Here is a 71,082-nt window from a genome sequence, read left to right as displayed (position 1 = left end):
TGTGGGGGATTTCATTGTTCATCACCAAGCATGGCTCGGTAGCACCACTACTGACCCAGCTGGCCGAGTCCTGAAGGACATAGCTACAAGTCTGCGCCTGCGACAGGTGGTGAGAGAATCAACACGAGGGAAAAACCTACTTGACCTCATCCTCACCGATCTACCTGTCGCAAATGCATCTGTCCATGACAGCATTGGTAGCAGTGACCACTGCACATTCATTGTGGAGACGAATTCCCATCTTCACACTGAGGACACCCTCTATCATGTTGTGTGGCACTACCACCATGCTAAATGGGATAGATACAGAACAGATCTTGCAGCTCAAAACTGGGCATCCATGAGACGCTGTGGGCTATCAGCAGCAGCAGAATTGTATTCCACTGCAATCTGTAACCTCATGACCCAGCATATCCCTCACTCTACCATTACCATCAAGCCAGGGGACCAACGCTGGTTCAATGAGGAGTGTAGAAGCACATGCCAGGAGCAGCACCAGGCGTACCTAAAAATGCGGTGCCAACCTAGGGAAGCTGCAACACAGGATTACATGCATGCTAACCAGCGGAAGCAGCATGCTATAGACAGAGCCAAGCGATCCCACAATCAGTGGATCAGATTAAAGCTCTGCAGTCCTGCCACATCCAGTCATGAATGGTGGTGGACCAATGAACAACTAACTCCATGAATATCCCCATCCTAAATGATAGTGGAGCCCAGCACGTGAGTGCAAAAGACAAAGCTGAAGCATTTGCAACCATCTTCAGCCAGAAGTGCCAAGTGGATGATCCATATCTGCCTCCTCCTGAGGTCCCCACCATCACAGAAGCCAGTCTTCAGCCAAATCGATTCACTCCACGTGATATCAAGAAATGGCTGAGCGCACTGGATACAGCAAAGGCTGTGGCCCCGACAACATCCCGGCTGTCGTGCTGAAGACTTGTGCTCCAGAACTAGCTGCGCCTCTAGCCAGGCTGTTCCAGTACAGCTATAACACTGACATCTACCCGACAATGTGGAAAACTGCCCAGGTATGTCCTGTCCACAAAAAGCAGGACTAATCCAATACGCCCAATTACCACCCCATCAGTCTACTCTCAATCAGCAAACTGATGGAAGGTGTTGTCGACATTGCTATCAAGTGGCACTTACTCATCAATAACCTGCTCACTGATGCCCAGTTTGGGTTCCGCCAGGACCACTCGGCTCCAGACCTCGTTACAGCCTTGGTCCAAACATGGACAAAAGAGCTGAATTCCAGAGGTGAGGTGAGAGTGACTGCCTTTGACATCAAAGCAGCATTTGACCGAGTGTGGAATCAAGGAGCCCTAGTAAAACTGAAGTCAATGGGAATTGGGGGGGGGGGGGAAAGCTCTCCACTGGCTGGAGTCACACCTAGCACAAAGGAACATGGTTGTGGTGGTTGGAGGTCAATCATCACAGCTCCAGGACATCGCTGTAGGAGTTCCTCAGGGCAGTGTCCTAGGCCCAACCATCTTCACCTTCCCCCCATCATAAGGTCAGATGGGGAAGTTCGCTGGTAACTGCAGTGTTCAGTGCCATTCGCAACTCCTTAGATAATGAAGCAGTCCATGTCCACATGTAGCAAGACCTGGACGACATTCAGGCTTGGGCTAAGTGGCAGGTAACATTCGCGCCACACAAGTGCCAGGCAATGACTATCTCCAACAAGCGAGGGTCTAATCACCACCCCTTGACATTAAACAGCATTACCATTGCTGAATCCCCCACAATCAATATCCTGGGGGTCACCATTGACCAGAAACGTAACTGGACCAGCCACACAAATACTGTAGCAACAAGAGCAGGTCAGAGGCTGCGTATTCTGCGGCAAGTGTCTCACCTCCTGACTCCCCAAAGCCTTTCCACCATCTACAAGGCACAAGTCAGGAGTGTGATGGAATACTCTCCACTTGCCTGGATGAGTGCAGCTCCAACAACACTCAAGAAGCTCAACACCATCCAAGACAAAGCAGCCCGCTTGATTGACACCCCATCTACCACCTTAAACATTCACTCCCTCCACCACCGGCGTACCGTGGCTGCAGTGTGTACCATCTACAAGATGCACGGCAGCAACTTGTCAAGGCTTCTTCGGCAGCACCTCCCAAACCCGCGACCTCTTCCACCTAGAAGGACAAGGGCAGCAGGCGCATGGGAACAGCACCACCTCCAAGTTCCCCTCCAAGTCACACACCATCCTGACTTGGAAGTATATCATCGATCCTTCATTGTTGCTGGGTCAAAATCCTGGAACTCCCTCCCTAACAGCACTGTGGGAGTACCTTCACCACACGGACTGCAGCGGTTCAAGAAGGCGGCTCACCACCACCTTCTCAAGGGCAACTAGGGATGGTCAATAAATGCTGGCCTTGCCAGCGACGCCCACATCCCATGAATGACTATAAAAAAACACTCCCAGCTCACTGCTGCTTTGTAATGGAAAAGGGAGAGATGTGCAAGACTGGCTTAGAAATGACACTTTTCCCGTTTCCCTCCTGAGCAGGCAATGGGCCTCTAAGTAGCAGTGAGGCAATATCAATATCTCAGCTGACTTTCACCAACCCACCCCCCGTCCGTCCGTCCCAGCATCCCAGCCCCACCAAAAAAAAAACAACCTCCTTGAAGGTTAGGGGTGCCCAAGATAGGGGCCCCTCCACACCTCCCGCCACCTTGTCCTGGCCAGCTGATCGAAGACGCACTTGCCTTACAACCAGCTTGTGCTGCCTTTACGATGCGGATTAAGTTAGCGACAGTTCACTATGGTGCCTGGCTCAACGAGCTAAACAAAGTCTTCTTGCCTCCACACTTCGTTCTCATAACCTGGCCCAGCCTGTCCACAATAGCAGCAACCACACTTGTACAGATTAATTACCACCAGTCCCTGGGATAAATCAATTAAATCCTTATTAATATCCTCAGGGTTACATCAATCTGTATTTGTGACCAGAAATTGTTTCAGCATCGCTCAAGCAATTTTAACTCTACCTCCTTCCTTTTCCAACTCATTCAGCACAAACTCAGGATTGATCTGTGACCTTCTGGCTCTGTACAGCCTAAACTCGGCCATCAGGGAACCAGATTATTACCCAGGTCAGAGATTGGGGCCCTGCTATTCATGGGGATCCCAGAAACGGGCAAGAACCCAGCAAGACCAGGGATGTGGAGACCTCATTTACTGTGTACAGTTCTGGTCACCATATTACAGGAAAGATGTGATTGCACCAAAGAGGGTAAAGAGGCAATTTATGAGGATGTTGCCAGGACTGAAGAATTTTAGCTATGAGGAAAGATTGGATAGGCTGGGTTGTTTTCTTTGAAATAGAGGAGGCTGAGGGGAGACTTAATTGAGGTGTATAAAATTATGAGGGGCCTAGATAGAGTGGTTAGGAAGGAGCTATTTCCCTTAGCAGAGGGGTCAATAACCAGAGGGTATAGATTTAAAGTAATTGGTAGAAGGATTAGAGGGGAGTTAAGGAAAACTTTTTTCACCCAGAGGGTGGCGAGGGTCTGGAACGTACTGTCTGAAAGAATGGTAGAGGCAGAAACCCTAATCACATTTAAAAAGTACTTGGATATGCACTTGCAATGCCGTAACCTACAAGGCTACGGACCAAGATCTGGAAAGTGAGATTTGGCTGGATAGCTCTTTGTCGACCAGCACAGACACAATGGGCCGAGTGGCCTCCTTCTGTGCCGTAAATTTCTATGATTTTATGAAATCACTGCAGACGCACACCAGCGGCCAGAGAGCCCAGCCGGTGGGGCAGTGGGACTCCCCTTGTGGTAAGGGTTAAAAATAAGTTGTGTTGCCGTACCATCAATGGGCCATGACTCTTGTATGTTCATTCAACCCTGACTGCTTTTAGTGGGAGTTTCGTCCGGGGCCTGAATCACCACCAGGAACATTACAGCGCTCTGGAATCGGGACGGATTTCTCGATCCTGATATTTTAAATAAACAATGGGCAAGACGCAGAGTAGATTCACTGAGGTTGTGACAGGGCAAGTAGCGAGGTTGTTTTCACTGGGACAATAACGAGGGGGCATAAATTTAATTTAATCACAAAAAGGGGAGACTAGAAACATGTCTTTGCACAGAGCGTGGTTAGAATGTGGGATTCTCTGCCACTAATCAATTTTGAAGCAGAGTCCATAAATAATTTTAAAAGGGAATTAGAAAGTTGCTTGAAAATTAGGAATACTAAAAAAGTGTTAGTGAGCGAGGGGAGTCAGATTGAACGAAGTGGGGGAAAACACTGACACTATTGGATGTGCTAAATGGGCTACTTCTGGGCTGTAACATGATATGATTTTCTGCTTCCTCTCCCCCTGTGGAAACTCACACACAAACCATTCTCTGCTCCATGCAGTCTGACCCAAGATCACACGAATTCGTGAAATTTCAATAGCATTACAAAATAGGAAACTAGGCTGAGGCAACTACACAGATCAAGATTTAACTTCCACTCTCTCCTTCCTCGCCCTCAGCTTTCTGTACACTCAGCCTCCTCTGTTGTGACAATAGCACAAGGCATTTCTTTAACTGAACTAAAGCACCAAATGATTCTCATCCAGCAGCAAATGGCTCTCCTCTGAAGTTCATCTTGAACCGTATTCTTCATAATTCATAATTTTAAAACACATTTATAAACTCTAATTTTGTTTCTAGTAAAACCGTGCATCACGGGCTGAGACCAGACTGGAGATACAACCAACATTCATAGTCTCGGCTAGCTTCTGCTAATCAATGGCTCAGGGTGCTGAGGCTGTAGATCAACCACACCACCATGAGGGCCCATTTTTAAAGGATCATATCCAGGTTTAGAACATTGAGTGTAGTTAATATGGTTAGGTAGCCTGGGTAAGAGGAGTTAATGGAACTGAAATGTTAAAATGGAAATTTATATCTTATAGATGGGATTCCAACAGGCGAGCGGTTTCAGCTCTGCCTTTATTGCAGTGTGTTCTGGGCACAAAGGGATTTAATTACCTAAAATACTACTGTACATCCGAGAAACAAATTGACATTTAAACTCATGTGAATAATAGGACTGGATTTTCAAAAGAAATGAATGCCTCAGCGTAGTGGTTGACCCGAAGCTGAGCTTCCTCCCCATCAAACTTCCACCTCCATAACATTGCTCGACTCCGCCCCTGCCTCAGCCCATCTGCTGCTAAAACCCTCATCCATGACTTGGATCACCTCCAGACTCGACTATTCCCATGCTCTCCTGGCCGGCCTCCCATCCTCCTTCCTCCATAAACTTCAACTCATCCAAAACTCTGTTGCCTGTATCCTACTCTGCACCAAGTCTTGGTCACATATCACTCCTGTCTTCACTGACCTACATTGGATCCCAGTCCCCCAGTAAACAAATTCGCATTCTCATTAAGTCCCTTAATGGCCTCACCCTTCCCTATCTCTGCAAATCTCCTCCACCCCTACAATTTCACCCCTCCCAAAATCTTCATTCCACCAGCTCCAGGCTTTTGTGCATCTCACTGATGGCTATGCTTTCAACCCTCACATTCTGGAATTCTCTACCCCCTCTCCTCCTCCTCCTCCTCCTTTAAGACCTTCCTTAAAACCCACCTCTTTGACACAGTTTTTAGTCACCCCTCCCAATATCTCTTTTGTTGCAGCATTAACTTATTTCCGATTACGCCTCTGTGAAACACCGTGGGACATTTATCTACATTAATTAAAGGGGCTGGGTAGAAATGTAACTGGGTTGTTGATGCTGCCACGTAGCTCCACCGGTGGGACGCCAAAATTCAATGAAAGGATTAACATCCGTCACTCACCAGGTTGTCAGGAGCCAGTGCACGATGATGATCATCTGTGGGGACAGAACCCAGGTCATTCTGTGAGAATTAAACAAACTCTACAATTCCAGAGACGTGAACAAACCCTAGTCCAAGCAGATCTCCCTCAACATCATCCCCAGGGAATAATTGGAGCATCCGAGATTCCAGCCTGTAACTCACTCCCGGGTATCTGTTATTATTCTATATATAACCCCCCCTCCCCAAAGCCCCTCGATTAGATGCCAGGGGGGCAGTGAGGGAGGGGGCACTGGGGGGTGCAAGGATTATGTCTCAGCCACGCCCGCGCCGAGTTATTTAAAGTCCTGCTTTTTCTAGATGTTTTTCTGACGCCAGACTTTCCGGGCCACCCCCTTTAAGGTCCGGATCGACGCCCCCCTCCCCTCTTTAAGAGTTTCCCCAGCAGCCTGAGCTTGATCCTTGATCCCCGATCCCGACTCCCAGCCTCTACCTTCAGATTGACCACCGGCAGCTCCATCGCCGCCTCTTCACTCGCACAAAAAACTTCAAACCGACCCACGTGACCCCCGCACCATGTGACCCCCGGAGCCACGTGATCCCGGGCCGCGCTCTGTCTGGAGAAGGAGCGGCTCCCCCCGGGTCCCTGCGCCCACCCACCTCACACCCAACCCCGAACCCAATGGTAGTGCGGGAGAAAAGAGAAAATGCTGGGGGACCTAATGCAGAAACAGCGCTGCAGACTTGTACGGGTTAATCCTCGCTAACACTGGGATGGAAAGAATCCAAGGTTTAAATGTTGCTGTAACACAAAGAGTCTGACCTTCTGTCGTCAGTGTTTGTGACATTTTGTTTCGTAGATTAAACAGATGGCAAATCCGATCGCCGCAGAGCTGACCATTGACCCAGCCCTGGGTGCGATGTGTGAGGATCAGCTGCTCAGCGCATGAGATGAGTTTCATAGTCATCACACACAGTCAGTGACCAGCTAGCCTTGTATTTCTCTAAGTGAAAGGCTCCCTGAGCCGCCTTTGCCCCCAGCACTAATCGGATGCTTAATTAGGAAAAAAATTAAACTGTTGCTTTTTCGTTCGCTTACAAGATTTTAAATCGATGCTGGCAAGTAAAGCTGTTGTATTTCAGGGTTTTTTTTGAACTGGGGTTTAGCGCTGATGCTGGGGGGGAAAGATTTGTAAAACAAATATGTTGGTAATATGCCGTCACTAATTGCAGTTCAGTGGCTGTGATATTCAACAGTTTGCCGTGGTTTTTGCCACTTGTCCACATGGGGATGGTCCCAATCGGGTGGTCTGGATTTACCAGCTGTGCAGGACCACCTCCCTGACCAAGAACCACCCAGAGCAAGCACTCTGGAAATGTATTAAAATTATAATTGAAATATTTGTGGCGGGATTGCGTATCACAAGACATCAAGTGCAACGTAACACACCACTGCAGCCATCAGTAATGATTATAAAATTCCACCTTATATGTCAAATACGCTACCGTGATAGATTTTATTGCTGATACACTGCACCTTTTAAAATAAACAAAGTATCAGGCTGCGAGCTACCCTGTGAGGAAAGGGGGAAATCCTGCTCCTGAACTTTATCCAGTAACTCTTGCTGGAAAGTGTACCATGTGGAAGTTGCTAAGGACGGATTAGCCTCCACTCTAATGACCTAAATGATTTGATATTCTGCCAACACTCACTGTCTGGAGTCACACATGAAGAAGGGCCACAAAACATCACAGGGAGACCAGCACCCATGGAACTGAACCCCAGTGAGATTCAACACCTTCAGGACAGGAGGGGACCTGAACCCCAGTGAGAGTCAGCACCTTCAGGAGAGGAGGGACCTGACCCCCAGTGAGAGTCAGCACCTTCAGGAGAGGAGAGGACCTGACCCCCAGTGAGAGTCAGCACCTTCAGGAGAGGAGGGGACCAGAACCCCAGTGAGAGTCAGCACCTTCAGGAGAGGAGGGGACCTGACCCCCAGTGAGAGTCAGCACCTTCAGGAGAGGAGGGGAGCTGAACCCCAGTGAGAGTCAGCACCTTCAGGAGAGGAGAGGACCTGACCCCCAGTGAGAGTCAGCACCTTCAGGAGAGGAGGGGACCTGAACCCCAGTGAGAGTCAGCACCTTCAGGAGAGGAGAGGACCTGACCCCCAGTGAGAGTCAGCACCTTCAGGAGAGGAGGGGACCTGACCCCCAGTGAGAGTCAGCACCTTCAGGAGAGGAGGGGACCTGAACCCCAGTGAGAGTCAGCACCTTCAGGAGAGGAGAGGACCTGACCCCCAGTGAGAGTCAGCACCTTCAGGAGAGGAGGGGACCTGACCCCCAGTGAGAGTCAGCACCTTCAGGAGAGGAGGGGACCTGACCCCCAGTGAGAGTCGGCACCTTCAGGAGAGGAGGGGAGCTGAACCCCAGTGAGAGTCGGCACTTTCAGGAGAGGAGGGGAGCTGAACCCCAGTGAGAGTCAGCACCTTCAGGAGAGGAGGGGACCTGAACCCCAGTGAGAGTCAGCACCTTCAGGAGAGGAGGGGAGCTGAACCCCAGTGAGAGTCAGCACCTTCGGGAGAGGAGGGGAGCTGAACCCCAGTGAGAGTCAGCACCTTCAGGAGAGGAGGGGACCTGAACCCCAGTGAGAGTCAGCAACTTCAGGAGAGATGGGGACCTGAACCCCAGTGAGAGTCAGCACCTTCAGGAGAGGAGGGGAGCTGAACCCCAGTGAGAGTCAGCACCTTCAGGAGAGGAGGGGGCCTGAACCCCAGTGAGAGTCGGCACCTTCAGGAGAGATGGGGACCTGAACCCCAGTGAGAGTCAGCACCTTCAGGAGAGGAGGGGACCTGAACCCCAGTGAGAGTCAGCACCTTCAGGAGAGGAGGGGAGCTGAACCCCAGTGAGAGTCAGCAACTTCAGGAGAGGAGGGGAGCTGAACCCCAGTGAGAGTCAGCACCTTCAGGAGAGGAGGGGACCTGAACCCCAGTGAGAGTCAGCACCTTCAGGAGAGGAGGGGAGCTGAACCCCAGTGAGAGTCAGCACCTTCAGGAGAGAAGGGGACCTGAACCCCAGTGAGAGTCAGCACCTTCAGGAGAGGAGGGGACCTGAACCCCAGTGAGAGTCAGCACCTTCAGGAGAGGAGGGGACCTGAACCCCAGTGAGAGTCAGCACCTTCAGGAGAGGAGGGGACCTGAACCCCAGTGAGAGTCAGCAACTTCAGGAGAGATGGGGAGCTGAACCCCAGTGAGAGTCAGCACCTTCAGGAGAGATGGGGACCTGAACCCCAGTGAGAGTCAGCACCTTCAGGAGAGGAGGGGAGCTGAACCCCAGTGAGAGTCAGCACCTTCAGGCGAGGAGGGGGCCTGAACCCCAGTGAGAGTCGGCACCTTCAGGAGAGATGGGGACCTGAACCCCAGTGAGAGTCAGCACCTTCAGGAGAGGAGGGGACCTGAACCCCAGTGAGAGTCAGCACCTTCAGGAGAGGAGGGGACCTGACCCCCAGTGAGAGTCAGCACCTTCAGGAGAGGAGGGGACCTGAACCCCAGTGAGAGTCAGCACCTTCAGGAGAGGTGGGGACCTGACCCCCAGTGAGAGTCAGCACCTTCAGGAGAGGAGGGGACCTGACCCCCAGTGAGAGTCAGCACCTTCAGGACAGGAGGGGACCTGAACCCCAGTGAGAGTCAGCACCTTCAGGAGAGGAGGGGACCTGACCCCCAGTGAGAGTCAGCACCTTCAGGAGAGGAGGGGACCTGACCCCCAGTGAGAGTCGGCACCTTCAGGAGAGGAGGGGACCTGACCCCCAGTGAGAGTCGGCACCTTCAGGAGAGGAGGGGAGCTGAACCCCAGTGAGAGTCGGCACTTTCAGGAGAGGAGGGGAGCTGAACCCCAGTGAGAGTCAGCACCTTCAGGAGAGGAGGGGACCTGAACCCCAGTGAGAGTCAGCACCTTCAGGAGAGGAGGGGAGCTGAACCCCAGTGAGAGTCAGCACCTTCAGGAGAGAAGGGGACCTGAACCCCAGTGAGAGTCAGCACCTTCAGGAGAGGAGGGGAGCTGAACCCCAGTGAGAGTCAGCACCTTCAGGAGAGGAGGGGACCTGAACCCCAGTGAGAGTCAGCAACTTCAGGAGAGATGGGGAGCTGAACCCCAGTGAGAGTCAGCACCTTCAGGAGAGATGGGGACCTGAACCCCAGTGAGAGTCAGCACCTTCAGGAGAGGAGGGGAGCTGAACCCCAGTGAGAGTCAGCACCTTCAGGAGAGGAGGGGGCCTGAACCCCAGTGAGAGTCGGCACCTTCAGGAGAGATGGGGACCTGAACCCCAGTGAGAGTCAGCACCTTCAGGAGAGGAGGGGACCTGAACCCCAGTGAGAGTCAGCACCTTCAGGAGAGGAGGGGAGCTGAACCCCAGTGAGAGTCAGCAACTTCAGGAGAGGAGGGGAGCTGAACCCCAGTGAGAGTCAGCACCTTCAGGAGAGGAGGGGACCTGAACCCCAGTGAGAGTCAGCACCTTCAGGAGAGGAGGGGACCTGAACCCCAGTGAGAGTCAGCAACTTCAGGAGAGATGGGGAGCTGAACCCCAGTGAGAGTCAGCACCTTCAGGAGAGATGGGGACCTGAACCCCAGTGAGAGTCAGCACCTTCAGGAGAGGAGGGGAGCTGAACCCCAGTGAGAGTCAGCACCTTCAGGAGAGGAGGGGGCCTGAACCCCAGTGAGAGTCGGCACCTTCAGGAGAGATGGGGACCTGAACCCCAGTGAGAGTCAGCACCTTCAGGAGAGGAGGGGACCTGAACCCCAGTGAGAGTCAGCACCTTCAGGAGAGGAGGGGAGCTGAACCCCAGTGAGAGTCAGCAACTTCAGGAGAGGAGGGGAGCTGAACCCCAGTGAGAGTCAGCAACTTCAGGAGAGGAGGGGAGCTGAACCCCAGTGAGAGTCAGCACCTTCAGGAGAGGAGGGGACCTGAACCCCAGTGAGAGTCAGCAACTTCAGGAGAGGAGGGGAGCTGAACCCCAGTGAGAGTCAGCACCTTCAGGAGAGGAGGGGACCTGAACCCCAGTGAGAGTCAGTACCTTCAGGAGAGGAGGGGAGCTGAACCCCAGTGAGAGTCAGCACCTTCAGGAGAGGAGGGGACCTGAACTCCAGTGAGAATCGACACCTTCAGGGGAGGGGGGGACCTGAACCTTCATGAGAGGAGGGGAGGAGAAAATACTAACAGTGAAGAACAAAGCCAAAGCTGTCCAGACTGCAGTGCGTCAGCCACGGCTCAGTGGTAGCTCTCTCGCCTCGAATCAGAAGGTCACAAGTTCAAGTCTCGCTCCAAAGACTTGAACACATAATCCAGGTTGACACTTTGGTGTAGTACTGAGGAAGTGCTGCACTGTCGGAGGTGCCATCTTTCAGATAAGACGTTAAGCTGAGGCCCTGTCTCCGCTCTCAGGTGGATGTAAAAGATCCCATAACACTATTTGAATTAGAGCAGGGGAGTTCCCCCCAGTGTCCTGGCTAATATTCATCCCTCAAGAAACATCCCTAACAGATTTTCTGGTCATTTATCTCATTGTAAATTGGCTGTTGCATTTTCTACATAATATTGACTACATTTTTTTTTTTAATCTTAATTGGCTGTGAAGGCCCTGAGATCATGAAAAGTGCTATTGAAATGCAAGTTCTTCTACTCGTGTGCATCTTATGCAATGCTTTGTAAAACTTGAAGATGTTATGGCCCTGCCTTGACAAAAATTACTCGCTTGCAAGCCAAAAATATCTGGAGAATCTCATGTACAATGACACTTCTGGTAATGGGGCCTTCTCTCCACTATCATAATGCCAAAGTTGGTAGGACCCAGATTCAGCAGGTCTACTATAATTGTGCATGATTGTGTAAAGATAAGTGATTTTGTACAATCATGGTGTGTCACAGAAAGAAAAAAAGACTTGCATTTATATAGTGCCTTTCATGACTTCAGAACGTCCCAAAGCACTTTACAGTCAATTGAGTACTTTTGAAGTGTTGTCACTATTGTAATGGGGCAGCTAATTTGCACACAGCAAGGCCCCCAAACAACAATGTGATAATGACCAGATAATCCTTTTTGTTAAAGTGATGTTGTTTGAGGGATAAATATTGGTTAGGACAATGGGGACATCTCCCCTACTCTTCCTCAAAATAGTGCCATGTAATTTTTTACATCCACCTGCGGGCAGATGGTACCTCGGTTTAACGTCTCATCCAAAAAAAACAGCACCTCCAACAATGCAGTACTTCCTCAATACTGCACAGGAGTGTCAGCCTAGATTATGTGCTCAAGTCCCTGGACTAGGAAGTGAACACAGTACCTTCTGACTCAGAGGCAAGAGTACTACCAACTGATCCAAGGCTGATTTCAATGTCCCAAAGCCCTATGATCAGGAGGGGAGGAGGGTAAAAGCACTGTGGAACCTACCTCACACATTAAATTATTGCCCAGTCCTACTTCCCCTGAGAAGGTGGTGGTGGGTCTTCTTCTTGAACCACTGCAGTCCATGCGGTGAAGGTGCTCCCACAGCGCTGTTGGATACGGAGCTCCAGGATTTTGATTCAGCGAAAATGAAGGACACAACTCAACCCAACAGTTGAGCAAGTAACAAATAAATGATTGACAGAAGCAATTCTTGGTGTCTCAGCATGGGTTTCATTGTCTCTGCCACTGCAGTGTGACTGAAATAATCAGCTGTAAATCGTGATGGGAGACGAACTGAGCCAGGGCTTTCCATTTCACAGTTTTTATTGGTTGTCAGATTTTGTTTGTTTCATGTAGGCTTAACAATAAAATTAAATAGAAAACAAAAGTGCAAAATCTGGTAAATTTTCATTCTTTCCTCATGCATACCATCACTATAAATTCACATGTAGCACAACACAAAAAGATAACTATAACAGTGTGACAAACAAAGTAACTATAACAGTGTGACAAACAATGTAACTATAGCAGTGTGACAAATGTGACAGTAACAATGTAACAAGTAATGTAACCAACAGTGTAACAAACAATGTAACTATAACAGTGACAAACAATGCAACTATAACAACGTGGTAACAATGTGAGAAACAATGTAACTATAACAGTGTGAGAAACAATGTAACCAAAGCAATGCTTTTTAATTCATTCTTGGGATATGGGCGTCGCTGGCAAGACCAGCATTTGTTACCCAGCCCTGGTTGCCCTTGAGAAGGTGGTGGTGAGCCACCTTCTTGAACCGCTGCAATCCATGTGGTGAAGATACTCCCACAATGCTGTTAGCTAGGAAGTTCCAGGATTTTGACCCAGCAACAATGAAGAACCGGTGATATATGTTCAAGTCAGGATGGTTGTGACAAACAATGTAACAATAACAATGTGACAAGCAATGCCCCCCCCCCCCTTTCCTGTGATATCTGTATTGATCTGCCCTAATACGAAAACACAAGAGACTGCCTGAAATGAACTGCCATCAGCAGGGGCTTTACATCACTGGCACACTCCTTACCAGATACTCTGGGGTTGAAACCATTTCTCCAGGATTGTCACGGATCTTCCACCAAAGTTACAGGAGACAATCAGGAGAATCCCCATGTAAATTGATGGCTTCTGTATCTGAGTCACAGGACACGAGATGAGAGGCCTAGTTATAACCCTTAGACAAAGAGCAAAAAACTGCAGATGCTGTTCCACACCCGAAATGCCTATACCCGAGGTGAATCTGTTCTTTCCATAGATGTTGACCAACCCGATGAGTGTTTTCAGTATTTTCTCTGTTTTTGTTTCTAACTTTAACCCTTTCCTGATTATAACACAAATCATATTAAAATTATTTGGAGATTATTGCTGGGAAAAATATGTTGAGCCAAGCTTGAGCTGAACTTCCTTAATCTTTAAATATATTCAGTAGTAGAAATTATTGCAGTGCTCTGAAAGCAGGAAAGACCAGGCACTCCCAAAGGGTCATCTGTTCACTGGCTGTTATGGTAGAGCTTTTACAGAGTCTGTTTACTCTTTTGAGCAACTCGTAAATAAATAAACTAACTTAACAAAAATACCTTAAATGAAACTTAATAAATTAAATTAAAATTGTATTTCCAGGGGTGATAATGCACTCCAGTCCCTGCGGTGCCCACCGGTCGTGGAAGGCCTCGACCGTGCCGGCAGACACCGCGTGCTCCATCTCCAGGGCCACCCGGGTGCGAACGTGGCCGCGGAAGAGAGGCAGGCAGTCAGGCCGAACGACCCCCTACAGAGTCTGTGTACTCTTTTGATTGGGTGCTTAAACAAATAAACTGTAACTAATATAACTTTAAATGAAACTTAACAAATTAAATTAAAATTGTGTTGGCCGGGGTGATGATGTACTCCAGTCCCCGCGGTGCCCACCGGTTGCGGAAGGCCTCAAGCATGCCGGCGGACACCGCGTGCTCCATCTCCAGGGCCACCCAGGCGCGAACGTGTCTGCGGAAGAGAAGCAAGCAGTCGGGCCGAACGACCCCCTACAGAGTCTGTGTAAGCAAGGTCAATCAGTAGGCATAATTGGAAGGTGCAACCGATCATGTTTTAATCACTGTCATCAAAAGCAACCAAAGAGACGGCTATCCCAGGAATTGACCATTATACTCTGCTGTTTAATTCCCTTTATCTCGAGATTGATTCTCAATCTGTGCTGAGGTGGTGGTGGCGAGTTTTCTGGTTGTGACTGTTCTACAACAGTGGTTTGCTAGACCACTTCAGAGAGCATTGAGTGAACCATGTAGAGTGGAACTGGAGTCACATGCAGGCCAGACTGGGGAGGGGTGGCAGGTTCCCTACCCAGAAGGACATTAGTAAACCAATTGGGTTTGTATGAGAATTCAGCAGATTGCACAATCATGTTTCTGATGTCAGCCCATAGATTACCAGATTTGTTGAATTCAACCTTTGGGTTGCTAATCCAGTACCATAACCACTACACCACCATGATTGAACTCAGTGTGCCTGGGTTAGGGAAAAGAATATCAGCCAGTGCTCCTGATCCTGATCACTATCCAGTGACCCTGCTGGAAAATCACATCCAGTTGTCAGGTGAGGACAGAACTGAGCTCAACTCTGTTGCCCTCCACAGTCAAATAGTCTACTCATATTCAATGTCTAGACTCATACATGAGTTAACAGTCACTTGGGCAATGTGCCAGCAGGTACCAGCACCTATGGAGACACAGTCAAAATGGGTAGGATGAAAAATTAGACTGATAGTTTCAGCTGGATTAATTGTACACAATGCACTGATTAAAGTTGATCACAGCCTTGGACTGGGCCAGAGCCTCAATTTTGCTTTAAAAGTCTGATTCTATTGCAACCAAAATCAAAAATCGAGAGTTAATTGTATTTATACAAAAAGTGGTGAAATACTGCAGGATAGTCACTATCTCAAGATATTAAATCAGCATCAATATCATAATGAGGACAAGGTTAACGCAGAGGGTGAATGTGGCATCTGTTGTTGGGAGAATGACCGTTAGGGATAGAGGCAGCTTTTTGGAGAGGGGCACCAGCCGATGTGAGGTGGTCCCAGGGGAAGCTGTTTTCAGGGGGCTGCAGGGAGGCTTCTTGAAAGCAAATGTTGACATCAAAAGATAACAAGAAACTGTTAGATACAAGGTCTTATTACTACAGCTTGCAGTAGCCACCTTTTTGCTAAATAACATTCAAATTGTATTTATAAAACATGGCATTCAAACTTAATTTTAGTGTTGGGCATGAGAGGCAGGTTAGTAAAGTAACAAATGAGTAGTGGTGTATGGAGCAGTGTGAACAAGGGAGGGTATTAGATTGTAGTGATGGGGTGTTGGGTATGGGTGGGGGGTATTAGATTGTAGTGATGGGATGTTGGGTATGGGTGGGGGAATGTGATTGTAGTGATGGGGTGTTGGGTATGGGTGGGGGAATGGGATTGTAGCGATGGGGTGTTGGGTATGGGTGGGGGTGTTGGATTGTAGTGATGGGGTGTTGGATTGTAGTGATGGGGTGTTGGGTATGGGTGGGGGAATGGGATTGTAGTGATGGGGTGTTGGGTATGGGTGGGGGGTGTTGGATTGTAGTGATGGGGTGTTGGGTATGGGTGGGGGAATGGGATTGTAGTGATGGGGTGTTGGGTATGGGTGGGGGGTGTTGGATTGTAGCGATGGGGTGTTGGGTATGGGTGGGGGAATGGGATTGTAGCGATGGGGTGTTGGGTATGGGTGGGGGAATGGGATTGTAGTGATGGGGTGTTGGGTATGGGTGGGGGGTGTTGGATTGTAGTGATGGGGTGTTGGGTATGGGTGGGGGAATGGGATTGTAGTGATGGGGTGTTGGGTATGGGTGGGGTGTATGGGAGCGATTGCCAAGGACTGTATTCCAGGCAGCTCTGACATGGCATCGTCTATCAGGACAGTCTCAGCCATTTTTTGGAACCATCGAGATTTTTGCCGCTGTTAATGGAGTTGAGGATTTTCTTTGACCGGTTGCTTGGATCAAAACAGCTGGATTCCTTCGGAAGTCCGTTCAGACCGTAATAAACGATCCGTGATCGACATTGACCGAATCTGGTTCCACGCACCGTCCTCGCCTTCGGGTCACTCTCCGATTCCGATGGAACTTGGCATAGCAGCGGAGACCTGGTGAAGACAGAAGAGCTTCAGAGGGTTTTCAGTCCTTGGGGTTCACCCAGTGGGATCCGGCTCGGTCACCAACTTTAACTGCACTTCTAACAAAACTGAGCCCCTTTCCCCATTTACCATCCTGATACATACAATCTCGTACTTTAGGCAGTTTGTGCTGCAGAGTCAATCCCTGACCCGACCCTAATAACAGCCTGTCCGTGGACCAACATCTGCCTCTCAACAGCACCACTGGACTCGACCTCAGGATGGAACCTGTGTTGTCCCCAAGCAGCGAGCTCCCTATTCCAGCAGCTCAACTGACTTGGATTCGCAATACTGGGAGCCCGAGGAGGAGTGAGTAAGTGAGCGGGGAGATTAAACCCATGGGTCCGATGCCCACTGCCCGAGGCTAGGTGACTATGAATGAGTCTGAGCCTGAGGCAGCACCCACCTTCTGCACACATACAGTCATCATAGCACTTGTTGTTGAGGCCGCGGTTGTGGGCTTTGCAGATGTGCTGTCGGAGGTCACAGCACCAACCTGTGGGAAAGAGACACAAACAAGCTGCTCAGTTCATGAAGTCGCGGGACTTTGACACAAATTATCACAACTGCTGCACATGCGGTAGACAGACAGACACTACAAAGATAGACATGGCACAGACAGACACAATACAGCCAGACAAATATCGCACAGACAATCACCACACAGACATCCAGTCCTGGATGAGCAGAAATTTCCACCAATTAAATATTGGGAACACCAAAACCATTGTCTTCAGTCCCCACCACAAACGCCGTTCCCTACCCACCGACTCCATCTCCCTCCTTGGCCATTGTCGGAGGCTGAACCAGGCTGTTCGCAGCCTCGGGCATCCTATTGAACTCTGACGCCATATCCTTTGCATCCCCAAGGCCGCCTACTTCCACCTCCATAACATCACCCGTATCGGCCCCTGCCTCAGCCCATCTGCTCCTGAAACCCTCATCCATGCCTTTTTTACCTCTAGACTATTCCAATGTTCTCTTAGCCTGGCGTCCCACCTTCCACCCTCCACAAACTTCAGCTCATTCAAAACTCTGCTGCCCGCATCCTAACTTGCACCAAGTCCGTTCACCCGTCACCCCTGTGCTCGCTGGCTTGCATTGGCTCCTGGTCCGGCAACACCTTGATCTTAAAATTCTCATCCTTGTCTACAAATCCCTCCATGAACTCACCCCTCCCTATCTCTGTAACCTCCTCCAGCCCTACAACCAAACCACACCCCTCCCACAGAGATATCTGCGCTCTTCCAATTCTGGTCTCCTGTGTATCCCCCGTTCCCTTTGCCCCACCATTGGCAGCGGAGCTCTCTAGGCCCCAAGCTTTGGAATTCCCACCCTAAACCTCTCCATCTCTCTCTCCTCCTTAAAACCTACCTCTTTGACCAAGTTTTTCCTCACCTGTCCTAATATCACCTTATGTAGCTTGGTGTCAATTTTTGCCTGATTACACGATTGTGAAGTGCCTTGAGATGTTTTACTGCATTAAATGTGCTATATAAATGCAAATGGTTGTTGTGTAACTCTGCTCTGCCTCTGTGCCTGAAGGGAGGGAGATATCCATGACAGTCTATCCTAGAATTTGCTGAATTTGGAAAGCTGGTCCTGATATAGGTGCCAGTGTATTTTGTCTGGTCAGAGACTTGAGTCCTGCACCTACCAGATGGCAGTGAAAATCGGCACTCTCACCAGATATAGTGTTTGTTCTGAATATATTGTTAAATTTGATTTTAATGTAGGTTTCAATTCCCCTCCAGTGTGGGCATTATCACATGTCCAATCGTCACAGTTCTTTGCTCCCCTGATGAAATGTGTTGAACTGGGTGAATCCCGCTGTTTAAATCCTTACCCTTTGATTCATGAAGTACAGAACAAGGAAAAGCTGTTAAGTTTTTCCAGCATCTGCTTCCCAACAAACCATCTTCAAGTCATTTGACATCAGGAATCATACAGATAATCACAAGACAGGCATGTGGTGTGTGTTTTATAACTGTTTCAGTCAGTGCCTCCAGTGATTATACAGCAGCTGTGGAGAGATGGCAGCAGAACAGAAAATGTGCATCAGGCACACAGCACGACGGGACACTATCCAGTGTCCTTTTGTTTTCCACCCGAGTTACTAGCTCTTAGGTGCCAATGTTTTGCTGCCTGCAGCACTGGCAATTAATCCCCCTCTGCTCCCTGAACTATTAGATTATTGTGTTCAACAATTAATGTTAATGAGTCTCCCACTGGATTTCTTAGTCTCTGTTAAATTAACTGCACGGAGTCTGAAAGGTTGGGGGTGGGGGGAAGTGCTCAGTGTGAAACCCGCAGTGAATAGTCCTGAGATGAAGTAATCACAGCAATAATAAGCAATCAGATTAACATGTTCTGGGTTCTTGCTGCTAACTGTGCCAGGCTACTGAAAGGCTTAGCCACTTATTCATTGTTCAAATTACAATCAGAAAGAAGCAACTTACATTTACTTGTACTTCTTGCAATTCAGTGTACTGTATTCGCTGCTCACGATGTGGTCTCCTCTACATTGGGGAGACCAAACGCAGATTGGGTGACCGCTTTGCGGAACACCTCCGTTCAGTCCGTAAGGGGGACCCCAAGCTCCTGGTGGCCTGTCACTTTAATTCTCCGCTCCATTCCCACTCGGACCTCACCATCCTCGGCCTCTTGCACAGCTCCACGGAAGCTCAGCGTAAGCTCGAGGAACAGCACCTCATCTTTCGATTAGGCACTCTACAGCCCTCTGGACTCAACATAGAGTTCAACAATTTCAGATCATAACCTCAGCCCCTATCACATATATTTTCTTTTTTTTTCTTCTTCCCTCCCACATGGCAGCTGTCCTTCATTCTGCCAGCGCAATTCACACTTCATCTTAACCTGTCCCATTACCACCTCCTCTCGCCTTGAATATCTCTTAATGTCTCTCAATGTCTCTTAATCTCTCCTGCTTTCTATCCTATCACTGACCTTCCCTTTTGTTCTTTCATTCCCTCCCCCTTTTCCCAGCCCCTAAACCTGCTTTCCATTTCCTGCTTTTTTCCAGTTCTGATGAAAGGTCATCGACCTGAAACATTAACTCTGTTTCTTTCTCCATGGATGCTGCCTGGCCTGCTGAGTTTTTCCAGCATTTTCTGTTGTTATTTCAGATTTCCAGCATCCGCAGTATTTTGCTATCGTACATTTATATAGCGCCTTTCACAACCTCAGGACGTCCCAAAGCTCTTTACAGCCAATGACGTACTTTTGAAGTGTAGTCACTGTTGTAATGTAGCAAACATGGCAGCCAATTTGTACATCGCAAGCTCTTAAAAACAGCAATGAGATAATGACCAGATAATCTGTTTAGGTATAACAACAGAAAATTCTGGAAAAACTCAGCAGGTCAGGCAACATCCGTGGAGAGAAATTTGAGTTGACGTTTCGGGTCGAAACCCTTCTTCAAAACTGGAAAGAAAAGAAAATAGATCGAAGGCAAGACTGCGATCGAACAAAAGAAGAAAAAGAGACAATAAAAGGTATTCGAAGCCAGACGAGGTGGTAATAGGCCCGTGGAGACAAAAGGCAGCTGAGATTAGGTGTGAAGTGTACTGGCAGGTAAGAGACAGCTGCCAGGTGAGAGAGAGAAACAAAAGGAAAGGAGGGGAGGGGGTGGGGGGGAAATGAGGACCCAAAACAAAGGGGTGGAAAAAAATATAAGTAAAAAAGTAATAGGGGCCGAGGTTATGATCTGAAATTGTTGAACTCGATATCGAGTCCGGAAGGCTGCAAAGTGCCTAATCGGAAGATGAGGTGCTGTTCCTCGAGTTTACGTTGAGCTTCCGTGGAACAATACAAGAGGCCAAGGATGGTGAGGTCCGAGTGGGAATGGAGCGGTGAATTAAAATGACAGGCGACCGGAAGCTCGGGGTCACCCTTACGGACTGAACGGAGGTGTTCCGTAAAGTGGTCACCCAATCTGCGTTTGGTCTCCCCAATGTAGGGGAGACCGCATCGTGAGCAGCGAATACAGTATACTGGATTGCAAGAAGTACAAGTAAATCGCTGTTTCACCAGGAAGGGGTGTTTGGGGCCCTGGACAGTGGGAAGGGGGGAGGTATAGGGGCAGGTGTTACAGCTCCTGCGCTTGCACGGGAAGGTGCCAGGCAAAGGGGAAGGGCTGTTTGGGGTGATAGAGGAGTGGACTAGGGTGTCTCGGAGGGAGCGGTCCCTACGGAATGCTGAAAGGGGAGGGGAGGGGAAGATGTGTTTGGTGGTGGGATCACTTTGGAGGTAGCGGAAATGGCGGAGGATGATCCGTTGAATGTGGAGGCTGGTGGGGTGAAAGGTGAGGACAAGGGGAACCCTATCGTGGTTCTGGGAGGGAGGGGCAGAAGTGCAGGCGATAGAACGGACACGGTCGAGGGCTGTGTCGACCACGGTAGAGGGGAATCCTCAGTTGCGGAAAAAGGAAGACATGTCGGAAGCACTGGTGTGGACATGTGTCGGTGCAGGCTCGATAGGCCGAAATGGCCTCTATCTGCACTGTGGGGTTTCTGTGATTCTGTGAAGGTGGCATCGTCGGAGCAGATACGGCGGAGACGGAGAAACTGGGAGAATGGAATAGAGTCCTTACAGGAGGCGGGGTGGGTCCATAAGGGTGACCCCGAGCTTCCGGTTGCCTGTCATTTTAATTCACCGCTCCATTTCCACTCGGACCTCACCGTCCTTGGCCTCTTGTATTGTTCCACGGAAGCTCAACGTAAACTCGAGGAACAGCAACTCATCTTCCAATTAGGCACTTTGCAGCCTTCCGGACTCAATATCGAGTTCAACAATTTCAGATCATAACCTCGGCCCCTATTACGTTTTTACTTATATTTTTTTCCACCCCTTTGATTTGGGTCCTCCTTCCCCCCCCCCCACCTCCTTTCCTTTTGTTTCTCTCTCTCACCTGGCAGCTGTCTCTTACCTGCCAGTACACTTCACACCTAATCTCAACTGCCTTTTGTCTCCACGGGCCTATTACCATCTCGTCTGGTTTCGAATACCTTTTATTGTCTCTTTTTCTTCTTTTGTTCGATCACAGTCTTGCCTTCGATCTATTTTCTTTTCTTTCCAGTTTTGAAGAAGGGTTTCAACCCGAAACGTCAACTCAAATTTCTCTCCACGGATGTTGCCTGACCTGCTGAGTTTTTCCAGCATTTTCTGTTGTTATTTCGGATTTCCAGCATCTGCAGTATTTTGCTATCGTAATCTGTTTAGGTGTTGCTGAGAGATCAATATTGACCAGGGAGAACTCTCCAGCTCTTCAAATAGTGCCACAGGACCTTTTACATCCATCTGAGGGGGCCACGGTTTAACATCTCATTTGAAAGATGGCACCTCTGACAGTGTAGCACTCCCTCAACCTGGTTTATGTACTCAAATCTCTGGAGTGGTGCATGAATCAGAGGTGAGAGTGCTACCACTGAGCCAAGTCGCCGCTGCTGCTTGGAACACATCCACAACCGACTCCACCCTCACTGCACACTCAACTAAACAATAACAATGGACATGAGACTGAAGAGGGGACTGCAGTGTAACCACGTTACTGTGTTGGAACACGGTCACACACAGTCCCAATCCGTAGCCACAGCTGTTTCATCCATTTCTAATAGTCACTGCTCTCATTTTTTTTGTCATTTTCTGATTTTTCTCCTTTACCAGTAATGGTCACTGAGTCACAGCTAAAAGATGAACAGAGCCACAAATGACCACTCCAGATCAATGCTCAGACTTCTGGTTGTAACAGTGACTGCCCCAGAAGCTTGGCTGAGAAACCTCATTCATTATTAAAGAACTCTGAGCGATGGGTTAGAGCCTCAGGCCGGTCAGGAACTGTGCAGGTACCAGGCAGGCAGTCCAGGTGATGATCGCATGGTTCCACTTCAGCCAGTGAGGTTAGGTTCCCGTTACTCAGGTTCTTGCTGCGACGCTTATCTACAAGAAGGAAACAGAATAAAAATATCAATCCTTTGGAAGGAAACAGTTTTGTTAGTGTGCAAAAGTTGCATTTATTCATACCTGTCACGAACTAAGTTGATTAAGTGAATGGGCAAAAGTGTATTCAAAAGATAGAGTTCAGTGTGGGGAAGTGTGAGGTCATCCACTTTGGACCTAAGAAAGATGGATCAGCGTGTTTTCTAAATGGCAAGAAGCTAGGAACTGTGGAGGAGCAGAGAGATTTAGAGGTCCAAGTGCAGAAATCACATATTTTAAAAAGCTAATGGAATGTTAAACTTTAACTCAAGCGGGCTGGAATACAAAGATGTGGAAGTTATGTTACTGTTGTACAGAGCTCTGGTTAGTCTCCATTTAGAGTACTGTGTTCAATTCTGGGCACCGCACCTCAGGAGGATATCTTGGCCTTGGAGGGGGCGCAGCAGAGATTCAGCAGATACCATGGCTAAAAGGGTTAAGTTATGAGGACAGGTTGCATAGACTAGGATTGTATTCCCTTGAGTATAGAAGATTAAGCGGTGATCTAATTGAGGTGTTTAAGATAATTAAAGGATTTGATGGGTAGATGAAGAGAAACTATTTCCTCTGGTGTGGGACCTTCAGAGCAAGAGGGAATATCCTTAAAATTAGAGGTAGGCCGTTCAGGGGTGATGTCAGGAAGCATTTCTTCACACAAAGAAAAGTGGAAAACTGAAACTCTCTTCCCCTAAAACCTGCTGAGGCTCACTCCCTGCCCCACACACGCTTGCGCCCCCGATGTGCTCGATACCCTGCGCACTTGCACGTCCGCTTCCTTCGCGTGCACTCACGCCCTACCCACAGACTCGCTTCCCCAGCATGGTCCGACCCCGCTGCGTGCCCACTCCCCCCATGCACTCGCTTGCTCGCGCCCCTTCACTGTGCACTCACATGCCCGCGCCCACCGCACGCTCAACCCCACCCCACAGGCTCAACGCCCCCCCCCACCCCCACCCCCACAGACTCACTCCCCCCCACCCATTACCTTTTTTCTTTGCTGATGGCCACATTTCTGGCTTCATATCTTCATAATCAGTCCAATCAAAGAGCATCATGTCGAGGGTGGGGTTTACCTCGGCGACTGTTCTTGCTCCAGCCTACACGAGCTCGGGGCAACGATGAGGGGGTCAGAGGAGACAGAGAGGTAACAGAACAGGAAGACGGGGATGGAGTAGGGAGTCATAAAAGGAAATAGATTTTTTGAGAGACAAAATAAGGAAGAAATAAGAGAGGGAGAACAAGGCAATTGAGTGACAATGAAATGAGTGAGCAAAGAAAATGACAGCAATTAGATTGGGAGAAATACAGTACAGAGACCAGACAGGAGAGTAGCAACAAGTGAGGTCCATCAGGAGATAATCCACCAGGTAACAGCAATCCAACAACTTGTGACCTCGGACAGGGGATCTGGAGTCTCTTGGGGGCCTGGTGTCGCTCAGGGACCCTCAGGAGCTATGTCAGTTTACCCCACTGACACAAAGTGAGTGCAAATCCCACCATAACAGTTTGAGAATTTGAATTTAGTTTCTAAATGTCTGGAAATAAATGTCAGCTTTGCTACCGATGCCCACGTCCTGAGAATGAAAAAAACGACACCAACTATTGCTATGTTATCTGATTTCCTGATATCAAGTTGTGAATAAGCCACAATTTTCTCGGCTATCTTTAGTCCTCGTCATTGACTCGATCTCCCTCCTAAATGCTTGGTCAGCCTACACCAGATGGACCACAACTATGACATCCTGTCTGACCAAGAGTTAACTCCAAACTCTGCCACCATCAAAACCTCTTAACTTCCATCTCTGCAACATCAGCAGCCTCCACCTCTACCTCCTCCACACTGCGACCAAAACCTTTATCTGCACTTTTGTCACCGCCAGACTCAATTTCCCTCTTTTTGGCCTCTATAATCTCCACCCTGTGCAAAATTCAACTACCTGCATCCTACCTTGCACTGTCTGCTTGCCCATCATTCTAACCTCCACTCACCAACACTGTCTCCCAATCCCACAATGTATTTATTTCAAAATCCCCAACCTCATCTATAAATCCCAACAGCCTCTCCCCAACCAATCCCCACACAGCCTCTCCCCAACCAATCCCCACACAGCCTCACCCCAACCAATCCCCACACAGCCTCTCCCCAACCAATCCCCACACAGCCTCTCCCCAACCAATCCCCACACAGCCTTACCCCAACCAATCCCCACATAGCCTCACCCCAACCAATTTCCTCCGACCTGAAGCCTGATCTGAGCCATAATTTCCTCCAACTCTGGTCCCTTGTACACCTTCCACCATCGGGGCCAAAATGTTTCGGTGATCTCAGCACGACACTCTAGCATTCCCTCTGTAAACACCTCCATCTCTCCCCACCCTTAAAACACCTTCTCAAGACCATCCTATTCAATTATACCTTTAGTCCCCTCTCCTAATTCCCCACCCATGGTCTGTGTCCATTTTGTCTCCTTTCTGAAGTGTCTTGGGATGCTACTCTAAGGTGCAACATAAATGTGATTAATAGAATTGTGGTGTCAATGTGTGAAAGACAATGAAATAATCAGAAAAGAGACCCCAATTGTTGCCCTGAGTGTGAACTGTAAATATGCAATTCCCTTCTTGCTCTGATTTGTTTCCTGAGAGGGTCTGATGTGCTTTTCTGGTGATAATAAAGACTCTGAGGGACTGTGGTGTACCCACAGCTGCTCTGTGTCACATCAGTGATTTGACAAGATGGACCAGGAGGTGCACAGACTCTCATGGGAGGACAGACTTATTATATCCTGAAGTGGCAACATGAACTGCTAATCCCAGCATCATTTAATTGGTTTACGAGGTACTGCTTGCTATAGTCCTGTACCCTAGCCTGAGAAGAACATCTGCTCCATTACACTTTGCTGAGGGGAGGAATATTTGCTACTCGCTGCTCCTGGTGACTGGAGGGTGCGGCTTGTAACCTGGTACAATCTGGTTTACCTGTTGCCATGTGCCCCTAGGCTTTGCTGCCAGTGCTTCCTCGGTTGTGATGGTGGTAAGCAACATGCTAGTCATAATGGTGCTGGACATCGGCAGGGGCATTGTGGAGTGCTCGTCTGTCATCTTGCTTCGTGTCAGATCCTTTAAGAATGGCATTAACTCAATGTCCAGCACTTTCCCTGCAGGGAGAGGATACGTATAGTGACAGATTAGAATCATAGAATGGTTACAGCACAGAAGGAGGCCATTCGGCCCATCGAGCCCATGCCAGCTCTCTGCAAGAGCACTTCAGTTAGTCCCACACCCCCACCCTTTCCCCGTAGCCCTGCAAATTTTTTTCTTATCCATTTCCCTTTTGAAAGCCATGATTGTGTCTGCCTCCACCACCCTTTCAGGCAGTGCGTACCAGATCCTAACCACTTGCTGTGTAAAAAGTTTTCCCTCATGTTGCCTTTGGTTCTTTTGCCAATCACCTTAAATCTGTGTCCTCTAGTTCTCGACCCTTCCGCTAACGGGAACAGTTTCTCTCTATCTACTCTGTCTAGACCCATCATGATTTTGAATACCTTTATCAAAACTCCTCTCAACCTTCTCTGCTCTAAGGAGAACAACCCCAGCTTCTCTAGTCTATCCATGTAACTGAAGTCCCTCATCCGTGGAATAATTCTCATAAATTTTTTCTGCATCCTCTCTAAGGCCGTCACATCCTTCCTAAAGTGCAGTGCCCAGAATTGGACACAATACTCCAGTTGAGGCCGAACCAGTGTTTTATAAAGGTTCATCATAACTTCCTTGCTTTTGTTCTCTGCCTCTATTTATGAATGTAAGAAGTCACACAACACCAGGTTATAGTCCAACAGCTTTATTTGAAATCACAAGCTTTCGGAGCGCTGCTCCTTCGTCAGGTGAAGTGGAGAAATGCATAAAGACACAGCTTATATAGTCAGAGAATCATGTCAGATGTTTACAGGTAATGTTTCCAACTGCCATTTATCACACCTCGGCAGAGAGATAATCACAGCAATCAAAGGTGTGAATGGTGTCCAAACAGGTCAGTCAGGAAAACATTACATCAAAGAACAATGAGGTGGGGTCACAAAGGGTCAAATATTGCAGATGCTGGGGTCTGTATGAAAAACAAAAAACAGACAAAAAACATTTTATTTGCTGGAAATCACAGCAGGTCTGGCCGCATCTGTGTAGAGAGAACAAGCCAATGTCGACTCGAGTCTGGATGACCCTGCATCAGGTGGGGTTACATGTAGCATGACATGAACCCAAGATCTCGGTTGAGGCCGTCCTCATGGGTGCGGAACTTGGCTATCAGTTTCTGCTCGACGATTTTGCGTTGTCATGTGAAGTGTTCCCCGACTGGGAGGGAACACTCCTGCCTGGTGATTGTTGCGTGGTGTCCGTTCATCCGTTGTCGCAGTGTCTGCATGGTCTCGCCGATGTACCATGCTCCGGGGCATCCTTTCCTGCAACGTATGAGGTAGACAACGTTGGCCGAGTCACATGAGTATGTACCATGTACCTGGTGGGTGGTGTCCTCATGTGTGATGATGGTATCTGTGTTGATGATCTGGCATGTCTTGCAGAGGTTGCTGTGGCAGGGTTGTGTGGTGTTGTGGTCGCTGTTCTCCTGAAAGCTGGGTAATTTGCTGCGAACGATGGTCTGTTTGAGGTTAGGCGGCTGTTTGAAAGTGAGTAGTGGAGGCGTGGGGATGGCCTTAGCAAGGTGTTCGTCATCATCAAGGACATGTTGAAGGCTGCGAAGAACATGGCGTAGTTTCTCCGCTCCGGGGAAGTACTGGATGACGAAGGGTACTCTGTTGGTTGTGTCCCGTGTTTGTCTTCTGAGGAGGTCTATGCGATTTTTCGCTGTGGCCCGTCGGAACTATCGATCGACGAGTCGAGCGTCATATCCCGTTCTTACAAGGGATTCTTTCGGTGTCTGTAGGTGTCCATCGCGTTCCTCCTCGTCTGAGCAGATCCTGTGTATTCGCAGGGCTTGTCCATAGGGGATGGCTTCTTTCACGTGGTTGGGGTGGAAGCTGGAGAAGTGAAGCATCGTGAGGTTGTCCGTGGGCTTGCGGTAGAGTGAAGTGTCCGTCTTTGATGGAAATTCGTGTGTCCAGGAATGAAACCGATTCTGAGGAGTAGTCCATGGTGAGTTTGATGGTGGGATGGAACTTGTTGATGTTATCGTGTAGTCTTTTCAGTGATTCTTCGCCGTGGGTCCATAGGAAGAAAATGTCGTCGATGTATCTGGTGTATAGCGTTGGTTGGAGATCCTGTGCAGCGAAGAAGTCTTGCTCGAACTTGTGCATGAAGATGTTTGCGTATTGGGGTGCGAATTTGGTCCCCATGGCTGTTCCGTGTGTTTGGGTAAAGAACTGGTTGTCGAAGGTGAAGACATTGTGGTCAAGGATGAAGCGGATGAGTTGTAGGATGGCGTCTGGAGATTGGCTGTTGTTGGTGTTGAGTACTGAGGCTGTCGCAGCGATGCTGTCATCGTGGGGGATACTGGTGTAGAGTGCCGAGACGTCCATCGTGGCGAGGAGTGTTCCTGGTTCAACTGGTCCATGGGTGCTGAGTTTCTGTAAGAAGTCTGTAGTGTCACGACAGAAGCTGGGGGTTCCCTGTACGATGGGTTTCAGGATGCCCTCGACATATCCAGAGAGGTTCTCACACAGGGTCCCGTTGCCTGATGCGATAGGATGTCCGGGTGTGTTGGCTTTGTGTATCTTTGGGAGGCAGTAGAAGTCTCCCACGCGGGGAGTACGTGGGATGAGAGCATGTAGGATGCTTTGAAGGTCTGGATCGAAGGTCTTGATCAATCTGTTGAGTTGGTGGGTGTGTTCTTTGGTCAGATCTGCGGGTAACTGTCTGTAGTGTTCCTGGTTGTCCAGTTGTCGGTATACTTCTTTGCAATAGTCCGTTCTGTTCTGTATGACGATGGCGCCTCCTTTGTCTGCTGGTTTGATGACAATGTTGCGGTTGGTCTTGAGAGCGTGGATGGCGTTGCGTTGTTCTTGGGTGACATTCTGGACTGTCTTGTGAGTGCGGCTGATGAATCTGGCGTTGATGCATCTCCTGACAGCTTGAGCATACATGTCGAGCTTAGGGCAGCGACCCTCCGGAGGGAGGACGAAGGAGCAGCGCTCCGAAAGCTTGTGATTTCAAAGAAAGCTGTTGGACTATAACCTGGTGTTGTGTGACTTCTTACATTTGTCCACCCCAGTCCAACTCCGGCATCTCCACACCATGGCTTCTATTTATGAAACCCAGTATCCCGTATGCTTTTTTAACCACTTTCTCAACCTGCCCTGCCACCCTTAACGATTTGTGCACATCTACCCCCAGGTCTCTCTGTTCATGCACCCCCTTCAGGATTGTACCCTTTAGCTTATATTGCCTCTCCTCGTTCTTCCTACCAAAATGTATAACTTTGCAAATTTCTGCGTTAAATTTAATCTGCCACGTGTCCACCCATTTCACTAGCCTGTCTATGTCTTCTTGACGTCTATCACTATCCTCCTCACTGTTCACTATACTTCTAAGTTTTGTGTCATCTGCAAATTTTGAAAATGTACCCTGTTCTCCCAAGTCCAAGTCATTAATATATATCAAGAAAAGCAGTGGTCCTAGTACCGACCCCTGGGGAATACCACGGTATACCTTCCTCCAGTTCAAAAAACAACCGTTCACCATTACCCTCTGTTTCCCGTCACTTCGCCAATTTTGTGTCCATGTTGCTACTGCCCCTTTTATTCCATGAGCTTCAACTTTGCTGGCAAGCCTATTATGTGGCACTTTATCAAACGCCTTTTGGAAATCCATATACACCACATCAACCGCATTGCCCTCAGCAACCCTTTCTGTTACCTCATTAAAAAACTCAATCAAGTTAGTTAAACATGATTTGCCTTTAACAACTCCATGCTGGTTTTCCTTAATTAATCCACACTTGTCCAAGTGACTGTTAACTTTGTCCCTGATTATCGTTTCCGAAAGCTTCCCCACTACCGAGGTTAAACTGACTGGTCTGTAGTTGCTGAGTTTATCATTACATCCTTTTTTGAACAAGGGTGTAACATTAGTAATTCTCCTGTTCTCTGGCACCACCCCCATATCTAAGGAGGATTGGAAGATTATGGCCAGTAACTCCACGATTTCCTCCTTAACCTCCCTCAGCAGCCTAGGATACATCCCATCCGGTCCTGGTGACTTATCTACTTTAAGATTAATCAGCTGTAGTTAAAAAACAAATGGCTGACAGGGCGACAGGGACCTGCTGGGGGACGGGGACAGGGACCTGCTGGGTGTGACTGAGCTGCGCGATCTGCTGTATATTTTGTACCTTTGAGCTTGTACCACTTGATTGGATGTTATTCTCTGTCACTTTGAGGTGTGATTGCTCACTGCTGTGAAAGCTAACTAACAATTAACCAAATTAATTAACTTGCAATGCTCACTGCCTTCATTTGGCATTTCAAATGTGACAACTGGATTAAGATTAAAAACACTGACCAGCCTGAAGGAGAGAGGCTGGTTGGGGGTCAGGCTCACATCCCCCGCCCCAGGAAAGAACAGAGATATCCAGCTTTACTCCTCTTGTTGTTTGTATCGACAGCAGCAATCGGCACAGGACAGAGTTTGCTCAACTGCCAGGCACGGTACAGACCAATGCACTGTGGCTGATCCACTGCACAAGTGGGTCCCTAACAAAGTCCTTCTTCCTTTGGATTATTTAATAATGAAAATTCACCATCGCTCGTAACTATTCTTCACAAAACTCAAACATTTAGGAAATGTCCAATTTCAGTTTGTTGCTCTCTCCCAATGCCACACACCGTTCCTGGCCAAAGATCTCCCATTGACATTCCCAACCACCTGTTCAGTTTGAACAGACACCACATTAACTGGCACTCAATGACAGCACCAGGTGCGACTGACCCATCATCAATATGGCTGCACACTATTCATGGGGTTTTTGGTCAAATTTCATGCAACAGGCTAACTCCATTTATGTCTAAAATCAGATGGGAATTCTGAATCAGATGGAAGGTCTGTTTTATGAGGCTCTATTGGTTGCAAAAAGCCTCACTGCCCAGGAGAGCAAGTCATGAAATAGGTTGTGTAGCTTCACGCATCTGATTCACATTGAAAGAAAAAAGTGGCCATCCTGAGGCTGCCTTGCTGGGCAATGGTTGTCCCCTTTTAAATAGTGTCATTATGCTAATAAGGTCTTTAGTCGAATGCCGTGTTGCTCCAGTGAGCTCTGCCCTGGCACTGAACTCACCGATGTATAAAATGGCTCCATGACTCCTGCACTGCCCTGGCCTGAAGCCAGCTTACTGTTGCAAAAGTTGATTGTGAAATTGTGTGCTTTTTTCCAATTTGCATCTGCTTCCTCCAATATGTTTTGTTGCTGTGGAAGATGTTCCTTTTGCATTACTTTCTTCCCTTTTCCCAAATGAACATGCAGCAAAGTGCTGAGGATGGGAATCCCTTTGGGAATTCTATCAGCACTGCATAATTTAAATGAGGGGGTCAAATTTATGAGGGACACCAATTTCAGGGGCAATGACACCTGAATTATAAAGGAAAGACTTGCATTTATATAGCACCTTTCACGACCTCAGGACATCCCAAAGCGCTTTACAGCCAATGAAGTACTTTTGAAGTGTAGTCACTGTTGTAATGTAGGAAATGCAGCAGCCAATTTGCACACAGCAAGCTCCCACAAACAACAATGAGATAATGACCAGATAATCTGTTTTAGTGATGTTGGCTGAGGGATTAATATCCCTCAGGGAGTCACATTGTTTGGGTGGAGGTGGGGGTCATGCTGTTTGGGCGGAAGAGGGAGAACTCCCCTGCTCTTCTTCGAAATAGTGCCATGGCATCTTCTACATCCACCCGAGAGATCAGCTGCTCTTCATCGGGAGTTGCACGGACAATGCATCGCTCTCAGTCTACTGGAAGCACGTTCATGATATCCAGATGTTAGAGATTAGTGGAGCCCCAGCAGCCACCCATGGTCGTTTCACATCCTTCCTTGTGAGAGCACATTCCAATATCGCTTCTAGTGGCAATGCTGGTTCAATATTTATGTGCCACACTTCAAAATTGCAATCTGTAGCTTCTCTGCAATAAAGTCTGTAGAAAAGATGAAACGATTGTCTTCATACTTTGCATGCTGAGTCCCTCAGGGTGCTGCAGCTTCCAGATTTGGTTAGTGCCAGGTGTGCTCGGCTCCAATAGTAATAATGTTGTAAAAGCGTATACTTACATTGACACACCTTCTGAATCCCAGAAACAACTTCTGTAGCACCTGGGAGTCTGGTCACTCTGGACCACCTCCGCCCAAACAGCGGGACCCCCCACCTCCACCAAAACAGCGCGAGCCCCAACCTCCGCCCAAACAGCGCGACCCCCCACCTCCGCCCAAACAGTGTGACCCCCCACCTCCGCCCAGTGTGACCCCCCACCTCTGCCCAAACACTGTGACCCCCCACCTCCGCCCAAACAGCGTGACCCCCCACCTCCGCCCAAACAGCGTGACCCCCCACCTCCGCCCAAACAGCGTGACCCCCCACCTCCGCCCAAACAGCGCGATCCCCCCTCTGCCCAAACAGCGTGACCCCCCACCTCCGCCCAAACAGTGTGACCCCCCACCTCCACCCAAACAGTGTGACCCCCCACCTCCGCCCAAACAGCACGTCCCCCCACCTCCGCCCAAACAGCGCGACCCCCCACCTCCGCCCAAACAGCGCGACCCCCCACCTCCGCCCAAACAGCGCGACCCCCCACCTCCGCCCAAACAGCGCGACCCCCCACCTCCGCCCAAACAGTGTGACCCCCTCCGCCCATACAGTGTGAGCCCCCACCTCCGCCCAAACAGTGTGACCCCCCCACCTCCGCCCAAACAGCGCGACCCCCCACCTCCGCCCAAACAGTGTGACCCCCCTCCGCCCAAACAGTGTGACCCCCCACCTCCGCCCAAACAGTGTGACCCCCCACTTCCGCCCAAACAGCGCGACCCCCCACCTCCGCCCAAACAGTGTGACCCCCCACCTCCGCCCAAACAGCACGTCCCCCCACCTCCGCCCAAACAGCGCGACCCCCCACCTCCGCCCAAACAGCGCGACCCCCCACCTCCGCCCAAACAGCGCGACCCCCCACCTCCGCCCAAACAGCGCGACCCCCCACCTCCGCCCAAACAGTGTGACCCCCTCCGCCCATACAGTGTGAGCCCCCACCTCCGCCCAAACAGTGTGACCCCCCCACCTCCGCCCAAACAGCGCGACCCCCCACCTCCGCCCAAACAGTGTGACCCCCCTCCGCCCAAACAGTGTGACCCCCCACCTCCGCCCAAACAGTGTGACCCCCCACTTCCGCCCAAACAGCGCGACCCCCCACCTCCGCCCAAACAGTGTGACCCCCCCCGCCCAAACTGCGTGACCCCCCACCTCCGCCCAAACAGCGCGACCCCCCACCTCCGCCCAAACAGCGCGACCCCCCACCTCCGCCCAAACAGCAAGACCCCCCACCTCCGCCCAAACAGCGCGACCCCCCACCTCCGCCCAAACAGCGCGACCCCCCACCTCCGCCCAAACAGCGCGACCCCCCACCTCTGCCCAAACAGCACGACCTCCCACCTCCGCCCAAACAGCGCGACCCCCCACCTCCGCCCAAACAGTGTGATCGCCCACCTCTGCCCAAACAGCGCGACCCCCCACCTCCGCCCAAACAGCGCGACCCCCCCCACCTCCGCCCAAACAGCGCGACCCCCCCCACCTCCGCCCAAACAGCGCGACCCCCCACCTCCACCCAAACAGTGTGACCCCCTCCGCCCAAACAGCGTGACCCCCCACCTCCGCCCAAACAGTGTGACCCCCCACCTCCGCCCAAACAGTGTGACCCCCCACCTCCGCCCAAACAGCGTGACCCCCCACCTCCACCCAAACAGTGTGACCCCCTCCGCCCAAACACTGTGACCCCCCACCTCCGCCCAAACAGCGCGACCCCCCCACCTCCGCCCAAACAGTGTGACCCCATGTTCACCCTCCTTTGCAGCACTTCCTGCACTTTGACCTCCATTGCACTAACAACTTAAGTGATTTGTGAACAAACAAATAAAAAACACTCCCTTTAAGGACTAGCAGCAGCCCTTGAACAGCTATTGCCTGGCCAGACTTCCCCTCCCCTCAGCCAATTGTCAGTCTACTGTCCAGGCTCCCTGCACACATTGTTCCTGCACAGAGAGCCAATTAAAATAAAGAACACTCATTTTTCCACCCATTGCCATTCAGTGTCCCTTTACTGAAGTCCTGCTGATGAAGTCAGTGATTTTAACAGAGAATTCATTGGCTTGTTTGGATTAATTTTGCAGGACCTATCCAACCAATCCGTATAGCCCACATAGGGCATGAAAAACACACAGCCCTAGTCACAAAGTATCAGAAGGGAAGGCTGCCTCCCTCTCACTGTTACCCTGTGATAGTGGGTGAATTTCAGGAACTCGAACAGAGGTTAGGAAAAGATGTATGAGTGCATCTCTGAGAGGGCTTTGAGCTTATATAAAAGTTGTAGATCTGCATAATCTATTGGTGCTCTCAAGACATTTCCAAAAGCCATTACAGAGCAGCTTCTTGCTTCAATCACGTGCTGGTAACTGCTAGACAACTGAGAAATTTGGAAGCAAATTGTTTTGCTAAGAATGATCTGCATAGTGTGGCCAGGATCCAGTTACAAACAGGTCTTTACACACTGACTGAACAAAGCTTGTCAAAGAGCTGGATTTCCCTGAGCATGTCCTGTGATCAGGGACTTCCAGCTCTGAAGGCCAGGGATGACTGTGCTGGAAATACCACATTGCTCCGAATACCAGGGTCAGGTCACAGGCAATGAAATCTTTCGACACTGTCTCAGCTGACATTTCTGCAAGCCTCTCGCTGTCAGATGTGCCAAATTAGGGTCAATAGGTGGGAGTCTGTGCTGTGGGTTATACATTCATCCCATAGGGATCGACCCATCCAATCACCCAAATGCAGCTGAATTTCAAAAACAGGATGTCAGAGAGGTGACCTTCCTCATAAAACCAGATTATTATTTCACACAATGAACAAAGAAGTGAGGTTTAGATCAAACCACAGCGAGAACATTCTCCTTCATTTTAATTTGTGTTTTTTCTCCCATCTGTTTTCTTCCATTTTTCAGATCTCCTTTCTGCTGGTGAGGACAGGTTCTCCACTGTCCTTACACCAAGCTATCAGGTCTGTGGCCGACACCTCACACCCTGCACATAACCACAGTGCATCAGTCCGTCAATGTCCTAAACCATCAGATGAACATTACTTTTACTTTATAATGCATATTTATTCACATCTCAAGTGCAGAATATCCATCAACAATCCCTGGACAGGGATGGGAGAGGTGCAGACAGCCCCTGAGCAGGGATTGGAGTGGTGCAGATAGAGTGCAGACAGCTCAATCTGAAAAAATTATGACCAAAACTGCAATTTGTTTCACACAATGATAATCCCAATTGACAATCAAAACAGAATATTTAACACATACCCTAAAGGAATAAGTCAGGCCCAATAAGTGAGTGAGCAAGATACAGACCAACAGGAGCAGAGAGAGGGGGAGAAAGCAAAGGGAGTGACACAGGCAGAGGGAGAGGGAAAGAGCAATAAAGAGACAAAGTGGAAGAAGCGATAGAGCGAGGGAGATAGGTAAAGGGGAGGCAAGAATAATGGGGAGAGCACAGAAGGAAGGAGGATAAAAGGAGACAGAGTGACAGACAGAGGGAGTAAGAGGAAGACAGACTGGGGAAACTATGTAGAGAGTGAGAGAGTTACAGGGAGAGCGAGGGGGAGTGAGAGGAAGAGAAAGACAGGAAGAGGTACCAGAAGAGAGTGTTACATGGAGAGAGAAAAAGGCAGAGGCAGAGAGACATAGAACTTACATTTATATAATGTCTTTAATGTAGAAAAGCATCCAAAGATGTAAGAAAAAAAGGACAGTAAGCCAAAGAAGAGGAGATTAGGAGGGGTGACCAAAACCTCAATCAAAGAGGTGAGTTTCAGGGACGATCTTAAAGGAGAGGGAGGTGAAGAGGCGGAAGGGTTTAGAGAGGAAATTCCAGCGAATAGGATCTTAACAGCTGTAGGCACAGCCACCAATGGTGGGACAGGGAGGGGGATGCACAAGAAGCCGGAGTCAGAGGAACATGGAAGAGTTGTCAAGCTGGAGGAGGTTTTAGCGATAGGGAGGGGCGAGGCCATGAAGGGATTTAAACACAACTACACAAAAGGTCGAGGAAGACAATGTAGATCTGAGAGGACAGGGGTGATGGGTGAGTGGGACATGCTGTGGGATCGAATATGGGCAGCAGAGTTTTGGATGAGCTGAAGTTTATGGAGGGTGGAAGATGCACAGACAGAGCAATTGGAACACAACAAGATAGAAACATTATAAAATAATCTAACTCTGGAAATTAATCACAGACCAGCTTCTGGGTTTATTGTTCCTGATATAAGTTTTTTAATTTACTATTTAATAAATCTAAAGAAAAATTATAGACCCTAGTGCTACCGATGGTATAAGTGGATTTTCTATAATCATATCTAATTATTTTAGTTGAAAAATAGTATATTTTATAAAATAACTTTGTCTGGTTAGTTCTAATGCTAGAGAATCTTTTCTACTCGTGAAAAATATTTAAAATGATAACCCTGTTTTTCACTGAAGTCTCCAAGGTCCCTCTTACCCTTACTATGTCGGGTTCGCTCTCTCCGATTTGGCTTCTTGTGGTCTCTGTTGTGTTTTTTCCCTTTATTTGCAGACTCTCCTGTCGGGTAATGTTCTGGTTCTCGAGGATAAAACTGACCACTGTGGCTTACAACTCTATCCTGCTGCATTGCTGATGTTCTCTCCAGACTGTCTGTCTCCACTCGCACTGGAGTCAGACTCTCCAATCCCACACTGTCCTCGTCCGGTCTGTCTGCCTCCAGCACTCTGGTTACCATGGTGTTGGCCTTGTCCTTCCTCTGTACACCATGTTTGCGGCCTGGTCTGGGTGGGTCTGGCCAGGACTCTTGTCTCTTCAGATTATTGCTGCTGTCTGGTGGCTGCAGTGTGCTTTTCTTTCCTCTGGTTCCAGCTTCCAGAGCGCAGACCTGGCTCAGACCATCAATAGCCAAGAGGAAGAGGAAAGGAGGCATGAGGTACCAGTGAGCCATTTTCTTCACACGATTAATCTGAAGAAGAAACATGTGAGGTGAGCCAGAGTGTTTGGTTTCAACTGCTGATTAAGTGTTGCGGTCTGTACAACATTCAGGGACAGATTAACCACCATTGCCACTTTCTATATTCAGCTTTAGTGTGTGCAACGACCAATCAAAACTCCCCCAATAGTTCAGATGGTCAAGGCTATGCATAACTACCCAGTTGTCGGAAAGGGTTTGGGATTCAATGCTGGACTATTTCATAGAATGGTTACAGCACAGAAGGAGGCCATTCGGCCCATTGAGCCCATGCCAGCTCTTTGCAAGAGCACTTCAGCTAGTTCCACTCCCCCGCCCTTTATCTGTAGCCCAGCATTTGTTTTCCTTTAGGTACTTATCCAATTCCCCTTTGAAAGCCATGGTTGAGTCTGCCTCCACCACCCTGTTAGGCAGTGCATACCAGATCCTAACCACTCGCTGTGTAAAAAAGTTTTCCTCACGTCGCCTTTGGTTCTTTTGCCAATCACCTTAAATCTGTGTCCTCTGGTTCTCAACCCTTCTACCAATGGAAACAGTTTCTCTCTATCTACTCTGTCTAGACCCATCATGATTTTGAACACCTCCATCAAATCTCCTCTCAACCTTCTCTGCTCCAAGGAGAACAACCCCAGTTTCTCTAGTCTATCCACGTAACTGAAGTCCCTCGTCCCTGGCGCCATTCTCGTAAATCTTTTCTGCACCCTCTCTAAGGCTTTCACATCCTTCCTAAAGTGCGGTGCCCAGAATTGGACACAATACTCCAGTTGAGACCGAACCAGTGTTTTATAAAGGTTCATCATAACTTCTTCAGATTCAGATTTAGATTCAGCTGATGTCAGTCAAAATGATTGTAAGCATTCCAATTTGCCTCAGTGTCCCTGGGCGACAATGAGGGGGAAATTCAACTAGGTTATTGTGCAATGACCCCCGCTGGATCCCATACCCCAACAACAGGTGGTGCCTTCAAGAAAGTAATGGGACTAAGGGAAGAAAATGGCAAAATGACCAACAAAACCTAAACCTCTGCTGTTATCATGCTCATGTCATATTCTGTGATATTTACAGGCCATCCTAATCTGCTCAGTCAGTTGTGGCTCAGTGAAGGGTGATAGTGAGCTGCACTCACACTTCTTTCCCATTTTCATTTAGAATTTTCTCCATTCCAGAGATCAAAAATTTAAAGCTGATATAACATCAGGGGTGCTTTTTCTTGCCAAGTCCAAGACTACAGGGCTGGGATAGGATGGGGGCAGAATAAGGGATAGGAGCCGAGTGAGAATCATAGAATAGTACTGCACAGAAGGAGGCCATTCGGCCCATTGAGTCTGCGCCAACTCTTTTGAAGAGTGAGGGTGGGATTGGAAATGAACAAGAGGTGGGTTTAGGCTCTAAGTTTGAGTTTGCTGATGCTGAAAATTCACTGAAGACCTCAATAACTAAATAATGTTTCCACACCGTGAGACACGAGTGGTAAAAATGTAATTTTCCTCTATCATTGTTAACATACCCATAATGTAGTGCTGGTCTTGTGCCTGCTTCCACATCCCAACAGTGAAGCAAAAACCTCCGCATTGCAGCCTCCCCATAAATGACTTGGTTGATTTTTGACATGGCTTTTTATCTCTTGGTTTATGGTCACTTCTTCCCCCTCCCCCATGCTTCATCCGGTCCCCAGCCAAAAGGAGGCGCAGTGGCCAGGTTTCACACCTGTGCAATGGCACAATGTACTAGCTGCCAGGAGATGTGTTTCTTCACGTCTCTAGCGGAATGCAGCGCCTTTTGCTAGCTACCCCCTCTTGGTATCACAAACCTACATGGTGCATAATGTGGTAACGTTGAACCCATCATGTGCCCTCCTAAAGCACATCACCCTGTATGTTCATCTGTTTCCCTACATTACAACAGTGACTACAGTTGAAAGTACTTCACTGACTGTGACTGTGAAGCGCTTTGGGACGTCCTGAGGTTGTGAAAGGCGGTATATAAATGCTAGTTCTTTCATTTTTTATTGTGGCAGTGAGTGAACTTGTGGGATTCATTGCTGCAGTAAATGATTCCGTATTTATATTTACTTATATTTAGTGCCCCGGGGTTAGGGAGAGGAAAATCAGGTAGGAAAGCTGGTCCTGAACACCGCCCATTGCCTCCCGCTGGGAAGTGCATGTATGTGTGCAATGGATGAGGACAGGATTTGGGTCAATGGTGATCCCACGATGGTGGATATGGTGTCTACACTCAGTGACTGGGCTAACGACAACTTGGTTGGTTAATGCACCCATGGAACCGTACCCCAGCAAGAAAAGCACCTTCAGGGGAACAGGGGGGACAGTTAAACAGAGGAAAAAAATCAGTGATTGACGCACCATGAGGCTAGGCTTTGCAAAAACACGCCGCACAATCACAATACAACATTGTACTGTAGCTTTCATATCTAAATAAATGTGTGACTATTCAAAAGGCTCAGAAAGTAATAGATAGGAAAGGATAATTATATTCTGTAGGAATTATTCAGATTGAACATCTCTATTCTTGAACGGGTATCTCCCCAGTCCCCAGGGATAATGTTAATTATCCGCTGCTCCCCGTGGAGACACTCTCTCACCTCCCATCTGCTCTAACACCAAACATCACTTGCAGCTTCAAGATTAATTTGCAGCATCTTCAGTAAGTAACCCCACCCCTCAGAATCCCAGCTCTCCGGCATCACCTCCACAATCGGCTACTTGCACGGAGCACCTCGGCTTCAAACCAAACCCACATTAACTGTCAGGAACGTCCTCGGTGTCAGATTCACAAGGCATTGTTTCCAAGTCTCATTAAACATGTGCATCACCTCCACTCTCGTCCCCGGGGTCTGGCCAAATGTTCAAAGCACTGCCGGAGTCCAATCACCATACAGACCGTCCTCTACCCTCAGTGTCCAATACCGCACATATCCAGCACCAGGGTTCAAACAGGGCACGAACTTCTGTTCCTACACTACTGGATATCAAATCCCGAATACTTCAATGAAAACACAAGCCAGGAACACACCTTCTCCAATCTGAACACATGCTACCAGCAACCAAATAAATCAATTTAACAGCAAGATCTCTGCTACACACCAGCCACACAATACATGTTCACAGCTCCCCACCTCGCCCGACACACAACACACCTTGGACTGCTTTTCAGTTTGGGAGAAAACAATTTATACACAGATTGGGTTCTGACGAAAGGTCATCGACCTGAAACGTTAACTCTGTTTCTCTCTTCACAGATGCTGCCTGACCTGCTGAGTGTCTCCAGCATTTTCTGTTTTTATTTTGGGTTCCTACCCACCGACTCGAGAGAGACAGCGAGGTGCAGACACACAGACCGAGAGAGACACGCACACTTTCATTCTGACAACAACCTGCTATTGTCTCTGCTCCAATAAACACAAAACATTCTGAAAATCCTCAAAGAGCCATTTACAGATGGGCTGCAGGTGCGATAAGGTGAATGGACAGACCTCGTCCTGAATAACATTAAAAAAAGGGCGTCGTTTGGGACTGAGCATCGCCGCCGGTCCGGACACTTCCTACCTGTCTGTCTCCCGGGGACGGGGCACACAGAGCGGCCGCTTCCCACAATCTGATGGAACCGAAGATTCAATATCCCAGAGACTGGGACAGAGCTGAGCATCCGCGCTCCCGGGGCGCGCTCCCGACAATGATGTCAGCGACAGACGGGGGCGGGCACAAACTGGGAGAATAAAGAAAAGCAACAAGAGAAATAGAAGAGCAAATACAAAAAAAGATATGAAACAGGAGAGGGGGGTCATGTCCAACTAATGGCTTCTTTGTCCGAGCTGCTGAGGAGGTGATGGAGGGACATGAGTGGTATATGGAGTGGGTGTTGGTACACGTGAGAAGGTTTGGTCCAGCTAGCTAAACCGAGGCAATGGAACTGGAGGCAGCCTCGTGATATGGATAGAAAACTGGTTGGGAATATAGGAAGCAGAGAGCTGGGATAAAAGGAACTTTCTCAGATTGGCGGCCACAAGTGGTGTCTCCCAGGTAACGGTGCGAGAATTGTATGCCTGGCGTGTTTTGGGAACAGAGAGGAGTATATCCAAGATACGAACCTGGGAAGCGAGAGAGTTGTGGAGGGTAGAATATTGTAAAAGGAAGTCGATAGATTAGGAGTGAACAAACGGTAGTAGATGCACTTTAACGTAACAAAGTGTGAGGTAGTACATGTACCGACATGGGAAATAGGAGTACAGTCTAAATAGGGAGGCATTGGGGGTAGATGAACGAAGGGATTTGGGGGGCTAGGTATTCGTCAATAAAAGCTAACTAGTAAATGCAAAAAACGATCAAAAAGGTTAATGAGATGTTGGTTTCAATCAGGAGGCATAGAATATAAAAACAAGGAAGCACCACAGCAACTGTACAGAGCCTTGGTCAGATCTCATGTGGAATATGGTGTTCATTTTTGGCACTCGAATTTAGGAACAATATACTGGTTTCGATAAAGCCCAAAAACAATTCAACAGAATGGTCCATAGAAACATAGACGATAGGAGCAGGAGTAGGCCATTCGGCCCCTCGAGCCTGCTCCGCCATTCAATGAGATCATGGCTGATCATCCAAACTCAGTACCCTCTCCCTGCCTTCTCCCCATATCCCTTGATCCCTTTAGCCTTAAGAAATATATTTAACTCCTTCTTGAATATATTTAATGAATTGGCCTCAACTGCCTTCTGTGGTAGAGAATTCCACAGGTTCAACACTCTCTGGGTGAAGAAATTCCTCCTCATCTCTGTCCTAAATGGCTTACCCCTTATCTTTAGAATGTAACCCCTGGTTCTGGACTCTCCTGCCAGTGGGAACATCCTTCCTGCATCTAGTCTGTCTAGTCCTGTTAGAATTTTATAAGTTTCAATGAGATCCCCTCTCATTCTTCTAAACTCCAGCGAGTATAAGCCCAATCGACCCAATCTCTCCTCATACATCATTCCTGCCATCCCAGGTATCAGTCTGGTGAATCTTTGCTGCACTCCCTCCATGGCAAGAACATCCTTCCTCAGATAAGGCGACCAGAACTGCACACAATACTCAAGGTGTGGTCTCACCAAGGCCCTGTACAACTGCAAGACATCCTTGTTCCTGTCCCTGGCCTGATGGGATGGAGTTATGATGAGAGAGTGGGCAAATTTGGATTATAGTCTCTGGGGATGAGAAGATTGAAGGATCATCTGAGTCAAGTGTTTAAAATAACGAAAGGACTTGACTACATAGATGGGAGACACAAACTTAAAATTCAAGTTAAGCAATCCCAGGAAAAAAAATGTCTTCACTCAGACAGTTACAAGAATACTGGCCGGAGGTCACAGATATCAAACCAACCAAGGTGTTTAAGCAGGAGATGGGTATCTGGGAAGTAAATGTCTGAAGGGACCAGAAAAAAAGGCAGGGAAATGGGATTAAAAGGATAGCGTTGATGTGGCTATCAAACTAATGGAGCAGGCTCCTGTTCTGATGTTTCTATGACAGAGAAAGAGAGAGAGAGAATAAAGAAATATAACACGGGAGAGAAAATAGAATAAAGTGGAGAGACAATACCTGTCCTTAAAACTAGGGGCAGGTCAGGGCATGTGAGTGGCACCAGATGAGTCTCGGGAGTTTACAGCCAGGAAAACAATAAAACAGATAATAGTGCGATTCGGATTGTGTTTCTCTTAATACAAATACTTACACAGAATGTACAGCACAGAAACAGGCCATTAGGTCCAACTAGTCTGTGCCCGTGTTTATACGACCCTCCTCCCAACCCTCTTCATCTCACTATCAGCATAACCTTCTATTCCTTCCTCCCGCATGTGTTTTTCTAGCTTCCCCTTATATGCATCTATGCTATTCACTTCAACTTGTGGTAGGGAGTTCCACATTCTAACCACTCTCTGGGTAAAGCAGTTCTACTGAATTTCCTATTGGATTTATTAGTGACTATCTTATATTTATGGCCCCTAGTTTTGGTCTCCCTCACAAGTGGAAACATCTTCTCTACATCTACCCTTTCATAATCTTATTAAACACCTCTAGGAATTTAGGAAAACTCTATTTTCTGTTTTGTAGCCAGCTTGCTAGCCATTCTGTGAATCATAGAATGATATAGCACAAAAGGAGACCATTCAGCCCATCGTGCTTGTGCCGGCACTTTGGTAAAGCTGTCCAATTAGTCCCACTCTGCTGCTCTTTCTCCATTAGCCCTGTCATTTCTTTCCCTTCAAGTAATTATCCAATTCACTTTTGAAGGTTGCTATTGAATCTGCTTCCACCACCTTTTCAGGCAGTGCATTCCAGATCACAACAACTCACTGTGTAAAAAATATTACCTCATGCCACCTCTGGTTTTTCTGGCAATCACCATAAATCTGTGAATCTGCAAATAAAGATCTTGCTGAGTGTTTAGTTAAGAGTTTAAAACAGAATTGGCAATTGGATTGGTTGTGATTCAGAGTCTGGGAGTCCCCGACAATGCAGTGTTTCTGTTACTTGTGTAAAAATGAATATTTCAAAACCACAAGAAGACAGTGGTAGCAACAGTTTAAAAGGTTTCACGCATATATCGACAGAAATCAGTTTTTCCCAGGCGAAGATTTTCAGTAAAAGAAAGATTTGGGTTTTTATTTTGGTTCTGTATAAGTAACTAATGTTTTATCATTTGAACAATGTAGAAAACAAAATAGCTGGAATATTTTCACCAGTTATGGAAGCGTTCAGCTGCTCAATTGGGAGGGAGTCACAGCAAAGTAGTGACATCTCAAAGAATGAAGATGAACCAAAAGGTGCTGAAGTTAGCTGTGATGATTGTTATTACTATGTGGACACAGTCACTGCAGGAATGAGCTCCAATCGGGAGCCCAGAAAACCAGGCATAATCTCACACCTCACAATGCATAGCCCCTTATTGCAGTATGTTAAAAACATAAGAAATAGGAGCAGGAGTCGGCCATTCAGCCCTTCAAGTCTGCTCCACCATTCAATAAGATCATGGCTGATCTTCTACCTCAACTCCACCTTCCTGCACTATCCCCATATCCCTTGATTCCCTTAATATCCAAAAATGTATCAATCTCTGTCTTGAATATACTCAACGACTGAGCAGCCACAGCCCTCTGGGGTAGAGAATTCTAGATTTACAACCCTTTGAGTGAAGAAATTTCTTCTCCTCTCAGTCCTAAATGGCTGACCCCTTATTCTGAGACTGTGACCCCTGGTTCTAGACTCCCCAGCCAGGGGAAACATCCTCCCAGCATTTACCATGTCAAGCCCTGTAAGAATTTTATGTTTCAATGAGATCACCTCTCATTCTTCTAAATTCTAGGGAATATAGGCCTAGTCTGCTCAATCTCTCCTCATAGGAAAATCCCCCCATCCCAGGAATCAGTCTGGTGAACCTTTGTTCCACTGCCTCTAAGACAAGTATATCCTTCATTAGGTAAGGAGACCAAAACTGTACACAGTACTCCAAGTGTGGTCTCACCAAGGCACTACATAATTGCAGTAAGACTTCTTTACTCTTAGACTTTATTAAAAAAGGTTTAAAGTATAACATACCATTTGCATTCCTAATTGTTTGCTGTAGCTGCATGTTAACTTTCAGTGATTTGTGTACAAGGACACCCAGATCCCGCTGAATACCAACATTTTCCAATCTCTCACCATTTAAAAGATATTCTGCTTTTCTATATTTCCTACCAAAGTGGATAACTTCACATTTCGCCACATTATATTCCATCTGTCATGTTCTTGCCCACTCACTTAACCTGTCTATATCCCTTTGCAGCCTCTTTGCGTCCTCCTCACAACTTACTTTCCCACTTAGCTTTGTATCAACAACAAATTTGGATACATTACACTCAGTCCCCTCATCTAAGTCATTGGTATAGATTGTAAATAACTGAGGCCCAAGCACTGATCCTTGCAGTACCCTACTAGTTACAGCCTGTCAACCTGAAAATGACCTGTTTATTCCTTCTCTCTGTTTTCTGTCCATTAACCAAGCCTCAATCCCATAAGCTCTAATTTTGTGTAACAACATCTTGTGTGGCACCTTATCAAATCCATTCTGAAAATCCAAATACACTATATCCACTGGTTCCTCCTTATCTACCCTGCTAGTTACATCCTCAAAAAAACTCGACAGATTTGTCAAACACAATTTCCCTTTCATAAATCCGTGTTGACTCTGCTCAATCCTGTTATTATTTTCTAAGTGCCGTTATCACGTCCTTAATAATAGATTCTAGCATTTTCCCTGCTACTGATGTCAGGCTAACTGGTCTAAAGTTCCCCGTTTTCTCTCTCCCTCCTTTCTTGAATAGTGGGGTTACATTTGATACCTTTAAATCCGTAGGACTGTTCTAGAATCTAGGGAATTCTGGAAGATCAAAAGCAATGCATCCACTATCTCTGTAGCCACCTCTTTTAAAACCCTAGGATGTAGGCCATCAGGTCCAGGAATTTGTTCTGGCTGTAATAACGGGTACGCAACAATTTCTAATTTCTGTACACTTTGGACATAAGGTGGTAGGAACAAGAGATCATTCTAATTCAACTGAATATTTGAATCCCACTGATTCAGCACTGCCCAAGGACTGAACGTGGGACATTCCTGAATGGTGGAGCTTATTTGTGCCTACAGATGTGGGGATAGGGATTTTATGGACTCAGGTACCACACACTGCTGTTGGTGTTCAATATTCAACCCAACACTCAAAGCTCACTGTAAAGGCAATGAATTGAAACTTAACTTTCTGTGAAGAACTGGGATATGAAGAGTTTTGCTGGTTAATTGGGAGGAGGAGGAGGGGCGGGGGTCAGTGTCCTGGAGCTCATCAATTTTTAAATTGTCACTGAGAATGGGGAGAGAGGTTAGCTGGAGTTTCTTTACACAAAGAGGGTTGTTGGAGCAGGGACTGCTTTGCTACAAGGGGTAGGTTATTTTAAAGGAAAGTTGGGTAACTCTTCAAACCACAGGACGATAATAATAATAATCAACTTTATTGTCATTGTTAGTGCACAAGTGCAGTACAATGAAATGTAAGCTTGCGGCTCCCGAGAGTGTACATTTTGATTAAGACATTTAACATTCATTTGGCTTGTAACATAAACATAAACATAATAAAGTGAGGCTTTAGAGTTTATTTGTGGAGTTCAGTAGGGTGACAGCCCTGGGAAAGAAGCTGTTCCTAAATCTGGTCGTTCGGGTGCGAATGCATCTGTAGCGTCTCCCAGATGGCAGGGGGGCGAACAAACTGTGGCTGGGGTGGGTAGGGTCTTTGATGATGGTCAGTGACCTCCGTAAACAGCGTTTCTGGTAGATGTTCTCAATGGTCGGTAGCCGGGTGCCGGTAATGCGTTGGGCAGTTTTGATTACCCGCTGCAGGGCTTTCCGGTCATAGGAGCTACAGCTGCCATACCACACTGTGATACAGTTCGTCAGGGTGCTCTCTATTGTGCAGCGGTAAAAGTTAGAGAGGATCAGGGGTGACAGGTTACATCCCTTCAGCCTCCTTAGGAAATATAGGCGCTGCTGGGCCTTCTTCACCAAAGAGGAGGTATTGAGGGACCAGGAGAGGTCTTCCGTGATGTGGACTCTGAGGAACTTAAAGCTGTCCTTAGAGATAGAGACCTATTGGTAGAAGGGGAGAGATGGGGCCAGAGGGGAGATGGGGGCAGGTTGGAGAATTTGGAGGGGTGTGTGTGGGGGTGATGTGAGGGTCCAGGAGCGAGGTGTGTGGGGGTGAGGTGAGGGTGTGAGAGCAGGGTGTGTGGGGGTGAGAGCAGGGTTTGTGGAGGTGAGGGTGAAGTGCAGGATGGGTGGGTGAGGTCAGGGTGTGTCGGTGAGAGCGTTGTGTGCATGGGGGTGAGATGAGGGTGACGAGCAGGGTGGGTGAGAGCGGTGTGAGGTATGAGCTGCTGCTCGTGTGGTATGTGTTGCTTGTGCTGTATTTGACGCCAAGCCGTTGGGTTTAAACTGTGGCGCGTTCCAGGCACGCAGGGCGATGATGTCAGGACACATTGTGTAGCTGAGAAGCGGCGGCAGGGCAGGGTAGGTCAGGCCCAGGTCGCGGCCTAGGCCGGGGGCACCGGGGAACAATGAGGCAGTCCCTGGAATAAATCCCAGAGCGCAGTCAGGGCTGGAGATGTGGGTGGGCCGCTGGTTCCAGTGATCTCGGTGCCCCGGATTAGGGAAGGGGAAGGAGCCAAGAATCCCACTCCTTATCCTAGCTGGAAAGCCCTTCTTCTTCTGCTTCTTCTTAGGCAGTCCTTCGAAACCGAGGATGACTTGCTTCCACACTAAAAATGAGTTCGCAGGTGGCTGGTGAGTCCATTGCGGGACCTAAAGTCTCTGTCACAGGTGGAGCAGATGGTGGTTGAAGGGGCGGGCGGGTGGATGGGGTGCTTGGGTTGACATGTGCTCCTTGCGCTTGGCTTCCGCTTGCTCCCGGCGAAGAGATTCGAGGTGTTCGGCGCCTTCCCGGATGCTTCTCCTCCACTTTGTGCGGTCTTGGGCCAGGGATTCCCAGGTGTCGGTGGGGATGTTGCACTTTTTCAAGGAGGCTTTGAGGGCATCCTTGAAGCGTTTCCTCTGCCCACCTGGGGCTCTCTTGCCGTGCCGGAGCTCTGCGTAGAGTACTTGTTTTGGGTGTCTCATGTTGGGTATGCAGACGATGTGGCCCGTCCATCGGAGCTGATCGAGCGTGGTCAAAGCTTTGATGCTGGGGATGTTGGCCTGAGCAAGAACACTGACGTTGGTGCGCCTATCCTGCCAATGGATTTGCAGGATCATGCGGAGGCAGCGTTGGTGGTACCTCTCCAGTGCTTTGAGGTGCCTGCTGTACATGGTCCATGTCTCTGAGGCGTACAGGAGGGCGGGTATCACTACTGCTCTGTAGACCACGAGCTTGGTGCTGGGTTTGAGGTCCTGGTCTTCAAACACTCTCTTCCTCAGGCGACCGAAGGCTGCACTGGCACACTGAAGGTGGTGTTGGACTTCATCATCGACGTCTGCCCTTGTTGTGGAGGTGAGGGTGAAGTGCAGGGTGGGTGGGGGTGAGGTGAGCGTGAAGAGCAGGGTGGGTGGGTGAGAGTGTTGTGTGTGTGGGGGTGAGGTGACCTTGAACAGCAGGGTGGGTGGGTGAGAGTGTTGTGTGTGTGGGAGTGAGGTGAGGGTGAAGAGCAGGGTGGGTGGGTGAGGTTAGGGTGAAGAGCAGGGTGGGTGGGTGAGGTCAGGGTGTGTCGGTGAGAGTGCTGTGTGCATGGGGGTGAGGTGAGGGTGAAGAGCAGGGTGGGTGGAGTGAAGAGCAGGGTGGGTGGGGTGAAGAGCAGGGTGGGTAGGGTGAAGAGCAGGGTGGGTGTGAGGTGAGGGTGAAGAGCGGGGTGGGTGGGTGAGGTGAAGAACAGGGTGGGTGGGTGGGGTGAAGAGCAGGGTGGGTGGGTGGGGTGAAGAGCAGGGTGGGTGGGTGAGGTGAGGGTGAAGAGCAGGGTGGGTGGGTGAGATGAGGGTGAGGAGCGGGGTGGGTGGGGGAGGTGAGGGTGAGGTGAGGGTTAAGTGCGGGGTGGGTGGGTGAGGTGAGGGTGAAGAGCAGAGTGGGTGGGTGAGGGTGAAGAGCAGGGTGGGTGGGTGAGGTGAGGGTGAAGAGCGGGGTGGGTGAGGTGAGGGTGAAGAGCGGGGTGGGTGGGTGAGGTGAGGGTGAAGAGCAGGGTGGGTGGGTGAGGTGAGGGTGAAGAGCAGGGTGGGTGGGTGGGTGGAGTGAAGAGCAGGGTGGGTGGGTGAGGTCAGGGTGTGTCGGTGAGAGTGCTGTGTGCATGGGGGTGAGGTGAGGGTGAAGAGCAGGGTGGGTGGAGTGAAGAGCAGGGTGGGTGGGTGGGGAGAAGAGCAGGGTGGGTGGGGTGAAGAGCAGGGTGGGTGTGAGGTGAGGGTGAAGAGCGGGGTGGGTGGGTGAGGTGAAGAACAGGGTGGGTGGGGTGAAGAGCAGGGTGGGTGTGAGGTGAGGGTGAGGTGCGGGGTGGGTGGGTGTGGTGAGGGTGAAGAGCAGGGTGGGTGGGTGAGGTGAGGGTGAAGAGCAGGGTGGGTGGGTGAGATGAGGGTGAGGGTGAAGAGCGGGGTGGGTGAGGTGAGGGTGAAGAGCGGGGTGGGTGGGTGAGGTGAGGGTGAAGAGCGGGGTGGGTGAGGTGAGGGTGAAGAGCAGGGTGGGTGGGTGAGGTGAGGGTGAAGAGCGGGGTGGGTGAGGTGAGGGTGAAGAGCGGGGTGGGTGGGTGAGGTGAGGGTGAAGAGCAGGGTGGGTGGGTGAGATGAGGGTGAGGGTGAAGAGCGGGGTGGGTGGGTGAGGTGAGGGTGAAGAGCGGGGTGGGTGGGTGAGGTGAGGGTGAAGAGCAGGGTGGGTGGGTGAGGTGAGGGTGAAGAGCGGGGTGGGTGGGTGAGGTGAGGGTGAAGAGCAGGGTGGGTGGGTGAGGAGCAGGGTGGGTGAAGAGCAGGCTGGGTGGGTGAGATGAGGGTGAAGAGCGGGGTGGGTGAGGTGAGGGTGAAGAGCGGGGTGGGTGAGGTGAGGGTGAAGAGCAGGGTGGGTGAAGAGCAGGCTGGGTGGGTGAGATGAGGGTGAAGAGCAGGGAGGGTGGGTAGGTGAGGGTGAGGAGCAGGGTGGGTGGGTGAGGTGAGGGTGAGGAGCAGGGTGGGTGGATGAGGTGAGGAGCAGGGAGGGTGGGTGAGGTGAGGGTGAAGAGGTGGGTGGGTGAGATGGGGGTAAAGAGCGGGGTGGGTGGGTGAGGTGAGGGTGAGGAGCGGGGTGGGTGAGAGCAGGGAGTGTGTGTTTCTGGGACAACTTGAAAACACTACACAAAAAACAACACGACGATTTGTCCATTCAAAATGGGGACACATGGGTAAACCACTTTGAAAAATTATACCAGAAAAACACACTAGGACCAGAGCAACACCAAATACGCAAAAAACTTGAAAAGCTTGAAATGGCCATAAAAGATAACCAAAACCCGCTAGACGCCATAATAACAGAAAAAGAACTTCTTGAAAAACTCAAGGACCTGCGACCAGGAAAAGCTTGCGGGACAGACGGCATACTAAACGAGATGATTAAACACGCAGACGACAAACTGAAACTGGCTATCCTAAAACTCTTCAACTTGGTTCTGAGTGTCGGTTATTTCCCTGACATCTGGAACAAAGGACTCATAACACCCATATACAAAAGTGGGGACAAAATCGACCCAAACAACTATCGAGGCATCTGTGTAAACAGTAACCTGGGGAAGGTATTCTGTAGCATCATAAACAAAAGACTTATAAACTTCCTTGAAGAGCACAATATCTTGAGTAAAAGCCAAATTGGATTCCTGCCAAACTATAGAACATCCGATCATATCTTCACCCTACAGACCCTAATTGACAAACACGTTCACCATAACAAAAGCAAAATCTACGCATGCTTTGTAGATTTCCAGAAGGCTTTCGACTCCATCTGGCATGACGGTTTATTCCTGAAACTTATCGAAAGCGGGGTAGGAGGTAAAACATATGATGTAATTAAATCAATGTATACAAACAATAAATGTGCAGTTAAAATTGGAGACAAACAAACAAAATACTTCCCACAGGGGCGGGGGGTGACGCAGGGCTCGCCAATCTCACCGACACTCTTTAATATTTACATTAATGGATTGGCAAAACTACTTGAACAATCTACAGCACCCGGCCTCACCCTATATGAATCCAAGGTTAAATTCCTCCTCTATGCCGACGACCTGGTTCTGCTGTCACCAACTAAGGAGGGTCTACAGCAGAACCTGGACCTGCTGGAGTCGTACTGCCAGACTTGGGCCCTGACAATAAATCCCCAAAAAACCAAAGTCCTTGTGTTCCAGCAAAGATCCAAACAACATGGACCCACAATAAATTTCACAGTAGGAACAACCAAAATTGAACAAACCACTCACTACACATACTTGGGCTTAAAAATCAGTTCTACGGGAAACTTCAAACTGGCTGTGAATGAACTGAAAGAGAAAGCAAGAAGGGCTTTCTATGCCATCAAAAAATCAATCCAAATAGAAATCCCAATTAGCATTTGGCTCAAAATTTTCAAATCAGTAATTGAACCAATTGCACTCTATGGCAGTGAGGTCTGGGGACCACTAACACAACAAGATTTTGCAAAATGGGACAAACACCCAATTGAGATCCTACATGCGGAATTCTGTAAAAGTATCCTCCGGACTCAAAGGAAAACAGTAAACAACGCATGCAGGGCGGAACTAGGCCAATACCCATTAATAATCACTATCCAAAAAAGAGCCACCAAATTTTGGAATCACCTACAAATGAGTAACCCCCAATGCTATCACTACGACGCCCTGAAATGCCAAGAGCTGACCATAAAGAAGAATACCCTCAGTCAACTAGTCCTGGGACTCAATAAAGTAACTAATAACAATACTAACAATAACCAGCCCCAGGACAGTGACAGGGTAACACAAAGAATTCGACCCAACACAATCGTCGCTAAGCAAAAGGAAAAATATCTGTCATATTGGGCAGAAACAACAAAAACCCAAAGCAAACTCAATTGCTACTTGGCCCTAAACAGACAATACAACATAGCTGATTACCTGACCATGGTAAAGGATAACAAACTGAGAAGAACCTTGACAAGGTACAGACTTAGCGAACATAGCCTAGCGATCGAAAAAGGCAGACACAGGCAGACCAGGCTGCCAAGAGAAGACAGGATATGCTCTCACTGCAGTCAGGGAGTAGTTGAGACAGAGATGCACTTCCTCACAGCCTGTGGAAAATATCAGGGCATCAGAGAGAATTTCTATCAAAAATTCTCACAAATATGCCCTGAATTCAGAAATCTGACTGACAACCAAAAACTCCCATTCCTACTGGGGGAGGAGAGAAGCTGTGTAACACTGGCGGCACACTATGTTACAGCTTGCCATGAACAGAGGGACAACCAGTAAACTAAGACAAGAGTATATATAAACAAGGCGAAAATATATTTATAAACTCAGGGATATACCTGTTTATACACTGTATGAATGGAACCGCGTTTATGTGTTCAACCATAAATGTATTTTGATGCTTTGGCAACATAAGATGTACCTTATCATGCCAATAAAGCGATTTGTATTGTATTGTATTGTGTGGAGGTGAGGGTGAAGAGCGGGGCGTGTGTGCGGTACGAGCTGTTGCTCGCTTTTTTTGTGACGTCAAGCCGTTGGGTTTAAACTGAAGCTCGCGCTGCGGCACGTTCCAGGCACGCAGGGCGATGACATCAAGACGCATTGTGTAGCTGGGAAGCGGCGGCACGGCAGGGTAGGTCAGGTCAGGCCCGTGGTCGCGGCCTAGGCCGGGTCCCTGGAGTAAATCCCGGAGCGCACTCAGCGGCCGGAGATATGGGCGGGCCGCGGCGTCTAGTGATTTCGGTGCACCGGATTAGGGAGGGGGGAAGGAGCCAAGGATCCCGTTCCTTATCCTGGCTGGAAAGCCCGCGTGTCTGGCCTCGGCTGGGATATCTCCCCGCGCCACACTCGCTTCAGCACCGGTCTCATAGATATCTTCAAGCGCGTCACCGACACTGAAATGCGACTCAAAGGTCTATTGACTTTCCCATTGAATACCAGCTCTAGGGGCATAGCACCCGTGTTACTCTGACCACAAATCAACAGGACTGCTCAGCCTGGACCGTGACCTGAGAGTGGTATCATGTGTTAACACACATCATTGGTCCAGCATTGAAATAATGGAATTCAAAGAGCTCGATTTGTGAATGCTCAGTAAAAATAATTACAAATATTCCAAACGGGAATATAAGATATGTAATCAGTTCTCTCTCCTTTTAAGATGCTCCTTAAAACCTATTTTTGACCAAGCTTTTGGTCACCTACCCTAATATCTCCTTAAATGGCTCAGTGTCAAATTTTGTTTGATAATCGCTCCTGTGAAGCGCCTTGGGATGTTTTACTAGGTTAAAGCCGATATATAAATGCAAGCTGTTCTTCTCCAACGGGACAAGGAATAAACACCGGCAGTTTTCTTAAACCCCGCCCTTCTGACCAATGGTCTTTGATTTTATTTCTCCGACAGGTGTTCGTGAACATGGCCACCCTCACACGACAGGATCTCAATTTTGGACAAGGTGCAGTCTTTGATATTCTCACCTTGTCAGTGAGTGATACTCTGTATGAAACTGTGTAACAAATCCAGCTACTTTGTTTTCTTGTCAATTGTCTCCCTTCTCCCTCTCCTGCTGGTGCTGATTCTGGCTAGGGCACGGTTCCACGGGTATTAGTTGCTTGCTGTAGTTTGCCCAAGTGGTTGTTGGGCAAACAGTAAGTGTTGGGGGCGTCCTAACTGAGCCTGATCCTACGTTCACTTGATGCCCACATGTGTACTTTCAGGTGGAGTTACTGATGGTGATTAAGGAGCAGGAATATTGAGTGTTTTTGTTTTCCATCCCTTCCCAGTCCAGGGGTGCTGAGGCATCTACTTGCTGACTTTGTTACAGTGCTTTGTGCTAAGTAGGCTCAATAGAGACCGCACTCCAAATTTTGCACAGCCCTGTTTCCCTTCCCTATATTCATCCGGCTCCCCCAGACTTGCACTACAGGCTGTGCCCCAGAGCCCTCGCACCCTAATCTGCAGCTGGTCTCATCTCTCTGCCTCTCTCTCCAGTGGTCGCAGATGTACTGTGTGAATTTCTAGAAGTGGCTATTCATATGATCCTGTACGTCAGGGAGGTTTATCCAATCGGAATCTTTCAGAAGAGGAAGAAGTACAATGTACCTGTCCAGGTGAGAAAATATGAGTTTCCAGCTTGTTGATAGTCTGAAGCAGTGCAGTATAGCTCATTCTCCTACACCACTTGGTTACAGCATTGTTTAAGTCTGGTTAGTGTGGAGCTGCCATTGGCGATTTCATGCTTTAAAAAATATTAAGTATCACTCTTTTTGCTGAATGATGCTTTGTTTACCTTTTGAATGCTGTGTTTGTGTAGATGTCGTGTCACCCGGAGTTGAACCAGTACATCCAGGACACACTGCACTGCATCAAGCCTCTGATTGAGAAGGTGAGGAAGACTTTAATTGGCTGTTTCTGTCATGTACAACTGTTTATAAGAACTTACACTTTATTGAGTTTGTTTCTACTCCACATTATCTCTCCTCCCCCTCACCACGTACCAGGTTTCATTCCCCCTCCGAGGGTGGGTCTCTACTGTAAGCTGACTACCAGGATGTGCACAGCAGCTCTTCTGGGTTGCAAGTTGGTGCCTGTCTATATCATTCACTTTTCATATCTTCCCCCAAACATTTGTGGTAGCGAGGGGCTTTTTATCTCTGTTTTTGTCCATTTATCAATGTATTTAATAAGGTCCTTCAAGAAAGGAAAATGTGACTAAGAGCAAGGTAGAGGCTGGGCACTCTGTGTTGAATGGCTCACTTCTCCTCGAAGCTTCTCCATCATCTACAAGGCACAAGTCAGGAGTGTGATGGAACACTCACTAGTCACCTGGAGGGGTGCAATCGCAACAACACTTGACGTTTGACACTATCCAGGACAGAGTAGCCCAATTAATGAGTGACCCTGCTACTGGATTTCGTACTTGCCTCTTCCATCTCTGGTGCACTGTGACTGCACAGGATTCACTTCGGCAACTCACCAAGGTTACCTTGATAGCACCCCCCCCGGTGGACAAGAAACAGTAATGTGGGAATGCCACCACATCCAAGTACACACCATTCAGACTTGGACATCTATTGTTCCTGAATCAAAATACTGGAATTCCCTACCTAATGCCATTGTGGGAGCAACATCAGCGTGCGGAGTGCTGGGGATCAAGAAGGAGGCCCACCACCACAACCTCTGCATTTAGGGATGGGCAATAAATGTGGCCTTGTCAGTGTCGCCCACCTCCCGAGAACAACTATTTAAAAAAAAAAAAAAAGTCACAAACCCAGAGAAGCATTAGTTCTCTCTATCTGCTGTTGGGGCATCTCAGTGTACCGGCAGAAACTGTTGTTTGAAAGGGTGTTACAGATCCCCTTCCACGTTTGTTTGTTAATACATGGATGATCACCTACTTTGAATGAGTCACATGTGGACTGTGACCTATGATCTTTGCTCCCGCTCAGAATGAGGTGGATCGGGTGGTGGTGGTGATCCTGGATAAAGAGCATCATCCTGTGGAGCGCTTTGTCTTTGAGATATCCCAGCCTCCTCTGCTGTCTGTCAGGTGAGATATGTTTAGTGTTCTCTGTTTTCTTGTACTACCTACATCACCAATCTATTGAGCCAGGTCTCTGAAGATTGCTACCAATTAAACGATCTTTAAAACTGTTCAGTTCGGTTTTTGGTCACGTTTCTAAATATTGTAACCCCTTTCCTGCTTTCTGCACTCGGTTACCTAAGCAGGAAATCCAAAGAGACAAAACTGTTCGATCAGTAGGCCTAATGAATCGATGCACGGCCTGATCTCTGACATTGCCAGAAAGTATCTTGACAGGAAATTTGGAACAATGAGTGTATCCCACAGCATCTTGACTCTCGAGGTGTGCTATTTCTCAGACAAAGAATGGGGGTGCGACTGATGAGTTGGTGACTTGTTCCCATTTCTGCATCAGTCCTGTTCTAGATCCAATTACTCGGAGAAATACGAGACCTGGGAAGACTTGCACTCCAACTTAAAATAAAGAATGCTCTCCTTCCAGAGGATCTGCATGGTCCCTAGGTACCTGTCTACAATATCTTGGCTGGGTCATAAGGTACACTGTGGAAAGGGTGGATATGAACAAGTGTGTTGCTTGTTGATGGCACCGGGGAATAGTACACCATTGAGCTGTGGTACCTGGGGCTAGTACACTACTGAACTGTGACACCTGGGGCTAGGACACTACTGAGCTGTGGCACCTGGGGCTAGTACACTATTGAGCTGTGACACCTGGGGCTAGTACACTACTGAGCTGTGGTACCTGGGGCTAGTACACTACTGAACTGTGACACCTGGGGCTAGTACACTATTGAGCTGTGGCACCTGGGGCTAGGACACTACTGAACTGTGACATCTGGGGCTAGAATCATAGAATCCTACAGCACAGAAGGAGGCCATTCAGCCCATTGTACCTGTGCCGGCTCTTTTAAAGAGCTCTCCAATTAGTCCCACTCACCTGCTTTTCCCCATAACCCTGCAAATTAGTCCTCTTCAAGTACATGCCCAATTGTCCTTTGAAAATGACCATGGAATCTGATTCCACCACACTTTCAGGTAATGTGTTCCAGATCTTAACAACCTCTGTGTGAAGACATTTTTCCTCATTTCACCTCTAGTTCTTTTGCCAATTATTTTAAATCTATGACTTCTGGATACTGACCCACTTAACCGAGGAAATAGTTTCTCCCTATTTGCTCTCTCAAAACCCCTCATAATTTTGAATACCTCTATTAGGTCTCCCCTCAACCTTCTCTGCTTTAAAGGAGAATAATCCCAGCTTCTCCAATCTCTTCACATAACTGAACTCCCTCATCCCCGGTATCATCCTGGTAAACCTCTTCTGTACCCTTTCCAGGGCCTTGACATCCTTCCTAATGTGTGGTGCCCAGAATTGTACACGATACTCCTGCTGAGACCTAACCAGTGATTTGTAAAAGCTTAGCATGACTTCCTTGTTTTTGCCCCTACTTACAAAGCCAAGTATCCCATATGCTTTCTTAACTGCCTTAACAACTTGCCCTGTCACCTTCAAGGATTTGTGAATATGCACCCCCACAGGTCCCTCTGCGCTTGCACCCAAAATAGTACCATTTAGATTATGCTGCCCCTCCATGTTGTTTCTCCCAAAGTGCATCACTTCACACTTGTCTACAATAAAATGCATCTGCCATGTGTCTGCCCATTTCACCGGTCTGTCAATGTCCTCTAAGTCTGCTACTATCCTGTTCACTATTTACTACATTGCCAAGTTTTGTGTCATCCGCAAATTTCGAAATTGTACTCCCTATGCCCAAGTCGAGGTCATTTAGCCAATTGCGTACTCAAGTTCCCACTGTCATTTTTATACCATGTGCTTCTATTTTCCGAATAAGTCTGTTATGAGGTACTTTATCAAATGCCTTTTGAAAGTCCTTCATCAACCCTCCCTCTTACTTCATCAAAGAACTCACAGGTTAGTCAGACACGATTTTCCTTTAACAATGCGTGCTGGCTATCCCTTATGAACCCATGCTTCTCCAAGTGAGAATTAATTTTATCCTTGACAATGGTCTCTAGTAATTTTCCCACCACTAACGTTAGACTGATTGGCCTGCAGTTACCAGGTTTATCCCTCCTTTTTTGAACAGGGGTGTAACATTTGCAATCTTCCAGTCCTCTGGCACCACTCCCATATCCAAGGAGGATTAAAAGATTGTGGTCAGAGCTTCTTCTATCTCCACCCTAGCTTCCTTCAGAAACTGACAACAACAACTCGTATTTATATAGTGCCTTTAATGTAGTAAAATGTCCCAAGGCACTTCACAGAAGCGTTATAAAACAAAATTTGACACCGCGCTACAAGGAGATATTAGGACAGATGACCAAAAGCTTGGTTAAAGAGAAAGGTTTTAAGGAGTGTCTTAAAGGAGGAAAGAGGTAGAGAGGCGGAGCGGTTTAGGGAAGGAATTCCAGAGCTTCGGGTCTTGGCAGCTGAAGGCACGGCCACCAGTGGTGGAGTGATTAAAATCGGAGATGCTCGAGAGGCCAGAATTAGAGGAGTGCAGATATCTGAGAGTTTTGGGGCTGGAGGAGATTACAGAGATGGGGAGGAGCGAGGCCATGGAAGGATTTGAAAACAAGGATGAGAATTTTAAAATTGACGCGTTGATTAACAGTGAGCCAGGATTCAGCCCATCTGGACCGGGTGACTTGTTAACTTTGAGTGATGCCAACCTATTTAGTACCTCCTTTCTATCTATTTTTATTCCATCCAATATCTCTACTTCGCTCTCCTCTACTGCAACGTTAACTTCATCCTATTCTTTTGCGAAGACAGATGCAAAGTAATCATTCAGTTCCTCAGTCATGCCCTCTGCCTCCACAAGAAGATTTCCTTTTTTTGTCCCTAATCGGCCCCACCATTCCTTTAACTATCCTTTTACTTTTATATGTTGATAAAAGATTTTTGGGTTCCCTTTTATGCTGCCTGTTAATCTTTTCTCATGCACTCTCTTTTCCCTTGTACCTTTTTCAGTTTCCTCCTGCACTCTCTGTATTCTGCATGGTTTTCTACTGTATTCTGTACCTGACACTTGTCATAAACCTCCTTTTTCTGTTTTATTTTAATTTCTATTTCCTTTGTCATCCAGGGAGCTCTAGCTTTGGATGCCCCATCTTTCCTCCATATGGAATGTGCTTGGTTTGTACCCAAAGTATCTTTGCCTTGAAGGTCTGCCATTGTTCATTAACTGTTTTCCTGGCCAATCTTTGTTTCCAGTGCTAGATCCCTCAAATCACTGAAATTAGCTCTCTTTCCAGTTGGGTATTTTCATTTTGGATTTTTCTGTGTCCCTTTCCATAACTGCTTTAAATCTAAGTATATTATGATCACTATCATCCAGATGCCAGTATACCAGGGAATAGTACACTAGTGAGCTGTGACACCGGGGAATAGTACACCATAAGAACATAAGAAATAGGAGCAAGAGCAGGCCATACGGCCCATCGAGCCTGTTTCGCCATTCAATGAGATTATGGCTGAACTTCTACATCAACTCCATTTTCCCACCCTATCCCCATGTATCTTGATTCCCTTCGTGCCCAAAAATCTGTTGATCTCAGTCTTGAATATACTCATCGACTGAGCATTCACAGCTCTCTCGGGTAGAGAATTCCAAAGATTTACAACTCTGAGTGAAGAAATTTCTCCTCATTTCAGTCCTAAATGGTCAATCCCTTATCCTGAGACTATGACCCGTAGTTCTAGACTCTCCAGCCAGGGGAAACAGCTTCTTGGCATCTACCCTGTCGAGCCCTCTTAAGAATTTTATACATTTCAGTGAGATCACCGATCATTCTCCAGAGAGTACAGGCCCATTCTACTCCATCTCTCCTCATGGGACAACCCTCTCATCCCAGGAATCAATCTAATGAACCTTCGGTGCACCCACTCTAAGTCAAGTACTGTATATCCTTTTTTAGGTGAGGAAACCAAAACCACACGAGTGAGCTGGGGCTAGTACACTAGTGAGCGGTGGCACTGGGGCTAGTACACTAGTGAGCAGTGGCACTGGGGGCTAGTACACTAGTGAGCAGTGGCACTGGGGCTAGTACACTAGTGAGCAGTGGTACTGGGGCTAGTACACTAGTGAGCAGTGGTACTGGGGCTAGTACACTAGTGAGCAGTGGTACTGGGGCTAGTATACTAGTGAGCTGTGCTACCGTACCATCAATTAAACAAGGCTTACTGCCCGGCTTTTTATCGTTTAAACAAAATTGAATAAAACGGATCGGATTCCCTGAGGGAAAACAGAAAAAGCTGAAAACACACAGCCAGTCAGTCAGCATCTGTGGAGAAAACAGAGTCACAAGAAATTAATGGGACTGAAAGCCGCTAAATCCCCTGGACCTGATGGCCTACATCCTAGGGTTTTGAAAGAGGTGGCTATAGAGATAGTGGATGCATTGGTTGTCATTTTCCAAAATTCCATAGATTCTAGAATGGTTCCCGCAGATTGGAAGGTAGCAAATGTAACCCCACTATTTAAGAAAGGAGGGAGAGACAAAACGGGGAACTACAGACCAGTTAACCTGACAGTAGTAGGGACAATGCTAGAATCTATTATTAAGGACATGGTAACAGGGCACTTAGAAAATAATAATAGGACTGGGCAGAGTCAACATGGGAAATTGTATTTGACAAATCTGTTAGAATTTTTTGAGGTTATAACTAGCAGGATAGGTAAGGGGGAACCAGTGGATGTGGTGTATTTGGATTTTCAGAAGTATTCGATAAGGTGCCACACAAGAGGTTATTAAACAAAATTAGGGCTCATGGGATTGGGGGTAATATGCTAGCACGGATTGAGGATTGGTTAACAGACAGAAAACAGAGAGTAGGAATAAACGGGTCATTTTCGGGTTGGCAGGCTGTAACTAGTGGGGTACCGCAAGGGTCAGTGCTTGGGCTTCAGCTATTCACAATCTACATCAATGATTTGGATGAGGGGACCAAATGTAATATATCCAAGTTTGCTGATGATACAAAGCTGGGTGGGAATGTAAGTTGTGAGGAGGATGCAAAGAGGCTTCAAGGGCATATAGACAGGCTACGTGAGTGGGCAAGAACATGGCAAATGGAATATAATGTGGAGAAATGTGAAGGTATCCACTTTGGTAGAAAAAATAGAAAAGCAGAGTATTTTTTAAATGGTGAGAGATTGGGAAATGTTGGTGTTCAGAGGGACCTGGGTGTCCTTGTACATGAATCACTGAAAGTTAACATGCAGGTACAGCAAGCAATTAGGAAAGTAAATGGTATGTTGGCCTTTATTACAAGAGGATTTGAGTATAAGAGTAAAGATGTCTTACTGCAATTATATAGGGCCCTGGTGAGGCCACACCTGGAGTATTGTGTACAGTTTTGGTCTCCTTACCTAAGGAAGGATATACTTGCCATAGAGGGAGTGCAACGAAGGTTCACCAGACTGATTCCTGGGATGGGGGGATTGTCCTATGAGGAGAGATTGAGTAGACTAGGCCTATATTCTCTAGAGCTTAAAAGAATAAGAGGTGATCTCATTGAAACATACAAAATTCTTACAGGGCTTGACGGGGTAGATGCAGGGAGGATGTTTCCCCTGGCTGGGGAGTCTGGAACCAGGGGTCACAGTCTCAGAATAAGGGGTCGGCCATTTAGGACTGAGATGAGGAGAAATTTCTTCACTCAGAGGGTGGTGAATCTTTGGAATTCTCTATCCGAGGGCTGTGGAGCCTCAGTCGTTGAATATATTCAAGTCAGAGATCGATAGATTTTTGAATATTGAGGGAATTGAGGGATATGGGGATAGTGCAGGAAAGTGGAGTTGAGGTAGAAGATCAGCCATGATCTTATTGAATGGCAGAGCAGGCTCGAAGGGCCAAATGGCCTACTCTTATTTCTTATGATGTTGTGTTTTGGGCTTGTACCCTTCTTCAGAACTGAAAAATAAGAGATGAACTAACATATTAATAGAAACTAGAAAAGGGAGTTGACAGAGAGGAAGCATCAGTGGAACGATTGCGCGATCATTTCCCTCAAGTTATAGCAGCATTAAAGAAATAAAAGGACATGTGACTAGCTGAGACAGTGGGAGGCCTAAAGGAAATGGGAGTGATGGAAAACTCAAGCTCTAGGGATCAGGTTTGAAACGTTAAATGGAAGCATCTGGCAAAGTACAGCAGGCCCAGCAGCTCAAAAGTAGAAAGTACAGGTCAACGGTGGGCGCAGCACTGTGTTATGAATGATTCCCCCATCCCTCAAATGCCAGACCGTTTTTCCTCCTCCCGCCGGACCACCAACAGACCCTCTCCAATTCATCGAGGAGTTTGGCAAACTTAAAGAACTATCTGATCTCCTGAGGCATTAATCAAGGACACTTGTCAAATTGTCCTCTTCTTTTCCTGGAACCGTCTTTGTCTCTGACTCTCATTGTTCCCATCTCCCTCTTTCTGTAAGAAAGTAGACAAACATTCTCTTTTAAATCAATCTGTGATCTTGCTATAACCCTGTCAGTGGTTATGGCACTACCTGGAAGCACTGCCGTGAGGATTTTCCCACAATTATGCACAATATCCACAACGTTACTTAATCTGATCTCATTCCTGTATATTTCCCCCTCATCACCCTGGCAGTTTCTTTTGCAGTCTAAAGGATTAATGGATGTTAGTGCAGTATGTTAGCAGGCACTTTTCGATAAAGTAACAGTCTATGGTGACCGCTTGGCACAGCCCAGGAGTACAGGGCAGAAGGGGGGCCGGGGCAGTATAGCACAGGTGCTAAGTTTTGGAAGACCGGCCGGCCTGTTGCTGGGGCTGGGAGAAAATAGGAGCTGATGGTGGAGCGGCTTGGGGCACTCTCAGTGAGCGAAAAATGGTAGGGAGCAAAGTCAGCCGCCTGGGAGAAGAGAGGCCTGGGAGTGGGTGTAGCCATTTTCTCTCTGGTTCAGAGAATCATACAGGTGAGGTCAGGATCAGACATGGATGTGTTACTCCCACGGTCAAATAGCCTACAAACACTATCGACATAAGAAAATAAGAATTAGGAGCAGGAGTAGGCCATATGGCCCCTCGAGCCTGCTCTGCCAAAGGCTCACACTTGAAGAATGGCCACCAGGGAGTAACTAATGCCAGTTGAGCAATACCCAGGAAGAGTCAGTGGTGTAAAAGGGAGGAAGGAGTAATTAAGGACACAGCATTTGAGGGGCACTTGTGCAGCCAAAACTTTTTTATTGGTTGGATTTTCCTGTGACATCTATTAATCTTTCTTATTGCTGTTTTGCAGCTCTGACTCGCTGCTTTCCCGTGTTGAGCAGCTCCTTCGAGCATCGATCCTGAAGATCAGTGTCTGTGATGCAATTCTTGACAGCAACCCTCCAGGTAAATCTGTGCTTAGGAGTGTGTTTGTTGCACGCACAGTCGTAGCAAGCTAGGAATTTTGCTAACTTCAGCTGGGCATACAGGGGACTGAGAGAAACTGACTGTGAAAAAGACTGGGTGCAATCTGACTGATTTGGGGAGTGGGACTGTTTTTTCTGTACTTCTCTGGAACAGCGACTTTCTTTTTTCTGATACTTTTTTCTCCCCTCCTCTCCTGAAGTTATTTACTTTTCCTGGGGTATGATTTTATGGGCACCAATTACTCTCCAGAATCTGTAATAAGAACAGAGAATGGTGGAAATACATGTTCTGTTGAAGGAGTTTCAGCCCAAAATGTCCACCTGGTTTTTCTCTTCATATATTGATGGATCTGTTGTATATTTCCCACAGTTTTTCCTGATGCCACACCGAAAGGGCCATTCTTGATATTCAAACCTAGATGGTGATCACTGGCAGCCTATTTGACTGTGGGTGGTATCACAGCTGAATTTAACTGTCCTCGCCCAACCTCCACACGCATGCACTTTCCACGAGATAACACTGTCTCATTTCTCCTCCCTAATCCAGAGGACTGAAAAAAAGCTTTAATTTACATATCACCTTTCATGTCCTCAGGATGTCCTGAAATCCTTCACAACCAACAAATACATGTTTTTGAAATGTCACTCTTGTAGGCAAATGTACCAGCCAGTACATGCACAGCACAGTCACACATCAAGCAAATGACATAAACAACCAGATCACAAAAGCAAAATACTGCGGATGCTGGAAATCTGAAATAAAAAAAGAAAATTCTGGAAATATTCCGCAGGTCAGGCAGCATCTGTGGAGAGAGAAACGGAGTTAACGTTTGACGAACTCTGGCGAAGGGTCATCGACCAGAAACGTTAACTCTGTTTCTCTCTCCACAGATGCTGCCTGACCTGCTGAGTACTTCCAGCATTTTCTTTTTTTAAACAACCAGATCATTTGTTTTTGTTAGCATTGGTTGAGGAGGGAATATTGCCCAGCATCCCAGGAGTAGTGCCTTAGGATCTGTTAGATACTCTTGGACAGGCAGACAGTTTAATGTTTCATCCAAAACACCACATCATGCAGCACTCCCTCAATAGCTCACTGAAACACTTGTAACCTTAACTGCTGCCCTAGATGCTCAGTTAATTTAGTACAGACTGGGAATCGAACCTGGGACTTTCCTGGTCTGCACGGCTCAACTCTCTGGATTAGTTTGCTGTGCCATTGAGGGAGCATGATTTGTTTTTAAGTATTGCTTTGTAACTTTCTAATGCAGAAGCTGGAATACATTCCTCCTGGGTTTTTGTTTCGGGCCCTGTTTTCCTCCTATGTTTGTGTTTATTAGAATTGTGCTGTTTATTTCTAGGTTGTACCTTCACTGTGCTGGTTCATACCAGAGATGTTGCCACTCGAAACATGGAGAAGATTCAGGTGATAAAGGTGAGCAGACTATCTGGGTAGTGGGCTGGGGTCTGTGATATGTAATGTGCTGGTAACAGTGTACATTTATGTTACATGTGTCTCCGGTGAGGGGGATTTTCTGTATATCCATCTGACTGAGTGCTCAGAGCTTGGACCTTGGCCCCATGTCTGCATACATTGTTAATGGCTCGCTTTGCTCAGTCACTGTCCCTCTCCCATTCAAAACTGCTGGCATCAACCCCTCTTTTATATAAAAAAAAAAAAAAGCCATCCCATGACCCGTCCATCCTCTAACTTTTTTGCTTTATTTGTAATGTCCCCGTCCTCTCTCCAAGGTCCTCGAAGATGTCTTCTGGCTCAAAATTCCCTGCTCAAATCTCTTCAGTTTAACTTCTATCCTGGCCGAAGTCACAAATGACATATTCTTTGACTGCGATCATGCCCATTATCCCTCCTTGTGTTCATACCATATCATCCTTCTTTATTGCCTCTCTGTTGTCCAGCTCCGTGGGACTGCCCTTGCATGATTAAACTCCTATCTGTCCAAATGTAGCCAATCCATATCCAACACTGGTTTCTCTTCCTGTTCCTACACGGTCACCTTCAGAGTTTCCCAAGAATCAGTCTTTGACCCTCTGTCCTCTCTGATATAATCCATAGGCATGGAGTCAGTTTCCATATTTATGGTGACAACACCAGCTCTACCTCTCTACCATTTCTCTCAACCCCATGGTCACCTCTGTGCTGTATTAAGTCGTGGATGAGTTAGAATTTCCAGGAATTAAACATTGGGAGGACCAGAGCCACCACCCTCCTCCCCTGCCATAAACTCGGCTCCATCCCCTCCCGGCCACTTGCTCAGGCTGAATCAGACCATGCGAAACTTCAGTGTCCTGAGTTTCAAGCTCCACTTTCTATCCATCACCCAGTTGGCTTCCTTCCATCTCCATTCCATTGAGTATAATTACTGCCATTACATTTTTATCAAAATGCATCACCTCACATTTACTGACATTGAATTCCATCTGCCACGTTTTAGCCCATTCCCCTATCTTATTGATAGGCCTTTAGAAGTTTAAAGGAAGTTGCAAAGAATTAACTATACTTCCTATTTGGCTATCATCTGCAAATTTTGACACTACTGCCTCTATGTCTATATCCAAATCACAGTGAACAGAAGTGGTCCCAGAACTGAACCCTCTGGCACCACAGGACTGTAGACCAGCAGTGGGATTTTTTTTTTCCTGCATGCCAAACACCAAAAGCAACAGGTTATATACAGAGCTGAGAGCTTCCACGGTCATCGGATCAGAGCTAAGTTCTGTAGCTTCACATCTAGTCGAGAATGGTGGTGGGTATTCAGGCAACTGTCTGGAGGAGGAAGCTCCATAAACATCCATATTCTCAACCACAGTGGATCCCAGTAGGAGTGCAAGAGACATGACTGAAGTGTTTGTAAATGTCTTCAGCCAAAAGTATCAAGTGGATAAACCTACTAGGCCTCCTCACCATCACTGATGCCAGTGTCCAGCCAATTTGGTTCACTCCAAGTGACATTAATAACTGACTAAGTACACTGGACACAGCAAAGGCTATGGGCTCTGATAATTCCTGCCTGTCGTGCTGAAGACTTGCTTACTGGAACAAGCTGCCCCCAAGCCAAGCTATCCCAGTGCAGCAATGACACTGACATCTACCCAACAATGTGGAAAATTGCCCAGATATGTCCTATCCACAAAAAACAGGATAAATCTAACGCAGCCAATTACCTTCCAATCAGCCTCCTGACAATCATTAGTAGAATGTTGGAAGAAGTAATTAATAGTCATCAAACAACAGCTACTTCCAATAACCTGCTCACTAACGCTAAGTACGGGTTCTGCCAGAACCACTCGGCTCCAGACCTTATCACATTGACACGAGGTGAATGTCAGAGAAGAGGTGAGTAACTGCACTTAACCTCAAGGTCAGGAATGGGGCTGTTTGCTGTCACTTCCAGTGTTCAGCTCTGCTCAACTCCTCCAATAATGGAGCAGTCCACACAGGTCAATAGTAGGACCAGGATAATGCCCAGGCTTGGGCTGACAAGTGGTAGTTAACACACATACCACGTAAGTGCCAGGAAATGACCATCTCAAACAAGAGAAAGCCTGGTTATCTTCCTTTGACCTTGAGTGTCACCACCGTAGCTAAGTCAGCATCAACACCATTGACCAGAAGCTTAACTGAATTGGCCATATCAACACCTTGGCCTGGGCAGAGCTTGGATAGCCTGCGATGAGTGGCTCACCTCCCGACCCCTCAAAGCTTCTCCATAGCTACAAGGCTGAACTAAGGATTGCTTGGATGGGGGTGGATGCAACAACCCTCAAGAAACACCATCCAGGACAAAGCATGGTGCCCTTGCCACTGAATTCACTATCCACCCTCTCCACCAGCTTGTTTCAACAGCACCTCCCAGCCTCACAACCTACCACTGAGCGGCAAAAAGCAGCAACATAATGTGAACAATGCCACCTGCAAGTTCCCCTCAAGTCGCACGGTATCCTGACTTGGACGTATATCGCCATTCCCATATTGTCACTGGATCAATATCCTGGAGTTCAGTATCCAACACCATTCTGGGAGTACCATCACCATACGGACTGCAGCGATTCAAGGAGAAGACCCACCACCACCTTGGGGCAACTAGAGATAGGCAATAAATTGCCCATAACCTGAGAACAAATACACAGAAAACAACAATTCATGTTGTGCTTCTGTCATTTTCGGCCTTGCTGATTTGTTTCTTTCCTGTGCAGGACTTCCCGTGGATCCATGCTGATGAACAGGAGGTGAACATGCGAGAGCCACGTTTAATCCCGCTGAAAACTATGACATCAGATATCTTAAAGGTAACACTTTAACTCTAGCAAGGGGTGTCTTATGTTGGATTTGTGGTTCCTGTGACAGTAGCTCTCATGCATTTTATGATTGTAAACTCATTAGATGTTTATGAAAAGATTTCCAGACCACAAGAGTACATTAAGTGGTAACTTTGGGTGGCAGGTGAGGCCATTTGTTGGAAAATATCACAACTAGGATCATCTACTTTAGTTTGTTTTCTATGAATTTTCTGAACCCACTTGATGCTAAATACACGGGGCTGTAGAATTAACCCAGTGATTTACTGTGCTGCTTCCTGGATTACATCTGAAGAAAATTATAACAGTGACTACGCAAACTGATCTATTGAGCACTGCTCCAGTCCACTGTCTGCACGGTACTGCACAACACCCTCACATTGGGGATTGCACTTGACTCATGCTTTTCCATACTCTTTTATAGATGCAGTTGTACGTTGAGGAGAGAGCTCAGAAAACATCCTGACTGCATGTCGGACCCTATGGCCTCAATACCAAGTGGAACAGAGATCCCAAGGCACTGGGCATGTTTCATCACTGAACTGACTTGTGGGATATGAGAGAACTTTCAAAACTCAGGAAATGTGAAGCATTAGTGGGGATCAAATCCTGAATTGGCACATGTGGATGGGTGTTAACCCTCTTGTACTATAGTGATAGCTTGTGGTTTGACCATGTACACTGTGTTGTGCTGCATACATTGAGGATGAGATGAAATTCGGTGTAAATTTGTAGTTGAAATAGTTTTCCTCCTGCATGATTAGGCATTGCTTTTTAAGATGTGCTCAGTAGACTTTCTTCCGAACAGACTTTGCAGCAATGTTACGGCATCGTACAAATGTACAAGGTTTATAATCTAGAAACTGCAGAACTGCCCCAGCAGTCATCTGCCAGCTTCCATAATGAGGAATTAGTCAACTGTACCAGGTTACGACCTTCACGAGGGGAGGGAGCAGTGCTGTCGCACCCCACCGGAGACTGGTTGCAGGGTCTTGGAGAGGGCTTGAAGCCCTGGTCTATTTGGCACTTCTAGATGGAAGAAACTGGTTGGGTGAAAGAACATTTTATAAATTAAAAATAGAAATGTGTGAGAGGCCAGTATGGTTTTTCTTTATTTTCAGCATTTTAAAAAGTACAATAAACAAAGTCCTTAAATAGGAACTAAACTAGTTTACAAGATATTTTGTGAAATCTGTTAACAGCTTTTATATTTTTTTACTCTATTTTAAAGTTCTCTTCTTTCTCTTAGTGATGTAGGAAAACAGCCTAAGGTGCTTCCAGAAGCATAATCTGACAAAAATAGACACCGTGCTGGAGAAGGAGATATTAGCAGGGGTGACCAAAAGCTTAGTCAAAGAAGAGGGTCTTAACTGAGGAGGGGTTTAGGGAGGGAATTTCATACCATGGGCCCTAGAAAATACTCTGATTTATCTTTCTTGGATGCAAAGTGGATGACCTCACACTTGTCCACAGTGAACTCCACTTGCCATAATATTACCCACTCACTTAATCTGTTTATGTCCCTTTGCAACATCCTGCTCGCACATGCACTACTTACTGTCCCTCCTAACTTGGTCGTCATCTACAAACTTTGGTTATACAACTCTATTCCTTCATCCAAGTAATTTAATAAATATGGTGAAAGGTTGAGACCCCATAACAGATCCCTGGGGAACACTACTTACCACATCCTCCTCTTCTTCAGCAGTCCCTCGGAACCGAGGATGACTTGCTTCCACACTAAAAATGAGTTCTCAGGTGACTGATGAGTCCAATGCGGGACCTACAGTCTCTGTCACTGTTGGGGTTGTCCATGAGGGTCCTGGCGTTCCAGGTCCCGAACTTAATTTTAAAGGATGGAAGATGTCTGTGCGTGAATTCTTTTAACGTGGGGTGACCGTTGCACACGGGCTTGATAGAGCAAGGTCTTGGTCCAATGGCAAGGGGATCCAAGACGATTGGAGACCAGGCTCTGTTACATTGGCCTAGCACGCACGCACGCGCGCGCACACTCCTACTGTCATCCTCCCTCCTTCCCGCAGGTCCTCTCTGCCTGGGTTTCATAGGCTATAACCCTGTAGTAACAAAGGCATTAAACATTAAAAGATGCATCAAATGTTAAACTGAACCAGGTGCTTCCTGTGGAGTCCAGCAGATCTACCCTAGTATTGAGTATGAGGCTTCAGGAAAAGAAAAGAAAAAAATTGGGGTTGGGAAGGGCAATTTTAACTAAAATATGGTTGCTGAGACCAATTTGAACATCCCTACTACCGATGCCACATTTGAAATCGGCAACCTCTGCAGAGACCAAACATTTTCAACATGCCGCCAATCCGAATACCTACCCTTTGTCCCCACTCTGTCTCCAATTTCCAACCCAAATCAGAAGGCTAGCTCCAATTCAGTGTGCTCTCATTTTTAATAATCTCTTGTGTGGACACTTATTGAATGCCTTCTGGAAGTCCACATAGATAACATCCATAGACTCCCTTATCTACCTTTTTATTAGTGACCTCAAAGCATTCAACTAGATTAGTCAGACATGACTTGCCCTTAACGAATCCATGTTGACTCTCTGATCAGCTCATGTTTGTTCAAGTACTCATTCACTCTGTGACAGATTATAGTAGCTTCCCCACAACTGATGTTAAACTGACAGGCCTGTAAGTTACCTGGTTTCTCTCTCCCACCCTTCTTAAATAATCTAGTGACATTAGCAAATTTCCTATCTAACGGCATAATTCCTGAATCAAAAGAGCTTTGAAAGATTATGATTAACGCTTCTGCAATTTCCTCACCTTTTAATACCCTGCGATGGAAACCATCATGTCCTGGATATTTATCTAGTTTAAATCCCATTATTTTCTCTCTTAACATATTGTTACTTGTATTGAATCCAGTAAGTTCCTCCCCTTGCTTTATTTTTAGTTTTTATCACTGGTATTTTATCTTCCTCTACTCTAAAAATGGATATAAAGTATGGAGTGATTATCTGCACGAACATTCTGCAAAGCTTCTGCGCATTCGCTCGGTATCCCGGAGTCGTGCGTGTGCACTACCCAATAGTTGTGGCCACACTTTCTTCAGCTCTGTGGGAGAAGGTCACTGGCTCTGTGCTGGCAGTGGAGGACAGCGAAAGAGGATCGAAACGGGAGAGAAAAGGAATTGGAGGGGAGAGGGGTATCAGAGAGGGGACGAGGGGGAGGGGAAGAGGGGAGGATCGGAGGGGAAGAGGGGGGGATCAGAGGGGAAGAGGGGGGGATCAGAGGGGAAGAGAGGGGATCGGAAGGGAAGAGGGTGGATTGGAGGGGAAGGGGGGGATCAGAGGGGAAGGGGCGAGAGGGGATGGGGGTGAGAGGGAATCGGAGGGGATGGGGTGGGGTGGGGGGGAATCGGAGGAGATGGGGGTGAGAGGGAATCGGAGGGGAAGGGGGGGGAATCGGGAGGTGGGAGGGAATTGGACGGGAAGAGGGGGGATTGGAGGGGAAGAAGGATTGGAGGGGAAGAGTGGGGAGAGGGAAGGGGGGATCAGAGGGGAAGAGGGGGGGATCGGAGGGGAAGAGGGAATTGGAGAGGGGAGAGATAGGGGATTGGAGTGGGGAGAGGGTGGGGGAGAGAGAGGGATCGGAGGGGGGAGAAGAGCACGGAGAGCACAGTGGGGATTGGGAAGAATGTGATCCAGGTCTAAAGGGGGAGGGGAATGAGAGTGAGGACGTGATCCAGATGGTTAGATTGATCATGTTCTTCCAACCACAACCCCTTTACACCCGTACCACGTTTTCCTCTCCACCCCCAAGACCTGGATAATTTCTCTGAAAGCGCAGTGTGTGTGTGGCAAGTGATATCATTGGACTGAGCGAAATCTGGAAGTCATGACACTCACTATTCACTTCATACCCATAAACCTGTTAACAATCTGTGACCCACACACAACGCCCCATCTATGGAGAGGGGGAGGAGTTCATGAACCGGGCGGGGGGGGGGGGGGCGCGGGGAACTTGCGCAGGGGGAGAAGGGTGCGTGGTGGAAGAAGGTCAGGAACTTGGGCAGGTCAGAAGTTTGGGGGAGGACAGAAAATTGGGCAGAAGGAGAAGGTTAGGAACTTGGGGGGTGGGAAAGAGGTCAGGAACCTGTTTGGGGAGCGAAAAGGTTAGAAACTTGAAGGTGTGCGGAAGGTGAGGAACTTGTTGGGGGTGGGGGAAGTAGAAACTTATTTGTTGGGTGGGAGAGGGTCTTAACCCGCAAGGGTGAGCCCTGTGTTCTATGGGAGCTCTGTCTGTTCTATGTGAGCTCTTCTGTCTGGAGCAAGGCGGTCAGGATGGCTCCAATTACACTTTGCAAACTAATTGATTAC

General features: G+C 47.8%; 3 protein-coding genes across 6 annotated transcripts in view; 1 reads left to right on the top strand and 2 right to left on the bottom strand.

The window, feature by feature from the left end:
- agtrap (angiotensin II receptor-associated protein) overlaps positions 1 to 6,404 on the bottom strand; it is a 24,779-nt gene extending 18,375 nt beyond the window's left edge. Inside the window, exons 1-2 of one of the 2 annotated variants that reach the window (XM_085967133.1) lie at positions 6,301 to 6,404; positions 5,829 to 5,863 (exon numbers count right to left, since the gene is read on the bottom strand). In XM_085967133.1, the coding sequence (XP_085823259.1) occupies positions 5,829 to 5,863; positions 6,301 to 6,327 (62 nt within the window). In that variant the 5' untranslated portion in view covers positions 6,328 to 6,404. The remainder of the gene's footprint in view (positions 1 to 5,828; positions 5,864 to 6,300) is intronic. The other variant, XM_085967132.1, reaches the window with a different exon arrangement.
- Positions 6,405 to 12,550: 6,146 nt separating this feature from the next.
- Positions 12,551 to 40,439, bottom strand: draxinb (dorsal inhibitory axon guidance protein b). The gene is made up of 7 exons (XM_085967131.1): positions 40,295 to 40,439; positions 36,233 to 36,722; positions 25,450 to 25,628; positions 23,459 to 23,570; positions 22,345 to 22,434; positions 16,883 to 16,972; positions 12,551 to 16,446 (listed from the first exon to the last, which is right to left on the bottom strand). The coding sequence occupies exons 2-7, from the start codon at positions 36,702 to 36,704 to the stop codon at positions 16,334 to 16,336; spliced, it is 1,056 nt and encodes a 351-aa protein (XP_085823257.1). The 5' UTR covers positions 36,705 to 36,722; positions 40,295 to 40,439; the 3' UTR covers positions 12,551 to 16,333.
- Positions 40,440 to 51,992: 11,553 nt separating this feature from the next.
- On the top strand, positions 51,993 to 67,898 carry mad2l2 (mitotic arrest deficient 2 like 2). Of its 3 annotated transcripts, none has more exons than XM_085967128.1 (9): positions 51,993 to 52,100; positions 52,872 to 52,923; positions 53,460 to 53,578; positions 53,782 to 53,853; positions 54,917 to 55,017; positions 62,294 to 62,388; positions 63,770 to 63,843; positions 66,627 to 66,719; positions 67,153 to 67,898. In XM_085967128.1, the coding sequence occupies exons 2-9, from the start codon at positions 52,884 to 52,886 to the stop codon at positions 67,192 to 67,194; spliced, it is 636 nt and encodes a 211-aa protein (XP_085823254.1). In that variant the 5' UTR covers positions 51,993 to 52,100; positions 52,872 to 52,883; the 3' UTR covers positions 67,195 to 67,898. The 3 variants fall into 3 exon arrangements, with proteins under 3 accessions (XP_085823254.1, XP_085823255.1, XP_085823256.1); XM_085967129.1 differs by lacking the exon at positions 51,993 to 52,100 and adding an exon at positions 52,107 to 52,380; XM_085967130.1 differs by lacking the exon at positions 51,993 to 52,100 and having other exon boundaries at positions 52,883 to 52,952.
- The last annotated feature ends 3,184 nt before the right edge of the window (positions 67,899 to 71,082 follow it).

This window comes from Somniosus microcephalus, chromosome 25 (genome assembly GCF_052327205.1).
Source record: "Somniosus microcephalus isolate GS21.2 chromosome 25, FLI_Smic_1.0, whole genome shotgun sequence".
Lineage (NCBI taxonomy): Eukaryota > Metazoa > Chordata > Chondrichthyes > Squaliformes > Somniosidae > Somniosus > Somniosus microcephalus.
Note: the sequence above shows the minus strand (reverse complement) of the source record. Positions and strands in the feature narration are given on the sequence as shown.

Coding starts and splice junctions, on each gene's coding strand:
- draxinb (XM_085967131.1), bottom strand. CDS start 36,704: ATGGCTCACTGGTACCTCATGCCTCCTTTCCTCTTCCTCTTGGCTATT. Junction 25,629..36,232: donor GCGAACCCGACATAGTAAGG/GTAAGAGGGACC, acceptor CTCTCCCTGCAG/GGAAAGTGCTGGACATTGAG. Junction 16,447..16,882: donor TGACTGTATGTGTGCAGAAG/GTGGGTGCTGCC, acceptor TGTCTTCACCAG/GTCTCCGCTGCTATGCCAAG.
- mad2l2 (XM_085967128.1), top strand. CDS start 52,884: ATGGCCACCCTCACACGACAGGATCTCAATTTTGGACAAG. Junction 55,018..62,293: donor CCTCCTCTGCTGTCTGTCAG/GTGAGATATGTT, acceptor GCTGTTTTGCAG/CTCTGACTCGCTGCTTTCCC. Junction 66,720..67,152: donor TGACATCAGATATCTTAAAG/GTAACACTTTAA, acceptor ACTCTTTTATAG/ATGCAGTTGTACGTTGAGGA.